This window comes from Salmo trutta, chromosome 20 (genome assembly GCF_901001165.1).
Source record: "Salmo trutta chromosome 20, fSalTru1.1, whole genome shotgun sequence".
Classification (NCBI taxonomy): Eukaryota; Metazoa; Chordata; class Actinopteri; order Salmoniformes; family Salmonidae; genus Salmo; species Salmo trutta.
In genome coordinates this window covers 2,179,884-2,251,972 of record NC_042976.1, presented here as the reverse complement: position 1 = coordinate 2,251,972, position 72,089 = coordinate 2,179,884, and the positions used below count along the sequence as shown (strand labels likewise).

The window sequence follows — 72,089 nt, the reverse complement described above, 5'->3', positions numbered from 1 at the left end:
CACGTACGAACCCCTGGTTAGAACCACGTATGAACCCCTTGTTAGAACCACATATGAACCCTTGTTAGAACCAAGTACGAACCCCTGGTTAGAACCACGTATGAACACCTGGTTAGAACCACGTACGAACCCCTGGTTAGAACCAAGTATGAACCATGGTTAGAACCACGTATGAACCCCTGGTTAGAACCACGTATGAAACCTGGTTAGAACCACGTATGAACCCTGGTTAGAACCCCTGGTTAGAACCACGTATGAACCCTGGTTAGAACCCCTGGTTAGAACCACGTATGAACCCTGGTTAGAACCACGTATGAACCCCTGGTTAGAACCACGTACGAACCCCTGGTTAGAACCCCTGGTTAGAACCACATATGAACCCCTGGTTAGAACCACGTTAAAACCACGTACGAACCCCTGGTTAGAACCACGTATGAACCCCTGGTTAGCACCACGTATGAACCCCTGGTAGAACCATGTATGAACCCTGGTTAGAACCACTTATGAACCCTGGTTAGAACCACGTATGAACCCTGGTTATTACCACGTATGAACCCCTGGGTAGAACCACATATGAACCCCTGGGTAGAACCACGTATGAACCCTTGGGTAGAACCACGTATGAACCCCTGGGTAGAACCACGTATGAACCCCTGGGTAGAACCACGTATGAACCCCTGGGTAGAAACACGTATGAACCCTGGTTAGAACCACGTATGAACCCTGGTTAGAATCACGTATGAACCCTGGTTAGAACCACGTATGAACCCTGGTTAGAACCACGTATGAACCCTGGTTAGAACCACATATGAACCCTGGTTAGAACCACATATGAACCCTTGTTAGAACCACATATGAACGCTTGTTAGAACCACGTACGAACCCCTGGTTAGAACCACATATGAACACCTGGTTAGAACCACGTACGAACCCCTGGTTAGAACCAAGTATGAACCATGGTTAGAACCACGTATGAACCCCTGGTTAGAACCACGTATGAAACCTGGTTAGAACCACGTATGAACCCCTGGTTAGAACCACGTTTGATCCCCGTATGAACTCCTGGTAAGAACCACTTTGAACCCTGGTTAGAACCCCTGGTTAGAACCACGTTTGAACCCCTGGTTAGAACCCCGTATGAACCCCTGGTTAGAATCCTGGTCAGAACCATGTATGAACCCTGGTTAGAACCACGTATGAACCCTGGTTAGAACCACGTTTGATCCCCGTATGAACCCCTGGTTAGAACCACGTTTGATCCCCGTATGAACCCCTGGTTAGAACCACGTATGAACCCTGGTTAGAACCACGTATGAACCCTGGTTAGAACCACGTATGAACCCTGGTTAGAACCTAGTATGAACCCTTGTTAGAACCACATATGAACCCTGGTTAGAACTTAGTATGAACCTCTGGTTAGAACCCCTGGTTAGAACCACATATGAACCCTGGTTAGAACCACATATGAACCCTTGTTAGAACCACATATGAACGCTTGTTAGAACCACGTACGAACCCCTGGTTAGAACCACGTATGAACACCTGGTTAGAACCACGTACGAACCCCTGGTTAGAACCAAGTATGAACCATGGTTAGAACCACGTATGAACCCCTGGTTAGAACCACGTATGAAACCTGGTTAGAACCACGTATGAACCCCTGGTTAGAACCCCTGGTTAGAACCACGTATGAACCCTGGTTAGAACCCCTGGTTAGAACCACGTATGAACCCTGGTTAGAACCACGTATGAACCCCTGGTTAGAACCACGTACGAACCCCTGGTTAGAACCACATATGAACCCCTGGTTAGAACCACGTTAAAACCACGTACGAACCCCTGGTTAGAACCCCTGGTTAGAACCACGTATGAACCCCTGGTTAGCACCACGTATGAACCCCTGGTAGAACCATGTATGAACCCTGGTTAGAACCACTTATGAACCCTGGTTAGAACCAAGTATGATCCCTGGTTAGAACCACGTATGAACCCTGGTTAGAACCACGTATGAACCCTGGTTAGAACCACGTACGAACCCTGGTTAGAACCACGTACGAACCCCTGGTTAGAACCACGTATGAACCCTGGTCAGAACCACGTATGAACCCCTGGTCAGAACCACGTATGAACCCCTGGTCAGAACCACGTTTTAACCCCTGGTTAGAACCCCTGGTTAGAACCACGTATGAACCCCTGGTTAGAACCACGTATGAACCCCGGTTAGAACCACGTATGAACCCTGGTTAGAACCACGTATGAACCCCTGGTTAGAACCACGTATGAACCCCTGGTTAGAACCACGTATGAACCCCTGGCTAGAACCCCTGGTTAGAACCACGTATGAACCCTGGTTAGAACCACGTATAAACCCCTGGTTAGAACCACGTATGAACCCTGGTTAGAACCACGTATGAACCCCTGGTTAGAACCAGGTATGAACCCTGGTTAGAACCACGTATGAACCCTGGTTAGAACCACGTATGAACCCCTGGTTAGAACCACGTATGAACCCCTGGTTAGAACAACGTCTGAACCCTGGTTAGAACCACGTATGAACACTGGTTAGAACCACGTTTGATCCCCGTATGAACTCCTGGTAAGAACCACTTTGAACCCTGGTTAGAACACCTGGTTAGAACCACGTTTGAACCCCTGGTTAGAACCAAGTATGAACACCTGGTTAGAACCCCGTATGAACCCCTGGTTAGAATCCTGGTCAGAACCATGTATGAACCCTGGTTAGAACCACGTATGAACCCTGGTTAGAACCACGTTTGATCCCCGTATGAACCCCTGGTTAGAACCACGTTTGATCCCCGTATGAACCCCTGGTTAGAACCACGTTTGAAACCCTGGTTAGAACCCCTGGTTAGAACCCCTGGTTAGAACCACGTTTGATCCCCGTATGAACCCTGGTTAGAACCACGTATGAACCCCTGGTAGAACCACATATGAACTCTGGTTAGAACCACGTATGAACCCTGGTTAGAACCACATATGAACCCTGGTTAGAACCACGTATGAACCCTGGTTAGAACCACGTATGAACCCTGGTTAGAACCACGTATGAACCCTGGTTAGAACCACGTATGAACCCTGGTTAGAACCACGTATGAACCCTGGTTAGAACCTAGTATGAACCCTTGTTAGAACCACATATGAACCCTGGTTAGAACTTAGTATGAACCCCTGGTTAGAACCCCTGGTTAGAACCACATATGAACCCCTGGTTAGAACCACGTACGAACCCCTGGTTAGAACCACGTATGAACCCCTTGTTAGAACCACATATGAACCCTTGTTAGAACCACGTACGAACCCCTGGTTAGAACCACGTATGAACACCTGGTTAGAACCACGTACGAACCCCTGGTTAGAACCAAGTATGAACCATGGTTAGAACCACGTATGAACCCCTGGTTAGAACCACGTATGAAACCTGGTTAGAACCACGTATGAACCCTGGTTAGAACCCCTGGTTAGAACCACGTATGAACCCTGGTTAGAACCACGTATGAACCCCTGGTTAGAACCACGTACGAACCCCTGGTTAGAACCCCTGGTTAGAACCACATATGAACCCCTGGTTAGAACCACGTTAAAACCACGTACGAACCCCTGGTTAGAACCCCTGGTTAGAACCACGTATGAACCCCTGGTTAGCACCACGTATGAACCCCTGGTAGAACCATGTATGAACCCTGGTTAGAACCACTTATGAACCCTGGTTAGAACCACGTATGAACCCTGGTTAGAACCACGTATGAACCCTGGTTAGAACCACGTATGAACCCTGGTTAGAACCACGTACGAACCCTGGTTAGAACCACGTACGAACCCCTGGTTAGAACCACGTATGAACCCTGGTCAGAACCACGTATGAACCCCTGGTCAGAACCACGTATTAATCCCTGGTCAGAACCACGTTTTAACCCCTGGTTAGAACCCCTGGTTAGAACCACGTATGAACCCCTGGTTAGAACCACGTATGAACCCCGGTTAGAACCACGTATGAACCCCGGTTAGAACCACGTATGAACCACGTATGAACCCCTGGTTAGAACCACGTATGAACCCCTGGCTAGAACCCCTGGTTAGAACCACGTATGAACCTGGTTAGAACCACGTATAAACCCCTGGTTAGAACCACGTATGAACCCTGGTTAGAACCACGTATGAACCCCTGGTTAGAACCAGGTATGAACCCTGGTTAGAACCACGTATGAACCCTGGTTAGAACCACGTATGAAGCCCTGGTTAGAACCACGTATGAACCCTGGTCAGAACCACGTATGAACCCTGGTTAGAACCACATATGAACCCTGGTTAGAACCACGTATGAACCTCTGGTTAGAACCACGTATGAAACCCTGGTTAGAACAACTTCTGAACCCTGGTTAGAACCACGTATGAACACTGGTTAGAACCACGTTTGATCCCCGTATGAACTCCTGGTAAGAACCACTTTGAACCCTGGTTAGAACCCCTGGTTAGAACCACGTTTGAACCCCTGGTTAGAACCAAGTATGAACACCTAGTTAGAACCCCGTATGAACCCCTGGTTAGAATCCTGGTCAGAACCATGTATGAACCCTGGTTAGAACCACGTATGAACCCTGGTTAGAACCACGTTTGATCCCCGTATGAACCCCTGGTTAGAACCACGTTTGATCCCCGTATGAACCCCTGGTTAGAACCCCTGGTTAGAACCCCTGGTTAGAACCACGTTTGATCCCCGTATGAACCCTGGTTAGAACCACGTATGAACCCCTGGTAGAACCACATATGAACTCTGGTTAGAACCACGTATGAACCCTGGTTAGAACCACATATGAACCCTGGTTAGAACCACGTATGAACCCTGGTTAGAACCACGTATGAACCCTGGTTAGAACCACGTATGAACCCTGGTTAGAACCACGTATGAACCCTGGTTAGAACCTAGTATGAACCCTTGTTAGAACCACATATGAACCCTGGTTAGAACTTAGTATGAACCCCTGGTTAGAACCCCTGGTTAGAACCACGTATTAACCCTGGTTAGAACCCCTGGTTAGAACAAAGTATTAACCCTGGTTAGAACCCCTGGTTAGAACCACGTATGAACCCCTGGTTAGAACCACGTATGAACCCCTGGTTAGAACCACGTATGAACCCCTGGTTAGAACCACATACGACCCCTGGTTAGAACCCCTGGTTAGAACCACGTATGAACCCCTGGTTAGAACCACTTATGAACTCCTGGTTAGAACCACGTATGAACCCTGGTTAGAACCACGTATGAACCCTGGTTAGAACCACGTATGAACCCTGGTTAGAACCACGTATGAACCCTGGTTACAACCACGTACGAACCCTGGTTAGAACCACGTACGAACCCCTGGTTAGAACCACGTACGAACCCTGGTTAGAACCACGTATGAAACCCTGGTTAGAACCACGTATGAACCCCTGGTTAGAACCACGTATGAACCCCTGGTTAGAACCACGTATGAACCCCTGGTTAGAACCACGTATGAACCCCTGGTTAGAACCACGTATGAACCCCTGGTTAGAACCCCTGGTTAGAACCACGTATGAACCCTGGTTAGAACCACGTATGAACCCCTGGTTAGAACCACGTATGAAACCCTGGTAGAACCACGTATGAACCCTGGTTAGAACCACGTATGAACCCTGGTTAGAACCACGTATGAACCCTGGTTAGAACCACGTATGAACCCTGGTTAGAACCACGTATGAACCCTGGTTAGAACCACGTATGAACCCTGGTTAGAACCACGTACGAACCCCTGGTTAGAACCACGTATGAACCCCTGGTCAGAACCACGTATGAATCCCTGGTCAGAAACACGTATGAATCCCTGGTCAGAACCACGTATTAACCCCTGGTTAGAACCCCTGGTTAGAACCCCTGGTTAGAACCACGTATGAACCCCTGGTTAGAACCACGTATGAACCCCGGTTAGAATCACGTATGAACCCCGGTTAGAACCACGTATGAACCCCTGGTTAGAACCACGTATGAACCCCTGGTTAGAACCACGTATGAACCCCTGGTTAGAACCCCTGGTTAGAACCACGTATGAACCCTGGTTAGAACCACGTATGAACCCCTGGTTAGAACCACGTATGAACCCTGGTTAGAACCACGTATGAACCCTGGTTAGAACCACGTATGAACCCTGGTTAGAACCACGTATGAACCCTGGTTAGAACCACGTATGAACCCCTGGTTAGAACCACGTACGAACCCCTGGTTAGAACCACGTATGAACCCCTAGTTAGAACCACGTATGAACCCCTGGTTAGAACCACGTATGGATCCCTGGTCAGAACCACGTATGAATCCCTGGTTAGAACCCCTGGTTAGAACCACGTATGAACCCCTGGTTAGAACCACGTACGAACCCCGGTTAGAATCACGTATGAACCCCGGTTAGAACCACGTATGAACCCCTGGTTAGAACCACGTATGAACCCCTGGTTAGAACCACGTATGAACCCCTGGTTAGAACCCCTGGTTAGAACCATGTATGAACCCTGGTTAGAACCACGTATGAACCCCTGGTTAGAACCACGTATGAACCCTGGTTAGAACCACGTATGAACCCTGGTTAGAACCACGTATGAACCCTGGTTAGAACCACGTATGAACCCTGGTTAGAACCACGTATGAACCCCTGGTTAGAACCACGTACGAACCCCTGGTTAGAACCACGTATGAACCCCTAGTTAGAACCACGTATGAACCCCTGGTTAGAACCACGTATGAACCCCTGGTCAGAACCACGTATGGATCCCTGGTCAGAACCACGTATGAATCCCTGGTCAGAACCACGTATGAATCCCTGATCAGAACCACGTATGAATCCCTGATCAGAACCACGTATGAATCCCTGGTTAGAACCCCTGGTTAGAACAACGTATGAACCCTGGTTAGAACCACGTATGAACCCTGGTTAGAACCACGTACGAACCCCTGGTTAGAACCACGTATGACCCCTGCTTAGAACCACGTATGAACCCTGGTTAGAACCACGTATGAACCCTGGTTAGAACCACGTACGAACCCCTGGTTAGAACCACGTATGAACCCTGGTCAGAACCATGTATGAACCCCTGGTTAGAAACACGTATGAACCCCTGGTAAGAACCACGTATGAATCCCTGGTCAGAACCACGTATGAATCCCTGGTCAGAACCACGTATGAATCCCTGGTTAGAACCCCTGGTTAGAACCACGTATGAACCCTGGTTAGAACCACGTATGAACCCTGGTTAGAACCACGTATGAACCCTGGTTAGAACCACGTATGAACCCCTGGTTAGAACCCCTGGTTAGAACCACGTATGAACCCCTGGTTAGAACCCCTGGTTAGAACCACGTATGAACCCCTGGTTTGAACCCCTGGTTAGAACCACGTATGAACCCCTGGTTAGAACCACATACGAACCCTGGTTAGAACCACGTATGAACCCTGGTTAGAACCCCTGGTTAGAACCACGTATGAACCCTGGTTAGAACCACGTATGAACCCCTGGTTAGAACCACGTATGAACCCCTGGTTAGAACCCCTGGTTAGAACCACGTATGAACCCTGGTTAGAACCACGTATGAACCCCTGGTTAGAACCCCTGGTTAGAACCACGTATGAACCCTGGTTAGAACCACGTATGAACCCCTGGTTAGAACCACGTATGAACCCCTGGTTAGAACCCCTGGTTAGAACCACGTATGAACCTTGGTTAGAACCCCTGGTTAGAACCACGTATGAACCCTGGTTAGAACAACGTATGAATCCCTGGTTAGAACCCCTGGTTAGAACCACTTATGAATCCCTGGTCAGAACCACATATGAATCCCTGGTTAGAACCCCTGGTTAGAACCACGTATGAACCCTGGTTAGAACCACGTACGAACCCCTGGTTAGAACCACGTATGAACCCTGGTTAGAACCACGTATGAACCCTGGTTAGAACCACGTATGAACCCTGGTTAGAACCACGTACGAACCCCTGGTTAGAACCACGTATGAACCCTGGTAAGAACCACGTATGAACCCCTGGTCAGAACCACGTATGAATCCCTGGTCAGAACCACGTATGAATCTTTGGTCAGAACCACGTATGAATCCCTGGTTAGAACCCCTGGTTAGAACCACGTATGAACTCTGGTTAGAACCACGTATGAACCCTGGTTATAACCACGTACGAACCCTGGTTAGAACCACGTACGAACCCTGGTTAGAACCACGTACGAACCCCTGGTTAGAACCACGTACGAACCCTGGTTAGAACCACGTACGAACCCTGGTTAGAACCACGTATGAACCCTGGTTAGAACCACGTATGAACCCTGGTTAGAATCACGTATGAACCCTGGTTAGAACCACGTATGAACCCCTGGTTAGAACCCCTGGTTAGAACCACGTATGAACCCCTGGTTAGAACCCCTGGTTAGAACCCCTGGTTAGAACCACGTATGAACCCTGGTTAGGACCACGTATGAACCCCTGGTTAGAACCACGTATGAACCCCTGGTTAGAACCCCTGGTTAGAACCACGTATTAACCCTGGTTAGAACCACGTATGAACCCTGGTTAGAACCACGTACGAACCCCTGGTTAGAACCACGTATGAACCCTGGTTAGAACCACGTATGAACCCTGGTTAGAACCACGAACGAACCCCTGGTTAGAACCACGTATGAACCCTGGTTAGAACCACGTATGAACCCTGGTTAGAACCACGTATGAACCCTGGTTAGAACCACGTATGAACCCCTGGTTAGAACCCCTGGTTAGAACCCCTGGTTAGAACCCCTGGTTAGAACCACGTATGAACCCTTGTTAGAACCACGTATGAACCCCTGGTTAGAACCACGTATGAACCCCTGGTTAGAACCCCTGGTTAGAACCACGTATGAACCCTGGTTAGAACCACGTATGAACCCTGGTTAGAACCACGTATGAACCCCTGGTTAGAACCCCTGGTTAGAACCACGTATGAACCCTGGTTAGAACCACGTATGAACCCCTGGTTAGAACCACGTATGAACCCCTGGTTAGAACCCCTGGTTAGAACCACGTATGAACCCTGGTTAGAACCACGTATGAATCCCTGGTTAGAACCCCTGGTTAGAACCACGTATGAATCCCTGGTCAGAACCACGTATGAATCCCTGGTTAGAACCCCTGGTTAGAACCACGTATGAACCCTCGTTAGAACCACGTATGAACCCCTGGTTAGAACCACGTATGAACCCCTGGTTAGAACCACGTATGAACCCCTGGTTAGAACCAGGTATGAACCCTGGTTAGAACCACGTATGAACCCTGGTTAGAACCACGTATGAACCCTGGTTAGAACCACGTATGAACTCCTGGTTAGAACCACGTATGAACCCTGGTTAGAACCACGTATGAACCCTGGTTAGAACCACGTATGAACCCTGGTTAGAACCACATATGAACCCCTGGTTAGAACCACGTATGAACCCTGGTTAGAACCCTGGTTAGAACCACGTATGAACCCTGGTTAGAACCACGTATGAACCCTGGTTAGAACCACGTATGAACCCTGGTTAGAACCCCTGGTTAGAGTCCCTGTTGCACTGTCTCCCGCTACATTGGTGGCAGCGTTGGGATCGCGTCCAGCTCACGACCAGTCATGTGTTCTAGTGGTGGGAAGCGTTCTGGTTTTCAACATTGTGCCGTGTGTAATTACACTGATATATCTAGTGAACGATGCTGTTACGGATACAGGTAGTGTGTATCCTGTATTTGTATTTCTTTTCTCTCCTTCTCCTCCTCCCAGGCGACAATCATCATTCCCCCAATCAGAAGACACCTGTTCCTTTTCCCTCAACCTATCACAGCCCCTTTCCCTTGGTTTAAAAACCCAGTCAGTTTTCTCCCCAGATCAATCTCTGTGTTCAATCTCTGTCTCTCTCTCTCTCTGTGTGTGTTCAATCTCTCTCTCTCTCTCTCTCTCTGTGTGTGTTCAATCTCTCTCTCTCTCTCTCTGTGTGTGTTCAATCTCTCTCTCTCTGTGTGTGTTCAATCTCTCTCTCTCTCTCTCTGTGTGTGGGAAAGAAAGCAGTCACTACAGGTGTGATCAAACTTTACATCGAAGTTGCCTGAAGCGGAATGGAAAGAGTTACGCCCGAGATCGGGTTACTCAAAACCAAAATCCTCTGCGACGGTCTTTACATACAGTGAAGTTAACTTACCCGTGTGGACCCAAAACAAGCACTTTAAAAACAGGTCGTTTGTAAATGTGTATGAAGTGTTACTACAGCCATAGAGTTCTGTTGTTACATCATACGGATGAAGTGAGAATGTTTCTGCCACCCCCCCTACACACACAGGAAAACGTAACAGTGTGCGGTTTCCTTTTTCCTACATTATACGGATAGACAGATAACGTAAGTGTGTTACGCAGCAAAACAGGTTTGAATGATGTGCGTATCTCCAGTCCAATACATTATAAAAGTTACACAGTTCACACTCAAACAGATTAACCTACTGGCTAGTTTCATGTATTTACCTAAGAGAGCATATAGCTAGTTATAGCTATGGGCTTTTATGTTTTTCTGTCGTGTATAATGTACCTATATCATATATGTATTGGATAACAGCACAATCATTTGGCCTTTTTTTTTTTTAAGGCTTAGGCTCATTAATTGTTAATGTAGGGCTCATAAAATATATTGTATATATGGCTCAAGTAGCATGAGGTTTGAATTTTCATGCTGATCAAAGCTATATCCAAATCCAGTCATTTATATGCTTTACCTTACGAAAACAATACTGCAGTCAGAGTGCAGTTTAACTGCAGTACAATGCAGTGCAACTGTAGTTAAAGTGCAGTCTCAGTACAGCAAATAATGGAAAACATTATTGGCATTGTTGAATTCCCGATTTTCATAATAGCAATCTAGGACTGAAAGGTTTGGTTAATTAAACTAGGTTAACTAAACTAGCGAGTCTGTTTTGTTACCAAGGTAACCTACTGTCGCTATCTAGTAAACTTTTCTAGTTAAAGTTACTTCAGTGGGATGTTGGAAGCCATTTCTACTTGTAAATGTATTGAATTATAGCCATGGTATAAAAAGGGATAAATCAACGAGGGGCTCTATGCGGTATCTGGACATAATGCCACTCCACAAGCGAGTAGTGCAACACACTGTAACGACCCGGTATTGTGTTCTGTGTTATGGTTCTCATGGCTACTAGCAGGGGTTAAATATGTCAGGACAGAGGGAAAGGTTGGGGGGGTATGATGGGTAATCCCGCGGGATTTGGAAATGCATAAATAGGGATTACTGTCTCATCTTTCTGTTCTGTTCGGGGCCTTGATCTGTTCCTATGGGGGTGACCCTTAACCCGACATGGTATAATTGTGTACGTTCGGTATTTAGCGGCGTGGGCTGTGGCCACAACAATAGCCCAGTTTAGGAATAAACCTGTGTCCTAACCTGCACACCTGGAGTCCGTCTCTTTTCCCTTTATGACCCAGCCGGGTCATTACAATACCTTCCATGTTGTTCATTATTTTCCACAGAATACATAGCCCCTCGTTGATTATCCCTTAAATAATCAAACCCGAAATACACTTCAAAAAAAAAAGCACAAAATGCTCAGCACTTCTACTTAGCAATATTAGGTAGCGGTAGATCTGTTCTATGTGCACTATTTCTATGCTTCCCGTTCTTTACGTTTAGTTTTTGCGTCTATTACTTCCGTGTTTTGATCGCCCGCTTCAAAAACAGCTAAAAATACTGTTTTTTGGGTTATGGAAAATATATTTCAAAAGAGATTTAGATGGTACAATGATTCTCTACACCAGCGTTTCCCAAACTCAGCTGATTCAAATGAATCAAAAGGCTTGATGATTAGTTGATTATTTGAAATCAGCTGTGTAGCGCTCGGGGTAAAAACCAAAAACGCGCACACCTTGGGGTCCCAAGTACGGGAAACCCTACTTGTTTATTTTGTGACAAACTGAAATTAGACCATTAGAATTTCAGCAAACGGGGAATGGCGATTCCTCCATAATGCGCATTTTAAAAGGCCTACTGGGAACGACATCAGTCTTTTCACCATCCTGTTTGTTTCTTTAGTTTGAATTATCAGAATTTGTTTAATTAAAAGAGTTCTCCTTGCATTTTCTAACCAAAAAAACGACAATTAAATTTTTATTTTTATTTCACCTTTATTTAACCAGGTAGGCAAGTTGAGAACAAGTTCTCATTTACAATTGCGACCTGGCAAATTGATTATTAAATTGATTTAATTAATTATTAAATTGATTATTTTTTCCCAAAAAACAAACTCATGACATCGGATTCGTCAAGACGAACATATCACTACTGTCCATTGTGGCTAAAGGATCTGGATGGAAATTGTATTGAGGCAATTATAAAATTGGACAATTTAGCCACTACAATGATATATTATCACAAGTCAGAGAGAGAAACTGTTATGATGTTTTATTTAAAAAGAAAAAAATCTTACAACCTCAAACCTTTCCAGTGTCTTCACACCTAAATGGCACCAAAATGGCACCCTATTAACAAGGACTCTGGTCAAAAGTAACACACTATAAAAGGAATAAGGTGCTATTCCGGAATAAGGTGCTATTCCGGAATAAGGTGCTATTCCGGAATAAGGTGCTATTCCGGAATACACGCACTGTATGCATTGCATCACTTCCATGGCAACTAAAGTAAAAATAAAAATATATATACATCTCTAAAGAGTGACTTAAATCAAAGTGATTCTATGGCTCAACGCAGTGAGACATTGTCTACACTTAATAGGGTCCGGGTCAAAAATAGTGCCCTACATGAAGAGAATAGGGTGCCATTTGAGGGGATGTACAATCCTTTACTGCTAGACCTCTGCTTTGCTTCAGCAGAGGAGAAGAGTAGATACCTGAGTAGCTTTAGGTACGATCACCCACGTACAGCATACCCAAACTGATCACCCACGTACGGCATACCCAAACTATTCACCCGCGTACGGCATACCCAAACTGATCACCCGCGTACGGCATACCCAAACTATTCACCCGCGTACGGCATACCCAAACTGATCACCCGCGTACGGCATACCCAAACTGATCACCCGCGTACGGCATACCCAAACTGATCACCCGCGTACGGCATACCCAAACTGATCACCCGCGTACGGCATACCCAAACTGATCACCCGCGTACGGCATACCCAAACTGATCACCCGCGTACGGCATACCCAAACTGATCACCCGCGTACGGCATACCCAAACTGATCACCCGCGTACGGCATACCCAAACTGATCACCCGCGTACGGCATACCCAAACTGATCACCCGCGTACGGCATACCCAAACTGATCACCCGCGTACGGCATACCCAAACTGATCACCCGCGTACGGCATACCCAAACTGATCACCCGCGTACGGCATACCCAAACTGATCACCCGCGTACGGCATACCCAAACTGATCACCCGCGTACGGCATACCCAACCTGATCACCCGCGTACGGCATACCCAAACTGATCACCCGCGTACAGCGTACCCAAACTGATCACCCGCGTACAGCACACCCAAACTGATCACCCACGTACAGCATACCCAAACTGATCACCCACGTACAGCATACCCAAACTGATCACCCACGTACAGCATACCCAAACTGATCACCCGCGTACAGCATACCCAAACTGATCACCCGCGTACAGCGTACCCAAACTGCATATGATGGTCTCCCCTCCTGAAATGAGACAACTAATAACATGAGATGCAGTGCAATAATACAATTATATAAAAGAAAACAAAGTCTTACTCACATAAAATATATATATATATAAAAAAAGGCGTATACAAAATATACAAGAGGGGTAACATTTGAATGCATGATTTTCTTTTAGAAAATATGAAGTGTGTACAATGCTATAACGTTTGCTATACAAGGGTTTGTCAGAATTCAGAAAGTGCTCAGTATTTTGGACGGGAACTAACAGCCTTTATCCTGTCATTAATAAAGTACAGTACTGATGGGTTTTGTGGGAGTGAAAAGGTCAATACTGTTTACCAACGTGTTACATTTACCAGTCATTTTTACAAAAAGAGAAAATGGATGAAAGGCTGTAAGGCAATATCAAAATCGGTTCTGGGTAACAACGGAGTACCTTACTGTGATTGTTTTCAATTAAAAAGAGCAGAGCAATTTCTTAAGCAAGAATTTTTGCGAGGACTGTCTTGGAGTGGTCTGAGTGGGGAGGGAACCTAGCTGTTATTGGTAGAGAGGGTCTGAGTGGGGAGGGAACCTAGCTGTTATTGGTAGAGAGGGTCTGAGTGGGGAGGGGAACCTAGCTGTTATTGGTAGAGAGGGTCTGAGTGGGGAGGGGAACCTAGCTGTTATTGGTAGAGAGGGTCTGAGTGGGGAGGGAACCTAGCTGTTATTGGTAGAGAGGGTCTGAGTGGGGAGGGAACCCAGCTGTTATTGGTAGAGAGGGTCTGAGTGGGGAGGGAACCTAGCTGTTATTGGTAGAGAGGGTCTGAGTGGGGAGGGAACCTAGCTGTTATTGGTAGAGAGGGTCTGAGTGGGGAGGGAACCTAGCTGTTATTGGTAGAGAGGGTCTGAGTGGGGAGGGAACCCAGCTGTTATTGGTAGAGAGGTTCTGAGTGGGGAGGGGAACCTAGCTGTTATTGGTAGAGAGGGTCTGAGTGGGGAGGGGAACCCAGCTGTTATTGGTAGAGGGTCTGAGTGGGGAGGGAACCCAGCTGTTATTGGTAGAGAGGTTCTGAGTGGGGAAGGGAACCCAGCTGTTATTGGTAGAGAGGGTCTGAGTGGGGAGGGAACCTAGCTGTTATTGGTAGAGAGGTTCTGAGTGGGGGAGGGAACCTAGCTGTTATTGGTAGAGAGGGTCTGAGTGGGGGAGGGAACCTAGCTGTTATTGGTAGAGAGGGTCTGAGTGGGGAGGGAACCTAGCTGTTATTGGTAGAGAGGGTCTGAGTGGGGAGGGAACCTAGCTGTTATTGGTAGAGAGGGTCTGAGTGGGGAGGGAACCTAGCTGTTATTGGTAGAGAGGGTCTGAGTGGGGAGGGGAACTCAGCTGTTATTGGTAGAGAGGGTCTGAGTGGGGAGGGAACCTAGCTGTTATTGGTAGAGAGGGTCTGAGTGGGGGAGGGGAACTCAGCTGTTATTGGTAGAGAGGTTCTGAGTGGGGGAGGGGAACATGGAAAACTATTGGCAGAGAGGTTTGGAACTCCCATTTCGGTCTATTAATTAAATTACAAGGCTAAAATTTTATCCCACCAAAACAAAAACAGGTATTTTCAATCAGCTCTTACACTAAAAGGGCATTATCAGTATTGTCACAATATTAATCAAACCTCAGTGTGGAAATATATACAAAAACAAAGGAAAATCTAGTTTTTGACTGCACTGGGCCTTTAAAAAGTAATTAATATACAGTTCAGATCAGTACTACAGAGTACTATACAGTTCAGATCAGTACTACAGAGTACTATACAGATCAGATCAGTACTACAGAGTACTATACTGATCAGATCAGTACTACAGAGTACTATACAGTTCAGAGTACAAATTATGTACTACGGATTAAGAGCCCTCTTCAATCTGGAAAGCTGAAGAGATTCCGCGGTAGTCTCCCGGTTGAGTCTACGACATGTGCAGCGTTTACCGGGAATTTAGTCTCCCGGTTGAGTCTACGACATGTGCAGCGTTTAACGGGAATGAAGTCTCCCGGTTGAGTCTACGACATGTGCAGCGTTTACCGGGAACGAAGTCTTCCGGTAAAGCGGGAACGGTGTCTTTATATTTCAATCCCGCTGTAAAGCTGAACTTCGACGATGCTGATTGAATAGAGCCTTTAATAAAAAGGTATTTGACCAGTTCTCTAACAGAAAGAGACAGGCAGTGAATTGGAACTCGATGGTTATTAAAATACCCCTGGTGTGTTACTTTAGACTGTGGACAAGCGTTTTGAGTGAACCCGAGGATGAGACCTTATTGAAGTCGTATAACATACCATCTGTACAGTAACAACTGAATAACACCTTGACATAAAAGTCAGGAAATAACAGTGGCGTGCTAGCTACAGGTAACTGCCAAAACAAAGGAAAAAACACTTAGAGTAACTGAGGGATACAAAATATATTGAAAGCAGATGCTTCAACACAGGTGTTGTAACCCAAATTAATTAAGCAATTAACATCCCATCATGCTTAGGGTGACGCAAAAAAAAAAAAATGCTGAGCAGGACATTATTTTGGTTACCATGACAATGCCCCCCCATCCACAGGGCTTGAGAGGTCACCGAATGGTTTGATGAGCATTTTTTTTTTTAAACGATAAAACCCAAAGACCACGACCATCTCAGTCACCAGATCTCAACCCAAATTGAACACTTACAGGAGATTCTGGAGCGGTGCCTGAGAAAACGGTTTTCCGCCGCCACCACCACCATCATCACCATCATCAAAACACCAAAATAATGGAATTTCTCGTGGAAGAAGAATGGTGTCTCATCCCTCCAATAGAGTTCAAGACACTTGTAGAATCTACGCCGAGGTGCATTGAAGCTGTTCTGGCTCGTGGTGACCCAACGCCCCCTATTAACACACTATGTTAATGTTTCCTTGTACTTTGGCAGTTACCTGGATCTTCAATAAAATGGTATGGATCTATAGCTAGTAAAATATATACTGTCAAAAGCTATATATGGGGGACGGATGCCAATCAAGCAAACTGAAGCTACGGGGGGGGGGGGTCTGAAGAAAACATCTATCCAACCAAATGAGTCTTCTGATGGACCACATGGGGGGGAATCATAGTAGCCTTGTTCTGGTGGCTGTAATCATATAACAGTAGGAGTGCTGATCTAGGAATCAGGTCCCTCTTGTCCATGTAGTCAATGGGGCGGCAGGTAGCCTAGTGGTTAGAGCGTTGGGCCAGTTACCGAAAGGTTTCTGGATCGAATCCCCGAGCTGACGAGGTAAAAAAAATAGAAAAATCTGTGGTTCTGCCTCTGAACAAGGCAGTTAACCCACTGTTCCCTGGTAGGCCGTCGTTGTAAATAAGAATTTGTTCTTAACTGACTTGCCTGGTTAAATTTTTTTTTAAATCCCCTATGATTCTTAAAGGCAAAACTGATCCCCGATCAGCACTTCTACTCTGTAATACATTCTGTGCCGTCTTGCCAACTCCTACAGTCATCGTCACGCCTTCATAAGAGTTTTCAAAACAGCACAAACAGATAGAGCCCGAGTGCCAGTCTGTTTGTGCCAACTTTTTGCCACGCAAGTTGGCACAACAGCACAAACAGAACCAGGGACCAGGTGACGATAACAGCTATTCAGACAGTTATTCTCTCCTCTCTACCACTGAGAGGAACACAAAGCCAAAACAAAAATCACTCAGTAATTGTACAAATATAAAATACAATATCATCATCAACAAAAAAAGTTAAATCCAGGTAGACTAATTATTCCGAAGTCCTCCAGTCTGTTCCTGATAGACCTCGATGACGTCCTCATCTTCCATCCCCAGCTACAGTAGAGAGAGAGAGAGAGAGAGAGAGAGAGAGAGAGAGAGAGAGAGAGAGAGAGAGAGAGAGAGAGAGAGAGAGAGAGAGAGAGAGAGAGAGAGAGAAAGAGAGAAAGAGAGAAAGAGAGAGAGACGGAGAGAGACGGAGAGGGACAGAGACAGAGAGGGAGAGAGAGAGAGAGAGAGAGAGATGTTTAGATGGAGAAACACAACGGCTGTGTTTACAAAAGCAGCCCAGTTCTGATCTTTTGCTCAATTATCATCAGCGAAAGATCTGATGTGATTGCTCAAAATACCAATTAGTGGAGGGAAATAATCAGAATTGGGCTCATATGGTGGAAACTCCCCCGCCACGGCTGTATTTCTGCCTGCTGGTACGGCAATAGCTCAGATACACCAAGAAAACATGAAATGACCCTCGGGAATCGATAGAACAACACGACATTCATAATGGGTGAATCGTTCCTTTAAACCAGAGGAGGCTTGACACCCAAACCACCAGGTCCTGCAAGGATATGGATCAGACAGAACACAACAGAACCCAACCAGGAAGCGGCTAAATGACGTGGCTACGGGTCAGACAGAATGACGTGGCTACGGGTCAGACAGAACACAACAGAACCCAGCCAGGAAGCTGCTAAATGACGTGGCTACGGGTCAGACAGAATGACGTGGCTACGGGTCAGACAGAACACAACAGAACCCAACCAGGAAGCGGCTAAATGACGTGGCTACGGGTCAGACAGAACACAACAGAACCCAACCAGGAAGCGGCTAAATGACGTGGCTACGGGTCAGACAGAATGACGTGGCTACGGGTCAGACAGAACACAACAGAACCCAACCAGGAAGCGGCTAAATGACGTGGCTACGGGTCAGACAGAACACAACAGAACCCAACCAGGAAGCGGCTAAATGACGTGGCTACGGGTCAGACAGAATGACGTGGCTACGGGTCAGACAGAACACAACAGAACCCAGCCAGGAAGCGGCTAAATGACGTGGCTACGGGTCAGACAGAATGACGTGGCTACGGGTCAGACAGAACACAACAGAACCCAACCAGGAAGCGGCTAAATGACGTGGCTACGGGTCAGACAGAACACAACAGAACCCAACCAGGAAGCGGCTAAATGACGTGGCTACGGGTCAGACAGAATGACGTGGCTACGGGTCAGACAGAACACAACAGAACCCAACCAGGAAGCGGCTAAATGACGTGGCTACGGGTCAGACAGAACACAACAGAACCCAACCAGGAAGCGGCTAAATGACGTGGCTACGGGTCAGACAGAATGACGTGGCTACGGGTCAGACAGAACACAACAGAACCCAGCCAGGAAGCGGCTAAATGACGTGGCTACGGGTCAGACAGAATGACGTGGCTACGGGTCAGACAGAACACAACAGAACCCAACCAGGAAGCGGCTAAATGACGTGGCTACGGGTCAGACAGAACACAACAGAACCCAACCAGGAAGCGGCTAAATGACGTGGCTACGGGTCAGACAGAATGACGTGGCTACGGGTCAGACAGAACACAACAGAACCCAACCAGGAAGCGGCTAAATGACGTGGCTACGGGTCAGACAGAACACAACAGAACCCAACCAGGAAGCGGCTAAATGACGTGGCTACGGGTCAGACAGAATGACGTGGCTACGGGTCAGACAGAACACAACAGAACCCAACCAGGAAGCGGCTAAATGACGTGGCTACGGGTCAGACAGAACGACGTGGCTACGGGTCAGACAGAACACAACAGAACCCAACCAGGAAGCGGCTAAATGACGTGGCTACGGGTCAGACAGAATGACGTGGCTACGGGTCAGACAGAACACAACAGAACCCAACCAGGAAGCGGCTAAATGACGTGGCTACGGGTCAGACAGAACACAACAGAACCCAACCAGGAAGCGGCTAAATGACGTGGCTACGGGTCAGACAGAACACAACAGAACCCAACCAGGAAGAGGCTAAATGACGTGGCTACGGGTCAGACAGAACGACGTGGCTACGGGTCAGACAGAACACAACAGAACCCAACCAGGAAGAGGCTAAATGACGTGGCTATGGGTCAGACAGAACACAACAGAAAGCATAGCTACCTCTTTTGGAGTGTGGTTGTCTGAGATTCGTTGTCCCTCAAATAGAAACCGTAAAGTACTCATATGAACACCCTACAGAGAGAGGAGGAACACACAGCGTTAGGAACACACAGCGTTGGGTAAGGGACACACAGCGTTGGGTAAGGGACACACAGCGTTGGGTAAGGGACACACAGCGTTGGGTAAGGAACACACAGCGTTAGGAACACACAGCGTTGGGTAAGGGACACACAGCGTTGGGTAAGGGACACACAGCGTTGGGTAAGGAACACACAGCGTTAGGAACACACAGCGTTGGGTAAGGGACACACAGCGTTGGGTAAGGGACACACAGCGTTGGGAACACACAGCGTTGGGTTAGGAACACACAGCGTTGGGTAAGGAACACAGCGTTGGGTAAGGAACACAGCGTGGGGTAAGGAACACAGCGTGGGGTAAGGAACACAGCGTGGGGTAAGGGACACACAGCGTTGGGTAAGGGACACACAGCGTTGGGTAAGGAACACACAGCGTTGGGTAAGGAACACACAGCGTTGGGTAAGGAACACACAGCGTTGGGTAAGGAACACACAGCGTTGGGTAAGGAACACACAGCGTTGGGTAAGGAACACACAGCGTTGGGTAAGGGACACACAGCGTTGGGTAAGGAACACACAGCGTTGGGTTAGGGACACACAGCGTTGGGTAAGGGACACACAGCGTTGGGTAAGGGACACACAGCGTTGGGTAAGGGACACACAGCGTTGGGTAAGGGACACACAGCGTTGGGTAAGGAACACACAGCGTTGGGTAAGGGACACAGCGTTGGGTAAGGGACACACAGCGTTGGGTAAGGGACACACAGCGTTAGGAACACACAGCGTTGGGTAAGGAACACACAGCGTTGGGTAAGGGACACACAGCGTTGGGTAAGGGACACACAGCGTTGGGTAAGGGACACACAGCGTTGGGTAAGGGACACACAGCGTTGGGTTAGGGACACACAGCGTTGGGTTAGGGACACACAGCGTTGGGTTAGGGACACACAGCGTTGGGTTAGGAACACACAGCGTTGGGTTAGGAACACACAGCGTTGGGTTAGGAACACACAGCGTTGGGTTAGGAACACACAGCGTTGGGTTAGGAACACACAGGGTTGGGTTAGGAACACACAGCGTTGGGTAAGGAACACACAGCGTTGGGTTAGGAACACACAGCGTTGGGTAAGGGACACACAGCGTTGGGTAAGGGACACACAGCGTTGGGTAAGGGACACACAGCGTTGGGTAAGGGACACACAGCGTTGGGTAAGGAACACACAGCGTTGGGTTAGGAACACACAGCGTTGGGTAAGGGACACACAGCGTTGGGTAAGGGACACACAGCGTTGGGTAAGGGACACACAGCGTTGGGTAAGGGACACACAGCGTTAGGAACACACAGCGTTGGGTAAGGGACACACAGCGTTAGGAACACACAGCGTTGGGTTAGGAACACACAGCGTTGGGTAAGGAACACACAGCGTTGGGTTAGGAACACACAGCGTTGGGTAAGGAACACACAGCGTTGGGTAAGGGACACACAGCGTTGGGTAAGGGACACACAGCGTTGGGTAAGGAACACACAGCGTTGGGTAAGGGACACACAGCGTTAGGAACACACAGCGTTGGGTAAGGGACACACAGCGTTGGGTAAGGAACACACAGCGTTGGGTAAGGAACACACAGCGTTGGGTAAGGAACACACAGCGTTGGGTAAGGAACACACAGCGTTGGGTAAGGAACACACAGCGTTGGGTAAGGAACACACAGCGTTGGGTAAGGAACACACAGCGTCGGGTCCCAAATGGCTCCCTATAGTGTGCACTACTTTAGACTAGATGCCAAATGGCTCCCTATTCCCTAATAGTATCCCTATGGGTCCTGGTCAAAAGTAGTGCACTACATAGGGATTAGGGTGCCATTTGGGACTCACCCCTTTAATGACATTGCGAATGAGATGTGCTTATTACCTGTCTCTGGCTATAAGACTCCTTCAGCTTCTTCAGATGGGTGGTCATTTTCACTTTGAAGTGAATTTCACTGTTGTCCTGAGGTGGGAAAAGAATGAATAGATTCCAAATTAAACGTTTCAAAATTGTGGGTCAACTGATATAAAAATTAAAATCGTATAAATAATTCACTATGATAAACCCAACCCTAGCTATGTAAACTTATATACAGCTACTTATCACCAGCATCTTCAGTATAATTGTCCTACTCCTAACTTCTTCTTACCTGACCGATCACTTTCAGTTTGATGTACTCTCCATCCTTTTGGTCTCCTCCATCTTGACCTGAAGGTTTTGTGTCCTTCAAGAGAAAAGGACATGAAGCTGGGCTTGTATTTTAAAAACTACAGTTACTGTTTTAGCGAGGTCTGCAGACGTTATCGCCCAATGGCTTTTGTTTCCATTTACTATAACGGACCAGGCCATAAATCCCCAAATAAGTTGGGAGCTCTTTCCTATATAGGAAACATCGTCACAGTATGTTGTTGACAGTTTGATAACATTATCTATCTCTGGGCAAAGGAGCTTTATGGGGAAGGGAATTTCAGATAACATCTGTCATGCATAGCTAGCTAATTAGTCTTTTAGATCTCGTCGCCTTCACTCCTTCTGTGCACCTTCCTATTTATACACACAACAAGCCCCTCCCCTGCCACCTCAAGCCCCTCCCCTGCTCCTCCCCCCTCAAGCCCCTCCCCTGCCACCTCAAGCCCCTCCCCCCTCAAGCCCCTCCCCTGCTCCTCCCCCCTCAAGCCCCTCCCCCTGCCACATCAAGCCCCTCCCCTGCCACATCAAGCCCCTTCCCCTGCCACATCAAGCCCCTCCCCCTGCCACTTACAACAACAAAGATGAGAGATCACACCTTCCTCTGACAACCGGTTTCAGGTCGCTATTTGAATTTAAGGTTTGGTCCAACAGAATAGGTCACACTGACACATTATTTTACTGTAATAGAGTGCACAGATGCAATACTTTATACCATGGCATTGTTGAATACTCATATCTGACTGGCTTGAAGGGCTTTCTAGAGCGTACAGGCAGAGGGGGTGTGGTATATGGCCAATATACCACGGCTAAGGGCTGTCCTTAAGCACAACGTGTCTGTATACAGCCCTTAGCTGTGGTACATTGGCTATATACCACAAACACCCAATGTGCTTTTTTGCTATTATAAAACTGGTTACAAACATAATTGGAACATTTAAAAAAAAAAAAAGTTTGTCATACCCATGGTATACGATCTCATTTACCACGGCTGTCAGCCAATCATCATTCAGGGCTAGAACCACCCAGTTTATAAAGGGAATTATAAAGTAGGTGAATGTCTGACAGCCGTGACATATTTATATTTATTATTCCATTAACGACACATCTTTCAGTTACACATCTTAAAAACATTACAATACATTCAGAAACACATTTCACAATATATTAAGTGTGTTCCCTCAGGCCTCTACTCTACTACCACATATCTATAACACAACATCAATGTGTACAGGTGTGTATAGTCAGTATGTTATCGTGTGTATGTGTGTCTGTGTCTATGTTTGTGTTGCTTCACAGTCCCCGCTGTTCCATGAGGTGTGTTTTTATCTGTTTTTTTTTCAATCTAATTTTACTGTTGGCATGAATTACTTGATGTGGAATAGAGTTCAATGTAGTCATGGCTCTATGTAGTACTGTGTGCCTCCCATAGTCTGTTCTGGACTTGGGGACTGTGAAGAGACCTCTGGTGGCATGTCTTGTGGGGTATAGATGGGTGTCTGAGCTGTGTGCCAGTAGTTTAAACAGACCTCTGGTGGCATGTCTTGTGGGGTATGGATGGGTGTCTGAGCTGTGTGCCAGTAGTTTAAACAGACCTCTGGTGGCATGTCTTGTGGGGTATGGATGGGTGTCTGAGCTGTGTGCCAGTAGTTTAAACAGACCTCTAGTGGCATGTCTTGTGGGGTATGCATGGGTGTCTGAGCTGTGTGCCAGTAGTTTAAACAGACCTCTGGTGGCATGTCTTGTGGGGTATGGATGGGTGTCTGAGCTGTGTGCTAGTAGTTTAGACAGACAGCTCTGTGCATTCAACATGTCAATACCTCTCATAAATACAAGTAGTGATGAAGTCAATCTCTCCTCCACTTTGAGCCAGGAGAGATTGACATGCATATTATTAATGTTAGCTCTCTGTGTACATCCAAGGGCCAGCCGTGCTGCTCTGTTCTGAACCAATTGCAATTTTCCTAAGTCCCTCTTTGTGGCACCTGACCACATGACTGAACAGTAGTCCAGGTGCAACAAAACTAGGGCCATATCAGACCATATACCATAGATATGACAACAACAAAAAAGTTTTATGTTTTAATTAAGTTTGTAACCAGTTTATAATAGCAATAAGGCACCTCGGGGCGGTTGTGGTATATGGCCAATATACCACATTGTGCTTAAGGACAGCCCTTAGCCGTGGTATATTGGCCATATACCACACCCCCTCTGTCGGTACACTCTAGAAAGCCCTTCAAGCCAATCAGATATGAGTATTCAACAACGCCATGGTATAAAGTACTTTATAAACTGGGTTGTTCGAGCCCTGAATGCTGATTGGCTGACAGCCATGGTATCCGGTAGGCCTTCATTGTAAATAAGAATTTGATCTTAACTGACTTGCCTAGTTAAATATCTGATCTGATATGGGTCTGATATCATGGCAAGTTGCAGGCCTAAGAACAGTCCTTAGACGTGGTATATTGGCCATATACCACACCACCCAGTGCCTTATTGCTTAAGTATCTGCGTGCTGTTGGCTAGGGGGGCACCTGTATAGCCTACATGATGAGATTTATGGACAATAGAGAGATATTATTTGACATTTTTCAAAATATCAGCCAAGCATCGATGATCATGTCACCAGAATAAGATCCTCAATATTTATTGGAAAGAAGCAAACTCAATCATCTTTCACCACCCCTTGAAGTTCATCATTACTTATTTAATCTGTAGCCTAATAAACTACACGCTTTTCCGATCCACACAACATGTCTTGTGACTCCAAGTTTACTTAGATATGATGGTCGTGTCAGTATTTGCTCTTAAAAGCGTTTCCACCGACATTTCTCATATAATTAATTTTAGCGATCAAAAAAATAAAATATATTTAACATATTTTGGGTTTTTTTTGTCGACATTTGGAAAGTTTACCGGAGGGGTAAAAATTATTTCCATCAGGCCTGTCATAACTTTTACTCTCGCATAAAAAGGTAAGATGGAAACCTGGCGATGCATCGATAAGCATACTAACGTTAGTTAGCGACGTTAAGCTAACAATGGACCTGCTTTCCCTCTCAAAACATATAGCTAGTTGGCTATTTATGTCCTCTGGTTTAAACTAACATGCCTAGCTAGTTATCGTTTTTGTAATTTAGCTATGAGCCCACTGCTCTAACTACCTAGTTAAGTTAGCTAGCTAATATCGAACTAGCTAGATAACCTAGCAGCAATGTATTTGTACGTAGCTAACGTTAGCTGCTAACACGGTGGTTATTAAACATCGCTAGCGAACTGGTATACGTTTTGTGACTCACTCGTGGTTTAAATGTACTGTTTTTGGTGGTAACTGGTATAGGTTATAGTTATCACTTACTGTATCTGACATCTTGTTCTCTGTATATTAACTAGGGCAGTGTTAAAAACCCGTGTTGTTGACAACAATCGCTTCGCTTTTCTTCAACGAACCCTCGACTACCAAAACGGTAGCTACGCGACGTCATTAGGAAGAGGAGGCTCTTACCGGAAGAGGATGTCCCCGGAAGAAGCTCTCCCCGGAAGAGGGGCTATACGGACACGCCTGGTGTCCTAATTGAAGATGTTTTGTCACGCTGCGAGTGTCGAGTGGAGATGAACGGATTCAGTTCAGTTCAGTCCTGATGCGGAGAGGCTGTATAGACACGCGTCTTTGTAGTGGTGCGCAGGTCAGCTGTTTGTTCACCCGCAACAGACCACAATAGCTAATAAACCATCAGCAACCGACTATAGCCTATGTGATAAAGTGAGAATCTGATGCCTACACCCCACTCTAAACCAATAATATAAAAAGTGACCTGTAGTCTACAGTCAGAGACGGCTAAACGAGTTTTAACAGGGGGTGCAGACATTTTTCTTCCTGATTTAGATGTGTTTCTGCTATTTCTTAGTCAACTTGTCTGTAATTAGGCAGATGCAGCTTCTCTTCTGGCATTATACACTGACTGTACAAAACATTAGGACTTTTTTATTTATTTAACTAGGCAAGTCAGTTAAGAACATAATTAAGAACATATTATTATTTATATTGACGGCCGGGGAACAGTGGGTTAACGGCCTTGTTCAGAAGGACAGATTTTTACCTTGTCAGCTCAGGGATTCGATCCAGCAACCTTTCGGTTACTGGCCCAACTCTCTAGCCACCTTCCTAATATTGAGTTGCACCTCCTTCTACCCTCAGAACCACCTCAATTGGTCGGGGCATGGACTCTGCAAGGTGTCAAAAGCCTACAGGGATGCTGGCCCATGTTGAGTCCAATGGTTCCTCTGGAGGCGAAAGAAACGCACACCTGTTTAGCCGAGGTGTTTTCAGAACACTTGGAAAAGAAAAGAGAGAGCCACAAACTCTAGGAGCTCAGATGCAATAATTTAATAACCTAATAACTCTTTAATACTGTGCGTTTCCCAGCCTCTGTTCTGGACCTGGGGATTATGAAGAGACCTCTGGTTGCATGTCTTGTTTTGTATCGATGAGTGTCTGAACTGTGTTGCCAACTGCTTTAACAGACAGTTCGGTACCTTCAACACAATAGTGATGCAGTCGATCTCTCCTCAACTTTGATCCAGGAGAGATTGACATGCATGTTCCTGAAATTCACCCTCCGTGTACATCTAAGTGCGATACGTGCAGCTTTGTTCTGGACCAACTGCAATTCACCTTTGTCCTTCGTTGCCACACATGACAACACAGTTGGGCAGCAGTAGTCCAGGTGCGACAAAACTAGGGCCTGTAGGACCTGTCTGGTCGACTGAGATGTCAAGAAGGCAAATCAACGCTCTATCATGGACAAACCTCTTCCCATTTTAGCAACCATTGAGTCTATATGTTTTGACCATGACAGCTTGCTATCTAGGGTTACACCCAGCAGTTTAGTCTTCTCCACTTGCTCAATAGCCACATTATTCAATAATAGTTTAGTGTCGAGCGAGTGATTTGTTCCAAAAAATGATGATTTAAGTTTTTGACATATTTAGCATCAGTCTGTTGCTGGTTACCCATTCTATAACTGTCTGTAGCTCTATGTTAAACCTATTGGTAGTTACCCATTCTATAACTGACTGCAGCTCTATGTTAAACCTATTGGTAGTTACCCATTCTATAACTGACTGCAGCTCTATGTTAAACCTATTGGTAGTTACCCATTCTATAACTGACTGCAGCTCTATGTTAAACCTATTGGTAGTTACCCATTCTATAACTGACTGCAGCTCTATGTTAAACCTATTGGTAGTTACCCATTCTATAACTGACTGCAGCTCTATGTTAAACCTATTGGTAGTTACCCATTCTATAACTGACTGCAGCTCTATGTTAAACCTATTGGTAGTTACCCATTCTATAACTGACTGGAGCTCTATGTTAAACCTATTGGTAGTTACCCATTCTATAACTGACTGCAGCTCTATGTTAAACCTATTGGTAGTTACCTATTCTAGAACTGACTGTAGCTCTATGCTAAGGGTGTCAGTTAGCTATTTTACTGTGGTAGTCGACGTGTTTACTGTTGAGTCATCAACGTACATAGACACGCAGGCTTTATTCAAGCTCAGTGGACGGTCATTTGTAAAAACAGGAAACAGTAATGGCCCTAGCCGGCTGCCATGCGGTAAACCACACTCAACTGAATTTGCATTAAAGAGCCTTCCATTAACGAGAACCCTCTGTGTTCTAATAGATACAGTTTAGCCTTAGCCAAATACATTTAAACTCGTTTTTTCACAATTCCTGACATTTAATCCTAGTCAAAAAAATCCCTGTCTCAGGTCAGCTAGGATCAACACTTTATTTTAAGAATGTGAAATGTCAGAATAATAGTAGAGAGAATTATTTATTTCAGCTTTTATTTCTTTCATCACATTCCCAGTGGGTCAGAAGTTTACATACACTCAATTAGTATTTGGTAGCATTGCCTTTAAAATGTTTAACTTGGGTCAAATGTTTCAGGTAGCCTTCCACAAGCTTCCCACAATAAGTTGGGTGAATTTTGGCCCATTCCTCCTGACAGAGCTGGTGTAACTGAGTCAGGTTTGCAGGCCTCCTTGCTCACACACTTTTTCAGTTCTGCCTACAAATGTTCTATTGGATTGAGGTCAGGGCTTTGTGATGGCCACTCCAATACCTTGACTTTGTTGTCCTTAAGACATTTTGCCACAACTTTGTAAGTATGCTTTGGGTCATTGTCCATTTGGAAGACCCATTTGAGACCAAGCTTTAACTTCCTGACTGATGTCTTGAGATGTTGCTTCAATATATCCACGTAATTTTTCTACCTCATGATGCCATCTATTTTGTGAAGTGCACCAGTCCCTCCTACAGCAAAGCACCCCCACAACATGATGCTGCCCCCCCCGTGCTTCATGGTTGGGATGGTGTTCTTCGTCTTGCAAGCCTCCCCCTTTTTCCTCTAAACATAACGATGGTCATTATGGCCAAACGGTTCTATTTTTGTTTCACCAGACCAGAGGACATTTCTCCAAAAAGCACAATCTTTGTCCCCATGTGCAGTTGTAAACTGTAGTCTGGCTTTTTTATGGCGGTTTTGGAGCAGTGGCTTCTTCCTTGCTGAGCGGCCTTTCAGGTTATGTCGATATAGGACTCGTTTTACTGTGGATATAGATACTTTTGTACCTGCTTCCTCCAGAATCTTTACAAGGTCCTTTGCTGTTGTTCTGGTGTTCTACAATTTTTCTTCTGAGGTCTTGGCTGATTTCTTTTGATTTTCCCATGATGTCAAGCAAAGAGGCACTGAGTTTGAAGGTAGGCCTTGAAATACATCCACAGGCACACCTCCAATTGACTCAAATGATGTCAATTAGCCTATCAGAAGCTTCTAAAGCCATGACATCATTTTCTGGAATTTTCCAAGCTGTTTAAAGGCATAGTCAACTTAGTGTATGTAAACTTCAGACCCACTGGAATTGTGATACAGTGAGTTATAAGTGAAATAATCTGTCTGTAAACAATTGTTGGAAAAATTACTTGTGTCATGCACAAAGTAGATGTCCTAACCGACTTGCCAAAACTATAGTTTGTTAGCAAGACATTTGTGGAGTGGTTGAAAAACAAGTTTTAATGACTCCAACCTAAGTGTATTTAAACTTCCAACTTCAACTGTAGGTAACTCTCAATAAACCCTCTGTGTTCTATTAGATAGGGAACCCTCTGTGTTCTGTTAGATAGGGAACCCTCTGTGTTCTATTAGATAGGGAACCCTCTGTGTTCTATTAGATAGGGAACCCTCTGTGTTCTATTAGATAGGGAACCCTCTGTGTTCTATTAGATAGGGAACCCTCTGTGTTCTATTAGATAGGTAACTCTCAAGAACAAACAATGAGGCATGAGGATGGGTGTTGAGGGACCACTTGTCACATTATCCAAGGTGGGTTTGTGTTGTGATAAACAATGCATTTTCTGTCCAGATAAAGATGGTGATACAGCATTGGAAAAAGACCTACAGCACTGACCAAATGTCTCTTTGTTTTCCAGTCCAACAGGAGTGTCTCCCTCAGGCCATCCGGTGCACGGACATCCTGTTCCAGTGGGATCCGAGCGCGAGCGTCCAGTTGTGGAGACTACAGGAGATCGAGCCTGTGGACGGACAGGTCAGTTGTGGCAGCCCTGATCTGTTTCACCCTGTCTTTGTGATTGTCTCCACCCACCTCCAGGTGTCACCTGTTTTCCTCATTAGTCCCCAGGGTATTTATTCCTGTGTTCCCTGTTTGTCTGTTGCCACTTCGTCTTGTCAAGTCAACCAGCGTGTTTTTCCGTGCTGCTGCTGTTTCTTATCTCTCTTTCGCTAGTCTTCCTGGGTTTTTGACCCTTGCCTGCCTTGACTCTGAACCCGTCTGCCCTGACCTCGAGCCCGCCTGCCCTGACCTCGAGCCTGCCTGCCCTGACCTTGAGCCTGCCTGCCCTGACCTCAAGCCTGCCCTGACCTCGAGCCTGCCTGCCCTGACCTCGAGCCCGCCTGCCCTGACCTCGAGCCCGCCTGCCCTGACCTCGAGCCTGCCTGACCTCGAGCCTGCCTGCCACTCTGTACCTCCTGGACTCTGACCTTGTTGATTATATTTTGCCTGTCCACGACCTGTCTCTTGCCTGCCCCTTGGATTATAATAAATATCAGAGACTCGAACCATCTGCCTCTCGTGTCTGGGTAACCGATGTGAAATGGCTAGTTAGTTAGCGGTGGTGCGCGCTAATAGCGTTTCAATCAGTGACGTCACTCGCTCTGAGACTTGAAGTAGGGTTTCACCCTGTGCCCTTATATCAGTAACTCATCAAATGTGATTTAAATATATATCTGCGCAGTATGTTTGTGTATGGTTCTCATGACTTAAGGTTGGGTGTTAAGCAGTGGAGGCTCCTCAGAGGAGGAAGGGGAGGACCATCCTCCTCAATGAATTTCATACAAATTAAAATTGTAAAACATTTAAAAAGTTATTTTTTAGACAAAACTGTATTAAATATAATCACATCACCAAATAACTGATTAAAACACACTGTTTTGCAATGAATGTCTACAGTAGTCTCAACAGCACTCTGTAGGGTAGCACCATGGTGTAGCCTGAGGACAGCTAGCTTCCGTCCTCCTCTGGGTACATTGACTTCAATACAAAACCTAGGAGGCCATGGTTCTCCAAGGTTCTCACCCCCTTCCATAGACTTCCACAGTAATTATAACAACTTCCGGAGGACGTCCTCCAACCTATCAGAGCTCTTGCAGCATGAACTGACATGTTGTCCACCCAATCAAAGGATCAGAAAATTTATCTAGTACTGAAAGCATAAACTACAGCTAGCTACCACTGCAGTGTATAACATGTGATGAGCAGTTGACTCAAAGAGAGAGACAATACTTGAACAGTTTTGAACAAATTATTCCTTCCAAAATGAAAGAGAAGCGAGATAAAGATTTTTATTTCTTCAGTTTCACTTAATTAGCTAGCAAATGAAACTAGCTAGTTTAGCCTACTCAAACACCCTGCTCAAACAGAGGGATGCTATGTTAGCTAGCTGGTTATAACAGAGGGATGCTATGTTAGCTAGCTGGCTATAACAGAGGGATGCTATGTTAGCTAGCTGGCTATAACAGAGGGATGCTATGTTAGCTAGCTGGTTATAACAGAGGGATGCTATGCTAGCTGGCTATAACAGAGGGATGCTATGTTAGCTAGCTGGCTATAACAGAGGGATGCTATGTTAGCTAGCTGGCTATAACAGAGGGATGCTATGTTAGCTAGCTGGCTATAACAGAGGGATGCTATGTTAGCTAGCTGGCTATAACAGAGGGATGCTACGTTAGCTAGCTGGCTATGACAGAGGGATGCTATGTTAGCTAGCTGGCTATAACAGAGGGATGCTATGTTAGCTAGCTGGTTATAACAGAGGGATGCTATGTTAGCTAGCTGGTTATAACAGAGGGATGCTATGTTAGCTAGCTGGCTATAACAGAGGGATGCTACGTTAGCTAGCTGGCTATGACAGAGGGATGCTATGTTAGCTAGCTGGCTATAACAGAGGGATGCTATGTTAGCTAGCTGGCTATAACAGAGGGATGCTATGTTAGCTAGCTGGCTATAACAGAGGGATGCTATGTTAGCTAGCTGGCTATAACAGAGGGATGCTACGTTAGCTAGCTGGCTATGACAGAGGGATGCTATGTTAGCTAGCTGGCTATAACAGAGGGATGCTATGTTAGCTAGCTGGTTATAACAGAGGGATGCTATGTTAGCTAGCTGGTTATAACAGAGGGATGCTATGTTAGCTAGCTGGTTATAACAGAGGGATGCTATGTTAGCTAGCTGGTTATAACAGAGGGATGCTATGTTAGCTAGCTGGTTATAACAGAGGGATGCTATGTTAGCTAGCTGGTTATAGCAGATGGATGCTATGTTAGCTAGCTGGTTATAACAGAGGGATGCTATGTTAGCTAGCTGGCTATGACTATCCAACACAACACTGGAACTCTTCCAAGTCAAGGTAAGCTTTTGGTTTTACTAATTTATTGCCACCGGGGCCCGACGGTATAACTGCTTACTGACTGTACACTGTAACTTTACTGCATGATTGTAGCGGGTTTACTAGCGCGTTAGTTATATTAGCTATGCTGACTATGACGTTACTTCAGCTAATATGGTGTAGTCTTCGTCCGGGTACACGTCCTCCACTGACTGCACCTCGTTGGGCACGTCTGGCTTCCTCCACTCGCAGTCCACATTTGTAAGGGCCAATATTGTGAACCGCCAAAGTAGGCTGCATGGCTCCACTAATGAGCTCCATGGAGGCATTCACATGTGGGAGAGGGAATCCCCTGGTCACCGATAGAGACCTGCCAACAGGAAGTGGTTACCTAAAGAGACCTGCCAACAGGAAGTGGTTACCTATAGAGACCTGCCAACAGGAAGTGGTCACCTATAGAGACCTGCCAACAGGAAGTGGTCACCTATAGAGACCTGCCAACAGGACGTGGTCACCGATAGAGGCCTGCCAACAGGAAGTGGTCACCTATAGAGACCTGCCAACAGGAAGTGGTCACCTATAGAGACCTGCCAACAGGACGTGGTCACCGATATAGGCCTGCCAACAGGAAGTGGTCACCTATAGAGACCTGCCAACAGGAAGTGGTCACCGATAGAGGCCTGCCAATAGGAAGTGGTCACCTATAGAGACCTGCCAACAGGAAGTGGTCACCTATAGAGACCTGTCCCTCACTATAGCTGGACTTCTCCACATGGCCAGACTTCTAGTGGTCTCCTCCACATGGCCAGACTTCTAGTTCTCTTCTCCACATGGCCAGACTGATAGTGGTCTTCTCCACATGGCCAGACTGATAGTGGTCTCCTCCACATGGCCAGACTTCTAGTTCTCTTCTCCACATGGCCAGACTGATAGTGGTCTTCTCCACATGGCCAGACTGATAGTGGTCTTCTCCACATGGCCAGACTGATAGTGGTCTTCTCCACATGGCCAGACTTCTAGTTCTCTTCTCCACATGGCCAGACTTCTGGTGGTCTTCTCCACATGGCCAGACTTCTGGTGGTCTTCTCCACATGGCCAGACTTCTAGCGGTCTTCTCCACATGGCCAGACTTCTGGTGGTCTTCTCCACATGGCCAGACTTCTAGTGATCTTCTCCACATGGCCAGACTTCTAGCGGTCTTCTCCACATGGCCAGACTTCTAGCGGTCTTCTCCACATGGCCAGACTTCTAGCAGTCTTCTCCACATGGCCAGACTTCCAAACAGGAATTTGGTGACACCTTAATTAGGGAGGACAGGCTCGTGCTAATGGCTAGAGCAGAATCAGTGGAATATATATCCCCACTCAGCAGCCTTCTCTAAGACTAAGTAATACAAAATCATTTTTGTATCTACTGCTCTGCTAACTAGCTAGCTAAAGTGTAGTTAGTGGCTAGCTAAATCAGAGAAAGGAGATGAGAGGACTTCAACGCTTTATTCAATTCATTTTAATACAGCACATGGATTCATCATGAATTGCTGTAGTCTTGTCTTCTCTTTTGCTAATTACCTATTCAATTTCCTCGGAGGTGAATATAGTTTATCCTACTCGAAATATAATCCAAGTGTATTGTTGGAACAAATTGGAGCTAGTGATAAATACTACTACTTCTCTTCTCACTTTATTTGACAAGTTTTAATAACTAGAGCCATGCTACGGCGGTTGTTACCGGCATAACTAGCGGGGAAGGGCAACCGACCGGACAACCGACTGAACCGGACATCCATTTGGGCACCAGGTGCGTCCGTATAACCAGCCTCTTACGGAGCTCCAGTTTCCACTCGATACCACAGCCACAAAGTCTACATGGGTTAAACCGCGCAGGAATTTCATGTTTCTTTTTGGCCTTCATTTAAGTTTAAACTTAGGCATAAAAATAAAAGGTTAGCAGTGTGGTTAATAAGGTTATCTTTAAAAATGCATTTGAAGAAGAGAAAATTGTAGAAATTGGCAAGGTGTATGACTTTGGCAACTAGTGAGGACTCCCGATCACGTTCACGTAAAGCATGCTGGGTAAATGATTTGTAGCTGGTGGGTTCTGTCCATATACCTCGAAGTGGTGGATTTTCAGTCTTGTGGAATATACCCCAAATAGTGTTGCATTTTGACCTTTTAATTGTTATTTTATGGGAATAAATTCAAATCTTCTGATTGAATCTTAATTGTTGTGACAAAGTCCCAATAGAATGGATGGATTTTTTTTGTTGGCAAATGAATATAATAGTCCGTAAACCACTTAAAACAATTGAATTAAGGAATTAATTTAATTTAAACAAATAAAATAAACCTTTATTGAAGTAAATGATAATCTCAGAAGACTATGCAACAGGGTTAGAAACACTATTAGAAAGACATTTCCTATGCACTAATATATACACCATATCTTGTTACATCCAGGGTTTTAGTAGTTTGTCATTTAAAAAAACTAAATCTGTAATTATACAATATTCGTTGGATTCCATGATTTTAAAACGATAGCAAACAAGTTCCTCATGATGATATAAAAAAAACATAACAAGGAGAAAAAAAACACTGCATAAATTGCACTTTCAGTCAATTGTACAATAAACGTGATCAGTAAACGTGATCAATAAACGTGATCAATAAACGTGACTGCCCTGAGGTAAAAGCAACCGCTCTTACAGTAAGTATATGGTAAAGATGGGATACACCCCTGTGAGGAACGAGATTCACCCCTGTGAGGAACGAGATTCACCCCTGTGAGGGCTGGAGTACACCCCTGTGAGGAACGAGATTCACCCCTGTGAGGAACGAGATTCACCCCTGTGAGGAACGAGATTCACCCCTGTGAGGAACGAGATTCACCCCTGTGAGGAACGAGATTCACCCCTGTGAGGAACGAGATTCACCCCTGTGAGGAACGAGATACACCCCTGTGAGGAACGAGATACTGTGATTTGTGAGGGCTGAAGTACACCCCAAAAATACAACCCTGTGAGGAACGAGCTATACCCCTGTGAGGGCTGAAGTACACCCCTGTGAGGAACAAGCTACACCCCTGTGAAGGCTGGAGTACACCCCTGTGAGGAACGAGCTACACCCCTGGAGTACGGTACACCCCTGTAGGGTCTGGTGTCAATCTACAGAGTTGACAGTGTCCTCCTCCTCCTTGACCTCATCTGGACTGTTCAGAGCTGAGGAATAGAACACAACAAACAGGAAGAGAAAAACAAGTCAGTAAATATTATTTTTAATAGAAGTCTGTGATCTGTAGTGTTCCAGTCACCATGGCTACCTACTCCTGAGACTCTCAGCCTGTGATCTGTAGTGTTCCAGTCACCATGGCTACCTACTCCTGAGACTCTCAGCCTGTGATCTGTAGTGTTCCAGTTACCATGGCTACCTACTCCTGAGACTCTCAGCCTGTGATCTGTAGTGTTCCAGTCACCATGGCTACCTACTCCTGACTCTCAGCCTGTGATCTGTAGTGTTCCAGTCACCATGGCTACCTACTCCTGACTCTCAGCCTGTGATCTGTAGTGTACCCAGTCACCATGGCTACCTACTCCTGAGACTCTCAGCCTGTGATCTGTAGTGTTCCAGTCACCATGGCTACCTACTCCTGACTCTCAGCCTGTGATCTGTAGTGTACCCAGTCACCATGGCTACCTACTCCTGAGACTCTCAGCCTGTGATCTGTAGTGTTCCAGTCACCATGGCTACCTACTCCTGACTCTCAGCCTGTGATCTGTAGTGTTCCAGTCACCATGGCTACCTACTCCTGAGACTCTCAGCCTGTGATCTGTAGTGTTCCAGTCACCATGGCTACCTACTCCTGAGACTCTCAGCCTGTGATCTGTAGTGTTCCAGTCACCATGGCTACCTACTAACTTTGCCCTGAGACTTCTCTGCATCCCAAATGGAATCCTATTCCCTATATAGTGCAATACTTTCAATCAGGGCTCTCATCAATAGTAGTGCACTATATAGGGAATAGGGTGCTATTTGGGATGCAGCAGAAACACCACAGGAAGTCTACAGCAGTAATATCTCAGGTTAACTCCTGACTGTCTCACCAATATTTGCAGGAACCATTATCTGGAAAGGGATTGTCTGTCCGTCCTCCAACAGTATCTGGTGTGTCCCGCCGCTCTCGTCCCCTAGAGATGACACGCTGACCACCTGGCCGTCCCCTAACGATGACACCATGACCACCTGACCCATGCCCAGAACCACTGAAGGGTCAGCTAGACTCATAGCATCCCCTAGAGACGGGCTGGACTGGAGGAACTGTGTGGGGCTGACCAAGAGGGGTTGCGGTGGTGATGGACTGGGCAAATCCAGGAAGTCTGTAGTGACTGTAGATGACTGAGACAGACCTCCGTCAAAAGAACACAGACTTGGTTGAAGCTGGATGCCCTGGAAAAGGAAAAAAAAACACAAGACATATAATTCTGTCTTGATTCGTTTCGATTGGATAGGAATTCATCGGTGTTTAAGACATATACGCAGAAGGTCAGACAGCTGGTCCTCACCTGAAGCTGGGCAAAGATCTTGGGTTGCAGGGAGGTAAGAGAGCTGAAGAGCTGAACGGCCTCAGGAGACAATGTATCGCTCCCCTCCAACACTCCTACTCTCTGGAAGGCACCTGGACACAACCAAAATAAAGTTGGGGAAACAGACAGATTGTAGGCAAAACTATTGGAGGAGAGCTTTCATGATGACTAGAGGTGACCTGTAATTGTATTACCTTCAGCAGGGGCTGGCGTGAGGGTCAGAGTCACAGTCTCAGTCATTGGGTCCATTTCAGTCCACTGGAGGTGAAACAGCAAACATCAGGCATGACAAGGAGATTAACAAGTTAAGAAGCAGGGTGACCCCCCCCCCCCCCCACTTCCTGCTGGAAGGGCTTCCTAGTTACCTGTGTTACATCAGTGGTGACCCCAGCTTGCTGGAAGGTCTTCCTAGTTACCTGTGTTACATCAGTGGTGACCTCAGCTTGCTGGAAGGTCTTCCTCGTTACCTGTGTTACATCAGTGGTGACCTCAGCTTGCTGGAAGGTCTTCCTAGTTACCTGTGTTACATCAGTGGTGACCTCAGCTTGCTGGAAGGTCTTCCTAGTTACCTGTGTTACATCAGTGGTGACCCCAGCCTGCTGGAAGGTCTTCTGGGCCTCGTGGATGTGGTTCTTTATGTCGTTGACAGTTGGGAAGTAGCAAAGGTTATGTCTCTCTGGGACCTCCTCTGATTTAAACATCTCCCGCTCCACAAACCGCCTGGCAGGATAGGAAACAAGACAGCAAGACAGGTTAACACCTACTCTGAGCTGTTTGATATATACGGCCCCTGAGGGCCTCCTACTCTGAGCTGTTTGATACATACGGCCCCTGAGGGCCTCTTTACCTGAGCTGTTTGCGGACCTGGTACACCTGATGATACCCCTGCTCCACTAACTCCCTGATCTTCTCTGCCACCCTGGGGTTGAGACGAGATGGCATGGTTCCACTATCATCCTCCTCCTCCTCCTCCTGCTTCACCTCCTCCTCCTGCTTCACCTCCTCCTCCTCCAGGGGGAGGAAAAGGAGGTCTGGAGGAGGAGGCAGGAGGAGAGCCTCCATGTCATGATAGAGGTGAGCTTTCTGGGTAGGGAGCTGCATGTAGTACCTGTTAACGGGAGAGAATAAACATTTTTACATTTTAGTCATTTAGCAGACGCTCTTATCCAGAGCGACTTACAGTAGTGAATGCATACATTTCAGACATTTGTTTTTTGTACTGGCCCCCCCTGTGGGAATCGAACCCACAACCCTGGCGTTGCAAACACCATTCTCTACCAACTGAGCCAAAGGAACAGGTGTCAATCAAAACAATACGTCAATCAATCAGAAAGTTTACTTATTTTTAAAAAAAAACATTCAGTGTGTTATAAGCCCATACGGGCTGGGCATCTGCAAGGAACTTTAATAATATATAAATATATCAAATCCAAGTATAAATAGCAGAAACAAATCAATACCTCAGAACTCCGCCTACGTCCCACAGGGTCTTCCGGAGGTTAAAGAAGGCTTTCTCTTGTTCCTGACGAACAACCCTCTTGTCTACGTTAGGGTCCGTAGGCACTCGGTGTTGGGGAAACTTACAAACCTTCTTGATATAGATCCTGAAGAATGAGAGCAATGTCAGAATATACTAACTTTAAAAAAAAGAAATACAAAAAAAAAACCACAGCTCTTATATCTTCAGAGATGGTAGCATATTGTTTTGTTAGCATAGATGGGTTTGTATGGATGTGTGTCTACCTGGCAGGGCATGTAGCTAGATAGATGGGTTTGTATGGATGTGTGTCTACCTGGCAGGGCATGTAGCTAGATAGATGGGTTTGTATGGATGTGTGTCTACCTGGCAGGGCATGTAGCTAGATAGATGGGTTTGTATGGATGTGTGTCTACCTGGCAGGGCATGTAGCTAGATAGATGGGTTTGTATGGATGTGTGTCTACCTGGCAGGGCAAGTAGCTTTGTAATCGATGTTTTGATTGATGTTCTGCTCTGCAGTCTTCTTGGGCTGGAGACCTTTCCTTCTTGGACCATACTGACATTCCATCACTATAGCTCTACTGCCTGGATACAGATGGAGAAAGCAGATGATTCCATCACTATAGCTCTACTGCCTGGATACAGATGGAGAAAGCAGATGATTCCATCACTATAGCTCTACTGCCTGGATACAGATGGAGAAAGCAGATGATTTCCATCACTATAGCTGTTACTGCCTGGATACAGATGGAGAAAGCAGATGATTTCCATCACTATAGCTCTACTGCCTGGATACAGATGGAGAAAGCAGATGATTTCCATCACTATAGCTCTACTGCCTGGATACAGATGGAGAAAGCAGATGATTTCCATCACTATAGCTGTTACTGCCTGGATACAGATGGAGAAAGTAGATCAAGTCGGCGTCCCAATTGGCACCCTATTCCCTCCAATTGGCACCCTATTCCCTCCAATTGGCACCCTAGCCCCTCCAATTGGCACCCTAGCCCCTCCAATTGGCACCCTATTCCCTCCAATTGGCACCCTATTCCCTCCAATTGGCACCCTATTCCCTCCAAATGGCATCCTATTCCCTATTTAGTGCACATATTTTGACCGGGGTCCGCAGTGCTAGTACGCAGCTATTATAACTCTGAATATGGCCTGAGAAACTATTATAACCTGAGAAACCATTATAACTCTGATTATAACCTGAGAAACCATTATAACTCTGATTATGACCTGAGAAACCATTATAACTCTGATTATAACCTGAGAAACCATTATAACTCTGAATATGACCTGAGAAACTATTATAACTCTGATTATAACCTGAGAAACCATTATAACTCTGAATATGACCTGAGAAACCATTATAACTCTGATTATAACCTGAGAAACCATTATAACTCTGAATATGACCTGAGAAACTATTATAACCTGAGAAACCATTATAACTCTGATTATGACCTGAGAAACCATTATAACTCTGATTATAACCTGAGAAACCATTATAACTCTGAATATGACCTGAGAAACCATTATAACTCTGATTATAACCTGAGAAACCATTATAACTCTGAATATGACCTTAGAAACCATTATAACTCTGAATATGGTCTGAGAAACCATTATAACCTGAGAAGACAGTATAACTCTGAATATAACCTGAGACATTATAACTCTGATTATAACCTGAGAAACCATTATAATAACTCTGAATATGGTCTGAGAAACCTTTCATTCATATGATCCAGTTATTACATTGGTAACACTTTCCTGAAAGCCTGCAGGTATAATGCTTTATTACTTGTTATAAGCATGTATGAGTAGGGCTGTTGCGGTGACCGTATTAAACATCTACGTGACCGTTGAGTCACGGTAATCTCCTCTGTACATGCCTTAGTAGTAGTCAGCACAAGTCACCAACTGCCATCATAAATAGACTGACACATTACCTTTAGCTACAGAATATCTCGCCACTGTGAGTGTCCATCTCCTCTCTCTCTCCTTCATTACCTTTAGCTACAGAATATCTCACCACTGTGAGTGTCCATCTCCTCTCTCTCTCCTTCATTACCTTTAGCTACAGAATATCTCACCACTGTGAGTGTCCATCTCCTCTCTCTCTCATTCCTTTAGCTACAGAATATCTCACCACTGTGAGTGTCCATCTCCTCTCTCTCTCATTCCTTTAGCTACAGAATATCTCACCACTGTGAGTGTCCATCTCCTCTCTCTCCTTCATTACCTTTAGCTACAGAATATCTCACCACTGTGAGTGTCCATCTCCTCTCTCTCCTTCATTACCTTTAGCTACAGAATATCTCACCACTGTGAGTGTCCATCTCCTCTCTCTCTCATTCCTTTAGCTACAGAATATCTCACCACTGTGAGTGTCCATCTCCTCTCTCTCTCTCCTTCATTACCTTTAGTTACAGAATATTTCACCACTGTGAGTGTCCATCTCCTCTCTCTCCTTCATTACCTTTAGTTACAGAATATTTCACCACTGTGAGTGTCCATCTCCTCTCTCTCTCTCTCTCATTCCAGGTGGTATCTGATGCTACTGAACCAGATGTCTGTGTATCAGGGGAGAAGCTCCAGGTGGTATCTGATGCTACTGAACCAGATGTCTGTGTATCAGGGGAGAAGCTCCAGGTGGTATCTGATGCTACTGAACCAGATGTCTGTATATCAGGGGGAGAAGCTCCAGGTGGTATCTGATGCTACTGAACCAGATGTCTGTATATCAGGGGGAGAAGCTCCAGGTGGTATCTGATGCTACTGAACCAGATGTCTGTGTATCAGGGGAGAAGCTCCAGGTGGTATCTGATGCTACTGAACCAGATGTCTGTGTATCAGGGGAGAAGCTCCAGGTGGTATCTGATGCTACTGAACCAGATGTCTGTATCAGGGGAGAAGCTCCAGGTGGTATCTGATGCTACTGAACCAGATGTCTGTGTATCAGGGGAGAAGCTCCAGGTGGTATCTGATGCTACTGAACCAGATGTCTGTGTATCAGGGGAGAAGCTCCAGGTGGTATCTGATGCTACTGAACCAGATGTCTGTGTATCAGGGGAGAAGCTCCAGGTGGTATCTGATGCTACTGAACCAGATGTCTGTGTATCAGGGGAGAAGCTCCAGGTGGTATCTGATGCTACTGAACCAGATGTCTGTGTATCAGGGGAGAAGCTCCAGGTGGTATCTGATGCTACTGAACCAGATGTCTGTGTATCAGGGGAGAAGCTCCAGGTGGTATCTGATGCTACTGAACCAGATGTCTGTGTATCAGGGGAGAAGCTCCAGGTGGTATCTGATGCTACTGAACCAGATGTCTGTGTATCAGGGGAGAAGCTCCAGGTGGTATCTGATGCTACTGAACCAGATGTCTGTGTATCAGGGGAGAAGCTCCAGGTGGTATCTGATGCTACTGAACCAGATGTCTGTGTATCAGGGGAGAAGCTCCAGGTGGTATCTGATGCTACTGAACCAGATGTCTGTGTATCAGGGGAGAAGCTCCAGGTGGTATCTGATGCTACTGAACCAGATGTCTGTGTATCAGGGGAGAAGCTCCAGGTGGTATCTGATGCTACTGAACCAGATGTCTGTGTATCAGGGGAGAAGCTCCAGGTGGTATCTGATGCTACTGAACCAGATGTCTGTGTATCAGGGGAGAAGCTCCAGGTGGTATCTGATGCTACTGAACCAGATGTCTGTATCAGGGGAGAAGCTCCAGGTGGTATCTGATGCTACTGAACCAGATGTCTGTGTATCAGGGGAGAAGCTCCAGGTGGTATCTGATGCTACTGAACCAGATGTCTGTGTATCAATGGAGAAGCTCCAGGTGGTATCTGATGCTACTGAACCAGATGTCTGTGTATCAATGGAGAAGCTCCAGGTGGTATCTGATGCTACTGAACCAGATGTCTGTGTATCAGGGGAGAAGCTCCAGGTGGTATCTGATGCTACTGAACCAGATGTCTGTGTATCAGGGGAGACGCTCCAGGTGGTATCTGATGCTACTGAACCAGATGTCTGTGTATCAATGGAGAAGCTCCAGGTGGTATCTGATGCTACTGAACCAGATGTCTGTGTATCAGGGGAGAAGCTCCAGGTGGTATCTGATGCTACTGAACCAGATGTCTGTATATCAGGGGGAGAAGCTCCAGGTGGTATCTGATGCTACTGAACCAGATGTCTGTGTATCAGGGGGAGAAGCTCCAGGTGGTATCTGATGCTACTGAACCAGATGTCTGTGTATCAGGGGAGAAGCTCCAGGTGGTATCTGATGCTACTGAACCAGATGTCTGTGTATCAGGGGAGAAGCTCCAGGTGGTATCTGATGCTACTGAACCAGATGTCTGTATCAGGGGAGAAGCTCCAGGTGGTATCTGATGCTACTGAACCAGATGTCTGTGTATCAGGGGAGAAGCTCCAGGTGGTATCTGATGCTACTGAACCAGATGTCTGTGTATCAGGGGAGAAGCTCCAGGTGGTATCTGATGCTACTGAACCAGATGTCTGTGTATCAGGGGAGAAGCTCCAGGTGGTATCTGATGCTACTGAACCAGATGTCTGTGTATCAGGGGAGAAGCTCCAGGTGGTATCTGATGCTACTGAACCAGATGTCTGTGTATCAGGGGAGAAGCTCCAGGTGGTATCTGATGCTACTGAACCAGATGTCTGTGTATCAGGGGAGAAGCTCCAGGTGGTATCTGATGCTACTGAACCAGATGTCTGTGTATCAGGGGAGAAGCTCCAGGTGGTATCTGATGCTACTGAACCAGATGTCTGTGTATCAGGGGAGAAGCTCCAGGTGGTATCTGATGCTACTGAACCAGATGTCTGTGTATCAGGGGAGAAGCTCCAGGTGGTATCTGATGCTACTGAACCAGATGTCTGTGTATCAGGGGAGAAGCTCCAGGTGGTATCTGATGCTACTGAACCAGATGTCTGTGTATCAGGGGAGAAGCTCCAGGTGGTATCTGATGCTACTGAACCAGATGTCTGTGTATCAGGGGAGAAGCTCCAGGCGGTATCTGATGCTACTGAACCAGATGTCTGTGTATCAGGGGAGAAGCTCCAGGTGGTATCTGATGCTACTGAACCAGATGTCTGTGTATCAGGGGAGAAGCTCCAGGTGGTATCTGATGCTACTGAACCAGATGTCTGTGTATCAGGGGAGAAGCTCCAGGTGGTATCTGATGCTACTGAACCAGATGTCTGTGTATCAGGGGAGAAGCTCCAGGTGGTATCTGATGCTACTGAACCAGATGTCTGTATCAGGGGAGAAGCTCCAGGTGGTATCTGATGCTACTGAACCAGATGTCTGTGTATCAATGGAGAAGCTCCAGGTGGTATCTGATGCTACTGAACCAGATGTCTGTGTATCAGGGGAGAAGCTCCAGGTGGTATCTGATGCTACTGAACCAGATGTCTGTATATCAGGGGGAGAAGCTCCAGGTGGTATCTGATGCTACTGAACCAGATGTCTGTATATCAGGGGGAGAAGCTCCAGGTGGTATCTGATGCTACTGAACCAGATGTCTGTGTATCAGGGGAGAAGCTCCAGGTGGTATCTGATGCTACTGAACCAGATGTCTGTGTATCAGGGGAGAAGCTCCAGGTGGTATCTGATGCTACTGAACCAGATGTCTGTGTATCAGGGGAGAAGCTCCAGGTGGTATCTGATGCTACTGAACCAGATGTCTGTGTATCAGGGGAGAAGCTCCAGGTGGTATCTGATGCTACTGAACCAGATGTCTGTGTATCAGGGGAGAAGCTCCAGGTGGTATCTGATGCTACTGAACCAGATGTCTGTGTATCAGGGGGAGAACCTCCAGGTGGTATCTGATGCTACTGAACCAGATGTCTGTGTATCAGGTGAGAAGCTCCAGATGGTATCTGATGCTACTGAACCAGATGTCTGTGTATCAATGGAGAAGCTCCAGGTGGTATCTGATGCTACTGAACCAGATGTCTGTGTATCAGGGGAGAAGCTCCAGGTGGTATCTGATGCTACTGAACCAGATGTCTGTGTATCAGGGGGAGAACCTCCAGGTGGTATCTGATGCTACTGAACCAGATGTCTGTGTATCAATGGAGAAGCTCCAGGTGGTATCTGATGCTACTGAACCAGATGTCTGTGTATCAATGGAGAAGCTCCAGGTGGTATCTGATGCTACTGAACCAGATGTCTGTGTATCAATGGAGAAGCTCCAGGTGGTATCTGATTTTAAGTTCCTTGGCATCATACTTGATTCCAACCTCTCTTTTAAAAAGCAGAGGAAAAAGTTAATTCAAATAACCAAATTCAACTTGGCTAATTTCCCGATTTATACGAAATTGTTTGACTACAGAGGTATCAAAACTGTACTTCAAATCTATGATAGTCTCCCCACTTAACATACTGCTTGACTAGTTGGGCCCAAGCTTGCTGTACAACATTAAAACCTATTCAGTCTGTCTACAAACAGGCTCTCAAAGTGCTCGATAGGAAGCCCAATAGCCACCATCACTGTTACATCCTCAGAAAGCATGAGCTCCTGAGTTGGGAAAATCTGGTGCAATACACCGACGCATGTCTTGTATTCAAGATCCTAAATGGCCTGGCTCCCCCTCCACTCAGTATTTTTGTTAAACAGAAAACCCAAACATATGGCAGCAGATCCACAAGGTCTGCCATGAGAGGTGACTGTATAGTTCCCTTAAGGAAAAGCACCTTTAGTAAATCCGCTTTCTCTGTGAGAGCTTCCCATGTCTGGAATACACTGCCATCAGACACACATAACTGCACCACATATCACACTTTCTCAAAATGCATGAAGACATGGCTAAAGGTCAATCAGATTTGTGAACATAATCCCTAGCTGTGTATTGCCGCTTTCCATGTTGTCTGTAGCTTGTGAGGTGTGGAAACACTTAGTTGTTTTTATGGATTTTGTCTTGTTGCTTTTTGTTCTATGTCGCTCTGTCTGTATGCTACGTGCTGCTTGTCCTATGTCGCTCTGTCTGTCTGCTGTGTCTTGCTTGTCCTATGTTGCTCTGTCTGTCTGCTACGTGCTGCTTGTCCTATGTTGCTCTGTCTGTCTGCTACGTCTTGCTTGTCCTATGTTGCTCTGTCTGTCTGCTACATCTTGCTTGTCCTATGTTGCTCTGTCTGTATGCTACATCTTGCTTGTCCTATGTTGCTCTGTCTGTCTGCTACGTGCTGCTTGTTCTATGTTGCTCTGTCTGTATGCTACATCTTGCTTGTCCTATGTTTCTCTGTCTGTATGCTACATCTTGCTTGTTCTATGTTGCTCTGTCTGTCTGCTACATCTTGCTTGTCCTATGTTGCTCTGTCTGTATGCTACATCTTGCTTGTCCTATGTTGCTCTGTCTGTCTGCTACGTGCTGCTTGTCCTATGTTGCTCTGTCTGTCTGCTACATCTTGCTTGTCCTATGTTGCTCTGTCTGTATGCTACATCTTGCTTGTTCTATGTTGCTCTGTCTGTCTGCTACGTGCTGCTTGTCCTATGTTGCTCTGTCTGTCTGCTACATCTTGCTTGTCCTATGTTGCTCCGTCTGTATGCTACGTCTTGCTTGTTCTATGTTGCTCTGTCTGTATGGTTTGTCTTGCTTGTCCTATGTTGCTCTGTCTTTATGCTATGTCTTGCTTGTCCTATGTTACTCTGCGTGTGCTCACTGCTCAGTGATTGTCTGTATTGTAATTGTTTTCAATAACCTGCCCAGGGACTGCTGGCTAAAACCATCACTTTTACTGAAACGTTGATTAATGTGCACTGTCCCTATAAAAATAAATAAAATAAACTATTTTATTCATATAAGTTAAATTATATTGTTCTTAATATAAAATAATGGCATGGGACTTATAGTCCTATCTTATCTGCTAAATGAACAAGCCTACAGCCTATTGCATGGAGCATAGCCAGATAAACATACAAATTCTGTTCTTCTGGAGAAAATATATATATCTTCATATCATGTTTCTTTATACCTGCCTAAAATAAATCATGGTTTTATTGTGATGGTGTATATTAAATACATTTATTAGACTTTATTAAAATGTAGATATTCCAAAATGCCCGTATCAGGCCTGGACATGTTTATGTCCAGGGACGCCATCGTAGGCTACTAAACCAGTACTGCGACTTTATACCTGCGTTGACAAAAGGGACGCCATCGTAGGGTACATATTGTGACTTCCACATCAGACGGCTGGCAGGCTTGGCAGGGGAAGGGGACTGGCGCGTCCCAAACACACTGTTGGTCTGCTGCTTGTGCAGCAGGAGGATGGTCTCCAACTCGGCGTCTGTGTTACAGTAGCCACGGTATGAGTCACCTATCTTCTGCTCCAGGAGACACAGAGAGAGAGAGAGAGAGAGAGAGGGGGGGGGGGGACAGAGCGAGAGAGAGGGAGAGGAGGAAGAGAGAGACAGAGAGAGGACGAGAGAGAGGAGGAAGAGAGCGAGAGAGGAGGAAGAGAGAGAGAGTAGGAAGAGAGAGAGAGAGAGAGCGAGAGAGAGAGGAGGAAGAGAGAGCGAGAGAGGAGGAAGAGAGAGAGAGTAGGAAGAGAGAGAGAGAGAGAGCGAGAGAGAGAGGAGGAAGAGCGAGAGAGAGAGAGAGAGGGATAGAGAGGAAGAGCGAGAGAGAGAGGAGGAAGAGCGAGAGAGGAGGAAGAGAGAGAGAGAGTAGGAAGAGAGAGAGAGAGAGAGCGAGAGAGAGAGGAGGAAGAGCGAGATGGAGAGAGAGAGGAGGAAGAGAGAGAGAGAGAGAGGACGAGAGAGAGGAGGAAGAGAGCGAGAGAGGAGGAAGAGAGAGAGAGTAGGAAGAGAGAGAGAGAGAGAGCGAGAGAGAGAGGAGGAAGAGAGAGCGAGAGAGGAGGAAGAGAGAGAGAGTAGGAAGAGAGAGAGAGAGAGAGCGAGAGAGAGAGGAGGAAGAGCGAGAGAGAGAGAGAGAGGGATAGAGAGGAAGAGCGAGAGAGAGAGGAGGAAGAGAGAGAGAGAGTAGGAAGAGAGAGAGAGAGAGAGCGAGAGAGAGAGGAGGAAGAGCGAGATGGAGAGAGAGAGGAGGAAGAGAGAGAGAACAGGAGGAGAAGGAAGAAGGAGAAGAAGAAATCAAAGAGAGTCAACATGGAGGACTGTTGAGGCCCTTCCTTCCCAGAAATGTGCAAAGCTATAAGCCTGAGGACGCTAACTATCACAATCCTTTCCTGTTAGCATCCTCAGGCTACAGAGCTGTGTGTTCGGGTGTAAACGTGTGTTAGGGTGCTGCACTCCACACTGCCCTTTCACACCTGGACAAAAGGAACACCTATCTGAGAATGCTATTCATTGACTGCAGCTCAGCGTTCAACACCATAGTGCCCTCAAAGCTCATCACTAAGCTAAGGACCCTGGGACTAAACACCTCCCTCTGCAACTGGATCCTGGACTTCCTGACGGGCCGCCCCCAGGGGGTAAGGGTAGGCAACAACACATCTGCCACACTGATCCTCAACACAGGGGCCCCTCAGGGGTGCGTGCTCAGTCCCCTCCTGTACTCCCTGTTCACTCATGACTGCGTGGACAAACACGACTCTAACACCATTAAGTTTGCTGATGATACAACAGTGGTAGACCTGATCACCGACAACGATGAGACAGCCTATAGGGAGGAGGTCAGAGACCTGGCCAGGTGGTGCCAGGACAACAACCTCTCCATCAACGTGATCAAGACTTGTGATTGTGGACTACAGGAAAAGGAGTACCGAGCACACCCCCATTCTCATCGACGAGGCTGTAGTGGAGCAGGTTGAGAGCTTCAAGTTCCTTGGTGTCCACGTCACCAACAAACTAACATGGTCCAAACTCACCAAGACAGTTGTGAAGAGGGCATGACAAAACCTATTCCCCCTCAGGAGACTGAAAAGATTTGGCATGGGTCCTCAGATCCTCAAACGGTTATACAGCTGCACCATCGAGAGGATCCTGACTGGTTGCATCACTGCCTGGTATGGCAACTGCTCAGCCTCTGACCGCAAGACACTACAGAGGGTAGTGCGAACAGCCCAGTACATCACTGGGGCCAAGCTTCCTGCCATCCAGGACCTCTATACCAGGCGGTGTCAGAGGAAGGCCCTAAAAATTGCCAAAGATTCCAGTCACCTCAGTCATAGACTGTTCTCTCTACTACCGCACAACAAGCGGTACCGGAGCACCAAGTCTAGGTCCAAGAGGCTTCTCAACAGCTTCTACCCCCAAACCATAAGACTCCTGAACAATTAATCAAATGGCCACCCGGACTATTTACATTGCCTGCCCTTCCCCTCACCTTTTTTTACGCTGCTGCTACTCTCTGTTTATTATCTATGCATAGTCACTTCACCCCTACCTACATGTACATATTACCTCGACTAACCTGTGTCTATAGTCTCGTGATTGTTATTTTATTGTTGCTCTTCTATTTTTTTACTTTAGTTTATTTTAGTAAATATTTTCTTAAATCAGATTTTTCATAAAACTGCATTGTTGGTTAAAGTGCTTGTAAGTTAGTATTTCACGGTAAAGTCTACTGTTGTATTCGTCGCATGTGACAAATAAAATTTGATTTCGATGTGTTAGAATGTTTCAGGTTGGGAGCAGTGTAATGCAGTTTAGTGTACGAAGTCTCAGGGCCCAGTTAGTAGACATACCTCAGCATTATGAAGCCTCAGGGCCCAGATGGTAGACGTACCTCAGCGTTATGAAGCCTCAGGGCCCAGTTGGTAGACGTACCTCAGCATTATGAAGCCTCAGGGCCCAGATGGTAGACGTACCTCAGCATTATGAAGCCTCAGGGCCCAGATGGTAGACGTACCTCAGCATTATGAAGCCTCAGGGCCCAGATGGTAGACGTACCTCAGCATTATGAAGCCTCAGGGCCCAGTTGGTAGACGTACCTCAGCATTACCAGCAGCATACCACCCTGCATCCAACTGCTGGCTTGCTTCTGATGCTAAGCAGGGTTGGTCCTGGTCAGTCCCTGGATGGGAGACCAGATGCTGCTGGAAGTGGTATTGGAGGGCCAGTAGGAGGCACTCTTTCCTCTGGTCTAAAAAATATCCCAATGCCCCAGGGCAGTGATTGGGGACACTGCCCTGTGTAGGGTGCCGTCTTTCGGATGGGACGTTAAACGGGTGTCCTGACTCTCTGAGGTCATTAAAGATCCCATGGTACTTATCGTAACAGTAGGGGTGTTAACCCCGGTGTCCTGGCTAAATTCCCAATCTGGCACTCATACCATCACGGCTGTCTAATCATCCCCAGCTTACAATTGGCTCATTCATCCCCCTCCTCTCCCCTGTAACTATTCCCCAGGTCGTTGCTGTAAATGAGAATGTGTTCTCAGTCAACTTACCTGGTAAAATAACGGTAAAATAAAAAAATAAATAAAAATTATGAAGCCTCAGGGCCCAGTTGGTAGACGTACCTCAGCATTATGAAGCCTCAGGGCCCAGTTGGTAGACGTACCTCAGCATTATGAAGCCTCAGGGCCCAGTTGGGGGCGTTGGATGGGAGAGGTTTCAGAAGAGAGGTGAAACAGTCCTGAGAGCTAAACAGCAACACAACAATACAGTAACAGTTACAACTATTGTCAAATGAACCTAATATTCCTGAAAGAGTTACTGAGTGTAACGGTAAGAAGAAGATGTGAGCCCACCTCTGTGCTGAGGTGTTAGCTGCAGCCGACGGTACTGTAGTCGAACCGCCGCTGTCGTCCGTAACGGCCGACGTTACTGTAGTCGAACCGCCGCTGTCGTCCGTAACGGCCGACGGTACTGTAGTCGAACCGCCGCTGTCGTCCGTAACGGCCGACGGTACTGTAGTCGAACCGCCGCTGTCGTCCGTAACGGCCGACGGTACTGTAGTCGAACCGCCGCTGTCGTCCGTAACAGCCGACGTTACTGTAGTCGAACCGCCGCTGTCGTCCGTAACGGCCGACGTTACTGTAGTCGAACCGCCGCTGTCGTCCGTAACGGCCGACGTCGAACCGCCGCTGTCGTCTGTAACGGCCGACGGTACCGTAGTCGAACCGCCGCTGTCGTCCGTAACGGCCGACGTTACTGTAGTCGAACCGCCGCTGTCGTCCGTAAGGGCCGACGTCGAACCGCCGCTGTCGTCCGTAACGGCCGACGTTACTGTAGTCGAACCGCCGCTGTCGTCCGTAAGGGCCGACGTCGAACCGCCGCTGTCGTCCGTAACGGCTGTTAACGTGATAGTGTGAAGCTCTTCCTCATCCGCAGTCTTCTCTCCGCAGGATCCTAAACAAACAGATCAGACAATAGTCAACTTCGTACACCAAACTATAGAGAGAGCACAGGAGGCTGGTGGCACCTTCATTTGGGGAGGACTGGCTCGTGGTTATGACTGGAGCGGAATGGTATCATCAACTACATCAATCGCCTGTGGCTCAGTTGGTAGAGCATGGTGTTTGCAACGCCAGGGTTGTGGGTTCGATTCCCACGGGGGACCAGTACGAAAAAAAATAAAAAATAATAATAATGTATGTAATGTATGCATTCACTACTGTAAGTCGCTCTGGATAAGAGCGTCTGCTAAATGACTAAAATGTAAATGTAAAAATGCATCGGTCTCCAGGTGTTCGATGCCGTTCTGTTCTGCTCTGTTCCAGACATTATTATGAGCCGTCCTCCCCTCACCAGCCTCCTCTGATAGAGATAGCGTTCTAGTCAATTCTGTAACACCAAACACTGTACAAGGAATTTGATCAATTTCTGTTAAAATTTCCTTGACACTGTCTAACAAGAAATAGAACGTAATAAAACAACTAATATATTTCCAGAGGGGACGTCAGAAACGCAGACTTCCGTTTCCCTGACGACTCATCCTGAATTAAATTCCGCTGCTCTGTCGATCGAGCTCCACATAACATCAGTCTGACCTGAAGTAATTTGTAGGCCAGCTCTGGTGAACAGTAGTGCACTATAATAAGGAATAGGGCGATGGTATCTGTAGAAACAGGCGAGTTTCAGGTTAATAATACCTGTGAGGTCTATGATGTCCAGTAGGTGTCCACGAGGAAGTAATACCTGAGCCTCTCCTAGCTGATTAGACGGGATAACATACATCTCTCCGTTGTCTGACTGACCGGTCAGTATCACCTAGAGGAGGAAAGACGTTTAGGCTACGCGAAGACCCTAAACCCAACAGTTCATAGGTTGTGTTTAAGAAGCATGGGGGAAAAAAATGAATTGACTAGTCTAGTCTGGTGCCGCCAGATGTGTTTGGCTATAACAAGTTGGCTATTCAGCACAAACACATCTGGGATCACCAGGATACCATTCGGCAGCTGCCTGGACCTGTTTCTATGCTCTTGTGAAACCCTCTCGACTCACCACGCGTTCACACTGTATGGGCTGTCCATTCTGATCAAGTATGATAAACTCCTCTGTCTGTGATAATGTCTGTGTCTGGTCCTGTGTCTGTATCGCTGTCCGATTCTCTGTCTGTGACAGGATCAGCATTTCTGTCTCTGTCAGTTCCTCAGGTTTGATATCAGTGTGGACTGGTTCCCAGCTGTCTGGAGGAGCTATGCTGTTGATAACAAGCAGCTCTGAGGACTGTGGCTTCGTCTCATTCTCTTCAGGTTCACTGGGCTCCTGGAAAACAATACAATACTTCACATGCATGTGACTATGCTAATTTACATTGATTTGGTCTCCTGATATATGCACTGTATTATTCTTTCTCATCACAAATCATTTCGAAAGGTATAGGTTTAAGTCCCACCGACTCCTAGGGTCAAGTCCCACCGACTCCTAGGGTCAAGTCACACCGACTCCTAGGGTCAAGTCCCACCGACTCCTAGGGTCAAGTACCACCGACTCCTAGGGTCAAGTACCACCGACTCCTAGGGTCAAGTCCCACCAACTCCTGGGGTCAAGTCCCACCAACTCCTGGGGTCAAGTCCCACCAACTCCTGGGGTCAAGTCCCACCAACTCCTGGGGTCAAGTACCACCGACTCCTAGGGTCAAGTCCCACCAACTCCTGGGGTCAAGTCCCACCAACTCATAGGGTCAAGTCCCACCAACTCATAGGGTCAAGTCCCACCAACTCATAGGGTCAAGTCCCACCAACTCATAGGGTCAAGTCCCACCAACTCCTGGGGTCAAGTCCCACCAACTCATAGGGTCAAGTCCCACCAACTCATAGGGTCAAGTCCGACCAACTCCTTGGGTCAAGTCCCACCAACTCATAGGGTCAAGTCCCACCAACTCATAGGGTCAAGTCCCACCAACTCCTGGGGTCAAGTCCCACCAACTCCTGGGGTCAAGTCCCACCAACTCATAGGGTCAAGTCCCACCGACTCATAGGGTCAAGTCCCACCGACTCATAGGGTCAAGTCCCACCGACTCCTAGGGTCAAGTCCCACCGACTCCTAGGGTCAAGTCCCACCGACTCCTAGGGTCAAGTACCACCGACTCCTAGGGTCAAGTCCCACCAACTCCTGGGGTCAAGTCCCACCAACTCCTGGGGTCAAGTCCCACCAACTCCTGGGGTCAAGTCCCACCAACTCCTGGGGTCAAGTCCCACCAACTCATAGGGTCAAGTCCCACCAACTCATAGGGTCAAGTCCCACCAACTCATAGGGTCAAGTCCCACCAACTCCTGGGGTCAAGTCCCACCAACTCATAGGGTCAAGTCCCACCAACTCATATGGTCAAGTCCGACCAACTCCTTGGGTCAAGTCCCACCAACTCATAGGGTCAAGTCCCACCAACTCATAGGGTCAAGTCCCACCAACTCATAGGGTCAAGTCCCACCAACTCATAGGGTCAAGTCCCACCAACTCATAGGGTCAAGTCCCACCAACTCCTGGGGTCAAGTCTCACCAACTCCTGGGGTCAAGTCCCACCAACTCATAGGGTCAAGTCCCACCAACTCATAGGGTCAAGTCCCACCAACTCATAGGGTCAAGTCCCAGCAACTCATAGGGTCAAGTCCCACCAACTCCTGGGGTCAAGTCCCACCAATTCCTAGGGTCAAGTCCCACCGACTCATAGGTTTAAGTCCCACCGACTCATAGGGTCAAGTCCCACCGACTCATAGGGTCAAGTCCCACCGACTCATAGGGTCAAGTCCCACCGACTCATAGGGTCAAGTCCCACCGACTCATAGGGTCAAGTCCCACCGACTCATAGGGTCAAGTCCCACCGACTCATAGGTTCAAGTCCCACCGACTCATAGGGTCAAGTCCCACCGACTCCTAGGGTCAAGTCCCACCAACTCCTGGGGTCAAGTCCCACCAACTCCTGGGGTCAAGTCCCACCTGTTGTGTTTCAGTGATATGAGACCCGTGGAGGTCTGTGTGTTTGGGCTCATCCTCTTCAGTGGTCAGTGGAGGCTTGGAGTCCAGAGCATCCTCTTCCATAGCTCTCTCCTGCTCCTCCATCTCCCAAGCAGACAGTCAGTCAACTAACTACATACACAAACCAATATAACCCTATTAGAGTGACCAGGTACAGGTATTTCATTGGGTGCAAGTGTGTCATTATCATCAATCAGTATTGTAATAATTGCAAATCCATTCATTGGCATTTACAGAATGGTCAATTGGATCTAGATTGCTAGCTAGTTAACCATAACAAAGACAGCTGATGCACAGCAAGACGGTTTATTCAATGCTCGACTCCTGGGTGGGTCTATTTCTATAAGAGTCGTTTGTGATTGTTTTTGATTGATTGCAGGAGCAGAGTTTCCTAGCTAGCCAAACATATCATCATCATCATCCCTGGTCATAAAAAAAAACATTATTTTAAAGCGCCATGTTGGGTTAAAATGTGTAGCAAGCTAGCTAACGTTAGCTTGTTTGGCTAGGACTAGCTAGTAAAAAAAAACAAAAAACAATATCTAGTTTAAGTCAAACAATTCTCCTGATTTTAGGATTAGTCTAAGCTCTTCACATAGCCCTCTCTAGTCTGAGTGTGTAGCTAACAGCGTTGTGGGTTTGAGAGGAACAAGGATCGGGAATTCAAAACGAGTCTACTCAACCTCGTCTTCGCCCAGAAGTTTCTGTTCGCCTCGTTCTCGACCAAACAAACGCGATTTTTTTTCCTTCTTCTTCTCTCTATTCATCCGGTATGAAAAATGTTTGATCCTCGGAGGACACCGTAGAAGGCATATTTAAACTTCTGGTATTATATATTTTCACCACAGAGAGGCGCAATTTCCACATTTTTCAGGAAGCGACGCCAGGTTGCTGATTTCTTTTTATTTTTATTATTATTATTTATTTTTTATTAACAGTAACATGCAAAACATAAACATAACAGCCAGAGGGATTCCAAAGAAATGAGAAAAATTAAATAAAACTATTCCACATTATATCAAATATCAAATACAGACATATAGCGAATACATTTTTTTTTAACATTTTGTTTTGTATATGTTTTAAAGACTCTAAATAGCTTCCGACATCAGATTTTTAAAAAATGAAGAAAAGGGGCGGTTGCTGATTTCTACCTGAGATACATACAGAGAATAAACTGGTGGTGGTGGTGGTGGCTAGATGGGATACTGGTTTTGACTGGACTTGATTTCCACATAAATCATTTACTAGTTAACGGTACCATTGGGTGAAAAGCTTGCTACAATTCACCAATAAATATACTTTCTACATTACATGATGTAAATACAAAACATGAATTGTGTTATCACCTAGTGATTTTTATGCTCCCGTGGAATTTAGAAGAAAGCGGCCAATGGTCCACGCATGGAGGTTGGTCCACGCATGGAGGTTGGTCCACGTATGGAGGTTGGTCCACGCATGGAGGTTGGTCCACGCATGGAGGTTGGTCCACGCATGGAGGTTGGTCCACGTATGGAGATTGGTCCACGTATGGAGGTTGGTCCACGTATGGAGGTTGGTCCACGCATGGAGGTTGGTCCACGCATGGAGGTTGGTCCACGCATGGAGGTTGGTCCACGTATGGAGGTTGGTCCACGCATGGAGGTTGGTCCACGTATGGAGGTTGGTCCACATATGGAGGTTGGTCCACGTATGGAGGTTGGTCCACGCATGGAGGTTGGTCCACGCATGGAGGTTGGTCCACGTATGGAGGTTGGTCCACGCATGGAGGTTGGTCCACGTATGGAGGTTGGTCCACATATGGAGGTTGGTCCACGTATGGAGGTTGGTCCACGCATGGAGGTTGGTCCACGCATGGAGGTTGGTCCACGCATGGAGGTTGGTCCACGCATGGAGGTTGGTCCACGTATGGAGGTTGGTCCACGTATGGAGGTTGGTCCAGGTATGGAGGTTGGTCCACGCATGGAGGTTGGTCCACGCATGGAGGTTGGTCCACGCATGGAGGTTGGTCCACGCATGGAGGTTGGTCCACGCATGGAGGTTGGTCCACGTATGGAGGTTGGTCCACATATGGAGGTTGGTCCAGGTATGGAGGTTGGTCCAGGTATGGAGGTTGGTCCACATATGGAGGTTGGTCCAGGTATGGAGGTTGGTCCAGGTATGGAGGTTGGTCCACGTATGGAGGTTGGTCCACGTATGGAGGTTGGTCCACGTATGGAGGTTGGTCCACGTATGGAGGTTGGTCCACGTATGGAGGTTGGTCCACGTATGGAGGTTGGTCCACGTATGGAGGTTGGTCCACGTATGGAGGTTGGTCCAGGTATGGAGGTTGGTCCAGGTATGGAGGTTGGTCCACGTATGGAGGTTGGTCCACGTATGGAGGTTGGTCCAGGTATGGAGGTTGGTCCAGGTATGGAGGTTGGTCCACGTATGGAGGTTGGTCCAGGTATGGAGGTTGGTCCAGGTATGGAGGTTGGTCCACGTATGGAGGTTGGTCCACGTATGGAGGTTGGTCCACGCATGGAGGTTGGTCCACGTATGGAGGTTGGTCCAGGTATGGAGGTTGGTCCACGTATGGAGGTTGGTCCAGGTATGGAGGTTGGTCCAGGTATGGAGGTTGGTCCACGTATGGAGGTTGGTCCACGTATGGAGGTTGGTCCAGGTATGGAGGTTGGTCCACGTATGGAGGTTGGTCCACGTATGGAGGTTGGTCCAGGTATGGAGGTTGGTCCAGGTATGGAGGTTGGTCCACGTATGGAGGTTGGTCCACGCATGGAGGTTGGTCCACGCATGGAGGTTGGTCCACGTATGGAGGTTGGTCCACGTATGGAGGTTGGTCCACGTATGGAGGTTGGTCCACGTATGGAGGTTGGTCCACGTATGGAGGTTGGTCCAGGTATGGAGGTTGGTCCACGTATGGAGGTTGGTCCACGTATGGAGGTTGGTCCACGCATGGAGGTTGGTCCACGTATGGAGGTTGGTCCACGTATGGAGGTTGGTCCACGTATGGAGGTTGGTCCAGGTATGGAGGTTGGTCCACGTATGGAGGTTGGTCCACGTATGGAGGTTCTGAGTTAGTGCTGTTTTTCTGTTCTACTTGACCGTTATTTCACCCACCTGGTGTCCCAGCTCTACCAGTCCGTGATGGGAAGAACGGAAATATTTCTCTCTTCTTTCTTTTCATATAATAACTGGCCACCAGACTACAGAAACTACAGCAATGGAAAATGTAACAACCGTCGTCAAGAATGGACCAAGGCGCAGCAGGTATGTGAATACTCATGGTTATTTATTACCAAAAAAAGGAGTACAGTATCCACTGGACAAAAAAACAATAACGACGACAGCAACAGTCTCGCAGTGCAAGGACAACTACCCACAACCCCAAAGAAAAACACACACTCCTATATAGGACTCCCAATCAAAGGCAACTCAACACACCTGCCTTCAATTGGGAGTCTAATCACCAACACAAACCCCTTACATACAAAAACGTGCCACATCCTGACCAAAACTGATACAATACCTCCCTCTGCTGGTCAGGACGTGACAAAATAGCAATAACTATAACGTTAACAATGGGAATGTGGCATGAGAGATGACAAAAAAAGAACAAAGTCAAGCGGCTGTTAAGATTTCATTTTTTAAAAATGTTTTTCCTTTAAAAACACAAAAAACCCCAAATAAGTGGATAAACGCCAATGCCACCCCCCTCTTTCATGTTGTCTAAACGGTCTGTGACTCTGTCGTAAAATGTACACGCTTTTAGTATTTGTTGTCCTAGGCTACCCGGCTAAAATACATGCTTATTAGTTTCCTTTCATGGGCAACGATATGCGAGGCCACCTAGTTAACATTAGCGTATTACATCTAGCTAGATGTTGAACTTCCATCCTCTCAGGCCAGAGACACAATGTATGAATTAATGGTTGGGTCAGAATCGCAGTTGTAATCATTGGCCAGTACGGAGAATTAAGTAAAACCACAAGTCCAGTTCCCCTATGTCCATCCATGGATCATTTAGGAAAGGGCCTAGCCACTGGAGGACAACAACACGCAACAATTCAAGTTTATTTCTGTCAATAATGATGTTTTGGCTTGTGATGTGATTGGTGTGAAGTCAAATCCAAAACTGGCTTCCCATGACATGCTACACTTCCCGAGACAAAGGGGTGGATGCTTTCTCCGGTGAACAAATACATTTGACATTTTAGTCATTTAGCAGACGCTCTTATCCAGAGCAACTTACAGTAGTGAATGCATACATTTCATTTCATGCATTTTTTTGTACTGGCCCCCCCCGTTGGAATCGAACCCACAACCCTGGCATTGCAAACACCATGCTCTACCAGCTGAGCCACAGGGAAGGCTCGCCAATGGAGTCATAGACAATTTTGGCAACATGAAAGAGAGGAGGACGGCTTTGGTGTTCAACTAGTCTACAAGTAGGATGAGTCCCCAAAAATTGTTTTACTTGCCCCGTGCACACAATAACGTGCACACAATAACGTGCACACAATCACGTGCACACACAAACACACACACACACACACACACACACACACACACACACACACACACACACACACACACACACACACACACATACACACACACACACACACAGAAATCAGTAACCTGATATTTAACAACATTGATTGTACTAAATTGTTTTTGGTATCTTTAAGTTTGTTTTCAGTGTATTAAAATAAGCATATATAGCCTTGTTGATTTGATGATGTTTAAAATGTTTTAAGTTGAAATGGTGCTGGAATAGTGGAGACAGCGCTCCTGTTGCCTAGACAGTGCTCCTGTTGCCTAGGCAGTGCTCCTGTGGTCTAGGCAGTGCTCCTGTGGTCTAGGCAGTGCTCCTGTGGTCTAGACAGCGCTCCTGTGGTCTAGACAGTGCTCCTGTTGCCTAGACAGTGCTCCTGTGGTCTAGGCAGTGCTCCTGTGGTCTAGACAGTGCTCCTGTGGTCTAGACAGTGCTCCTGTTGCCTAGGCAGTGCTCCTGTGGTCTAGACAGTGCTCCTGTGGTCTAGACAGTGCTCCTGTGGTCTAGACAGCGCTCCTGTGGTCTAGACAGTGCTCCTGTGGTCTAGACAGTGCTCCTGTGGTCTAGGCAGTGCTCCTGTCATCTAGGCAGTGCTCCTGTTGCCTAGGCAGTGCTCCTGTGGTCTAGACAGTGCTCCTGTGGTCTAGACAGTGCTCCGGTGGTCTAGACAGCGCTCCTGCTCCTGTGGTCTAGACAGTGTCCTGTGGTCTAGACAGTGCTCCTGTGGTCTAGACAGTGTCCTGTGGTCTAGACAGCGCTCCTGCTCCTGTGGTCTAGACAGTGCTCCTGTTGCCTAGGCAGTGCTCCTGTTGCCTAGACAGTGCTCCTGTCGTCTAGGCAGTGCTCCTGTAGTCTAGGCAGTGCTCCTGTTGCCTAGGCAGTGCTCCTGTTGCCTAGACAGTGCTCCTGTTGCCTAGGCAGTGCTCCTGTGGTCTAGACAGTGCTCCTGTTGCCTAGGCAGTGCTCCTGTGGTCTAGACAGTGCTCCTGTGGTCTAGGCAGTGCTCCTGTTGTCTAGACAGTGCTCCTGTGGTCTAGACAGTGCTCCTGTTGCCTAGGCAGTGCTCCTGTCGTCTAGACAGCGCTCCTGTGGTCTAGACAGTGCTCCTGTGGTCTAGACAGTGCTCCTGTGGTCTAGGCAGTGCTCCTGTCGTCTAGACAGTGCTCCTGTGGTCTAGACAGTGCTCCTGTTGCCTAGGCAGTGCTCCTGTGGTCTAGACAGCGCTCCTGTGGTCTAGACAGTGCTCCTGTTGCCTAGGCAGTGCTCCTGTGGTCTAGACAGTGCTCCTGTGGTCTAGACAGTGTCTAGACAGTGTCTAGACCTCCTGTCGTCTAGACAGTGTTCCTGTGGTCTAGACAGTGCTCCTGTTGCCTAGGCAGTGCTCCTGTGGTCTAGACAGTGTCTAGACAGTGTCTAGACCTCCTGTCGTCTAGACAGTGCTCCTGTGGTCTAGACAGTGCTCCTGTTGCCTAGGCAGTGCTCCTGTGGTCTAGACAGTGCTCCTGTTGCCTAGGCAGTGCTCCTGTGGTCTAGACAGTGCTCCTGTTGCCTAGCTCCTGTCGTCTAGACAGTGCTCCTGTGGTCTAGACAGTGCTCCTGTTGCCTAGGCAGTGCTCCTGTCGTCTTTGTGCCTAAGTATAACATCTCCTAAGTTTTCGTTTATCACAGACCTTATTTTCTGCATTTATCCAAAACCCCCCCCCCCAAAAAAAAATCCCCATTCATTTGCCCATAGGCTTTGTCCAACGAACCGAGGTGGAGTTAATGCCTACAAAAAGACACCATTACTAATGTTTTCTATATGGCTGAACCAATAGAGTCAGAGCCTGATGTACATGAATACATTCATTTGGAGACTGAGCAAACTAAATTCCCATGTTACGGCCGTCAGATAGAGGAGACGTGGATGATTGTCGAAGAGGACGTGTTTTGTTGTTGTTGTCGTCTCCAGTCCACATGGAGGTTTCTCTCTCTAATGACCCTTCTATCTTCAGTCGCATGTTATTCTGTGTGCAGTGAAAACACTGGCCCAGCACTTATCTCCTGTAAGGAAAACATGACCAGCTCAGTGGAGGAGAGAGTTCTGTAGGACATACTAGGGTCCCTCCCAAATGGCACCCTATTCCCTATATAGTGCACTACTAGCCCTATGGGTCCCTCGTGGAACAGTAGTGCACTGTAAAGGGGAAAAAGGGAGGGAGGGGGGTCATTTGGGACGGACACACTGTGTTGAACCAGCTGATCCATTGTGTGGTCTAAACCAACTGCATTTTATCTGAGCTGAGCCGCTAACAATGAGGCACGCTAGGGTGCACGGAAGAGAGGGATCTGAAGGCTGGGATCCCATGGTGCTGGGAGAATACAAAGAGGGGTAGGTGTCTGCCTGTCCCTGATTGACCCAGTAGGAAAGCCACAGAGATTAGGCAAACAGACACAAGGTCTCTGTTACATTTGGTGCTGATAGACACTTCAATCCAAACTAACAAAATATTTCCCACCATCTTTTTTTAGAGAAGGGTAACCTTAAACGAGTCTCGTTACCTAACGTTTTCACAGGGACGTTCCGGTGACGAGCCAAGGACTGTTTTCGAGGAGAGACCGTTTCCTTATTATCGAACAGAATCGACCCAGAACGTGGTTGATCAAGACTCCTGAGTGGCTTGGCTTTTTTTTGGGGCACATTAGACACATCCACCTACTGGGCTGAATACATCCACCTACTGGGCTGAATACATCCACCTACTGGGCTGAATACATCCACCTACTGGGCTGAATACATCCACCTACTGGACTGAATACATCCACCTACTGGGCTGAATACATCCACCTACTGGGCTGAATACATCCACCTACTGGGCTGAACACATCCACCTACTGGGCTGAATACATCCACCTACTGGGCTGAATACATCCACCTACTGGGCTGAATACATCCACCTACTGGGCTGAATACATCCACCTACTGGGCTGAATACATCCACCTACTGGGCTGAATACATCCACCTACTGGGCTGAATACATCCACCTACTGGGCTGAATACATCCACCTACTGGGCTGAATACATCCACCACCTACTGGGCTGAATACATCCACCTACTGGGCTGAATACATCCACCACCTACTGGGCTGAACACATCCACCTACTGGGCTGAATACATCCACCTACTGGGCTGAATACATCCACCTACTGGGCTGAATACATCCACCTACTGGGCTGAATACATCCACCTACTGGACTGAATACATCCACCTACTGGGCTGAATACATCCACCACCTACTGGGCTGAATACATCCACCTACTGGACTGAATACATTCACCTACTGGACTGAATACATCCACCTACTGGGCTGAATACATCCACCTACTGGACTGAACACATCCACCTACTGGGCTGAATACATCCACCTACTGGGCTGAATACATCCACCTACTGGACTGAATACATTCACCTACTGGGCTGAATACATCCACCTACTGGGCTGAATACATCCACCTACTGGGCTGAACACATCCACCACCTACTGGGCTGAATACATCCACCTACTGGGCTGAATACATCCACCTACTGGGCTGAATACATCCACCTACTGGGCTGAATACATCCACCTACTGGGCTGAATACATCCACCTACTGGGCTGAATACATCCACCTACTGGACTGAATACATCCACCTACTGGGCTGAACACATCCACCTACTGGACTGAATACATCCACCTACTGGGCTGAATACATCCACCTACTGGGCTGAATACATCCACCTACTGGGCTGAATACATCCACCTACTGGGCTGAATACATCCACCTACTGGACTGAATACATCCACCTACTGGGCTGAATACATCCACCTACTGGGCTGAATACATCCACCTACTGGGCTGAATACATCCACCTACTGGACTGAATACATCCACCTACTAGGCTGAATACATCCACCTACTGGGCTGAACACAACCACCTACTGGGCTGAATAAATCCACCTACTGGGCTGAATAAATCCACCTACTGGCCTGAATACATCCACCTACTGGACTGAATACATCCACCTACTGGGCTGAATACATCCACCACCTACTGGGCTGAATACATCCACCTACTGGGCTGAATACATCCACCTACTGGGCTGAATACATCCACCACCTACTGGGCTGAACACATCCACCTACTGGGCTGAATACATCCACCTACTGGGCTGAATACATCCACCACCTACTGGGCTGAATACATCCACCTACTGGACTGAATACATCCACCTACTGGGCTGAATACATCCACCTACTGGGCTGAATACATCCACCACCTACTGGGCTGAATACATGCACCTACTGGACTGAATACATCCACCTACTGGGCTGAATACATGCACCTACTGGACTGAATACATCCACCTACTGGGCTGAATACATCCACCACCTACTGGGCTGAATACATCCACCTACTGGACTGAATACATCCACCTACTGGGCTGAATACATCCACCACCTACTGGGCTGAACACATCCACCTACTGGACTGAATACATCCACCACCTACTGGGCTGAATACATCCACCTACTGGGCTGAATACATCCACCACCTACTGGGCTGAATACATCCACCTACTGGGCTGAATACATCCACCACCTACTGGGCTGAATACATCCACCTACTGGGCTGAACACATCCACCTACTGGGCTGAATACATCCACCTACTGGGCTGAACACATCCACCTACTGGGCTGAATACATCCACCTACTGGGCTGAACACATCCACCACCTACTGGGCTGAACACATCCACCTACTGGACTGAATACATCCACCTACTGGGCTGAACACATCCACCTACTGGACTGAACACATCCACCTACTGGGCTGAATACATCCACCTACTGGGCTGAATACAAACACCTACTGGACTGAATACATCCACCACCTACTGGGCTGAATACATCCACCTACTGGATTGAATACATCCACCTACTGGGCTGAATACATCCACCTACTGGGCTGAATACATCCACCACCTACTGGGCTGAACACATCCACCTACTGGACTGAATACATCCACATACTGGGCTGAATACATCCACCTACTGGGCTGAACACATCCACCACCTACTGGGCTGAACACATCCACCTACTGGACTGAATACATCCACCTACTGGGCTGAACACATCCACCTACTGGACTGAATACATCCACCTACTGGGCTGAACACATCCACCTACTGGACTGAATACATCCACCTACTGGACTGAATACATCCACCTACTGGGCTGAATACATCCACCTACTGGGCTGAATACATCCACCTACTGGACTGAATACATCCACCTACTGGGCTGAATACATCCATCTACTGGACTGAACACATCCACCTACTGGGCTGAATACATCCACCTACTGGGCTGAATACATCCACCTACTGGGCTGAATACATCCACCACCTACTGGGCTGAACACATCCACCTACTGGACTGAATACATCCACCTACTGGGCTGAATACATCCACCACACATTGGGCTGAACACATCCACCTACTGGGCTGAATACATCCACCTACTGGGCTGAATACATCCACCTACTGGGCTGAATACATCCACCTACTGGGCTGAATACATCCACCTACTGGGCTGAATACATCCACCTACTGGGCTGAATACATCCACCACCTACTGGGCTGAACACATCCACCTACTGGGCTGAATACATCCACCACCTACTGGGCTGAACACATCCACCTACTGGACTGAATACATCCACCACCTACTGGGCTGAACACATCCACCTACTGGGCTGAATACATCCACCTACTGGGCTGAATACATCCACCTACTGGGCTGAATACATCCACCTACTGGGCTGAATACATCCACCACCTACTGGGCTGAACACATCCACCACCTACTGGGCTGAACACATCCACCTACTGGGCTGAATACATCCACCACCTACTGGACTGAATACATCCACCACCTACTGGGCTGAACACATCCACCTACTGGGCTGAATACATCCACCTACTGGGCTGAATACATCCACCTACTGGGCTGAATACATCCACCTACTGGACTGAATACATCCACCTACTGGGCTGAATACATCCACCACCTACTGGGCTGAACACATCCACCTACTGGACTGAATACATCCACCTACTGGGCTGAACACATCCACCTACTGGGCTGAATACATCCACCACCTACTGGGCTGAATACATCCACCTACTGGGCTGAATACATCCACCTACTGGACTGAATACATCCACCTACTGGACTGAATACATCCACCTACTGGGCTGAACACATCCACCTACTGGACTTAATACATCCACCACCTACTGGGCTGAACACATCCACCTATTGGGCTGAACACATCCACCTACTGGGCTGAATACATCCACCTACTGGACTGAATACATCCACCTACTGGGCTGAATACATCCACCTACTGGGATGAATACATCCACCTACTGGACTGAATACATCCACCTACTGGGCTGAACACATCCACCTACTGGACTGAATACATCCACCTACTGGGCTGAACACATCCACCTACTGGGCTGAATACATCCACCACCTACTGGGCTGAATACATCCACCTACTGGGCTGAATACATTCACCACCTACTGGGCTGAATACATCCACCTACTGGGCTGAACACATCCACCTACTGGGCTGAACACATCCACCACCTACTGGACTGAATACATCCACCTACTGGGCTGAATACATCCACCTACTGGGCTGAACACATCCACCTACTGGGCTGAATACATCCACCACCTACTGGGCTGAATACATCCACCTACTGGGCTGAATACATCCACCTACTGGACTGAATACATCCACCTACTGGGCTGAATACATCCACCTACTGGGCTGAATACATCCACGTACTGGGCTGAATACATCCACCTACTGGGCTGAATACATACACCTACTGGGCTGAATACATCCACCTACTGGGCTGAATACATCCACCTACTGGGCTGAACACATATACCTACTGGGCTGAATACATCCACCTACTGGGCTGAACACATCCACCACCTACTGGGATAAATACATCCACCTACTGGACTGAATACATTCACCTACTGGGCTGAATACATCCACCTACTGGGCTGAATACATCCACCTCCTGGGCTGAATACATCCACCTTTCTGGGCTGAATACATCCACCACCTACTGGGCTGAATACATCCACCTACTGGGCTGAATACATCCACCATCTACTGGGCTGAACACATCCACCTACTGGGCTGAATACATCCACCACCTACTGGGCTGAACACATCCACTTACTGGACTGAATACATCCACCTACTGGGCTGAATACATCCACCTACTGGGCTGAATACATCCACCTACTGGGCTGAATACATCCACCTACTGGAATGAACACATCCACCTACTGGGCTGAATACATCCACCTACTGGGCTGAATACATTGACCTACTGGGCTGAACACATCCACCTACTGGGCTGAATACATCGACCTACTGGACTGAATACATCCACCTACTGGGCTGAATACATCCACCTACTGGGCTGAATACATCCACCTACTGGGCTGAATACATCCACCACCTACTGGGCTGAATACATCCACCTACTGGGCTGAATACATCCACCACCTACTGGGCTGAACACATCCACCTACTGGGCTGAACACATCAACCTACTGGGCTGAATACATCCACCTACTGGACTGAATACATCCACCTACTGGGCTGAATACATCCACCTACTGGGCTGAATACATCCACCTACTGGGCTGAACACATCCACCTACTGGACTGAATACATCCACCTACTGGGCTGAACACATCCACTTACTGGGCTGAATACATTCACCACCTACTGGGCTGAATACATCCACCTACTGGGCTGAATACATTCACCACCTACTGGGCTGAATACATCCACCTACTGGGCTGAACACATCCACCTACTGGGCTGAACACATCCACCACCTACTGGACTGAATACATCCACCTACTGGGCTGAATACATCCACCTACTGGGCTGAACACATCCACCTACTGGGCTGAATACATCCACCTACTGGGCTGAACACATCCACCACCTACTGGGCTGAATACATCCACCTACTGGACTGAATACATACACCTACTGGGCTGAATACATCCACCTACTGGGCTGAATACATCCACCTACTGGGCTGAATACATCCACCTACTGGGCTGAATACATCCACCTACTGGGCTGAATACATCCACCACCTACTGGGCTGAACACATCCACCACCTACTGGGCTGAATACATCCACTACCTACTGGGCTGAACACATCCACCTACTGGGCTGAATACATCCACCACCTACTGGGCTGAACACATCCACCTACTGGGCTGAATACATCCACCTACTGGGCTGAATACATCCACCTACTGGGCTGAATACATCCACCTACTGGAATGAACACATCCACCTACTGGGCTGAATACATCGACCTACTGGACTGAATACATCCACCACCTACTGGGCTGAATACATCCACCTACTGGGCTGAATACATCCACCTACTGGGCTGAATACATCCACCTGCTGGACTGAACACATCCACCTACTGGGCTGAATACATCCACGTACTGGGCTGAATACATCCACCTACTGGGCTGAATACATCCACCTACTGGGCTGAATACATCCACCTACTGGGCTGAATACATCCACCTACTGGGCTGAACACATCCACCTACTGGGCTGAATACATCCACCTACTGGGCTGAACACATCCACCACCTACTGGGCTGAATACATCCACCTACTGGACTGAATACATTCACCTACTGGGCTGAATACATCCACCTACTGGGCTGAATACATCCACCTACTGGGCTGAACACATCCACCTACTTGGCTGAATACATCGACCTACTGGACTGAATACATCCACCTACTGGGCTGAATACATCCACCTACTGGGCTGAATACATCCACCACCTACTGGGCTGAATACATCCACCTACTGGGCTGAATACATCCACCACCTACTGGGCTGAACACATCCACCTACTGGGCTGAACACATCCACCTACTGGGCTGAATACATCCACCTACTGGACTAAATACATCCACCTACTGGGCTGAATACATCCACCTACTGGGCTGAACACATCCACCTACTGGGCTGAATACATCCACCACCTACTGGGCTGAATACATCCACCTACTGGGCTAAATACATCCACCTACTGGGCTGAATACATCCACCTACTGGACTGAACACATCCACCTACTGGGCTGAATACATCCACGTACTGGGCTGAATACATCCACCTACTGGGCTGAATACATCCACCTACTGGGCTGAATACATCCACCTACTGGGCTGAATACATCCACCTACTGGGCTGAACACATCCACCTACTGGGCTGAATACATCCACCTACTGGGCTGAACACATCCACCTACTGGGCTGAATACATCCACCTACTGGGCTGAACACATCCACCACCTACTGGGCTGAATACATCCACCTACTGGACTGAATAAATTCACCTACTGGGCTGAATACATCCACCTACTGGGCTGAATACATCCACCTACTGGGCTGAATACATCCACCTACTGGGCTGAATACATCCACCTACTGGGCTGAATACATCCACCTACTGGGCTGAATACATCCACCACCTACTGGGCTGAACACATCCACCACCTACTGGACTGAATACATCCACTACCTACTGGGCTGAACACATCCACCTACTGGGCTGAATACATCCACCACCTACTGGGCTGAACACATCCACTTACTGGACTGAATACATCCACTTACTGGACTGAATACATCCACCTACTGGACTGAATACATCCATCTACTGGGCTGAATACATCCACCTACTGGGCTGAATACATCCACCTACTGGGCTGAATACATCCACCTACTGGAATGAACACATCCACCTACTGGGCTGAATACATCCACCTACTGGGCTGAATACATCCACCTACTGGGCTGAATACATCGACCTACTGGACTGAATACATCCACCACCTACTGGGCTGAATGCATCCACCTACTGGGCTGAATACATCCACGTACTGGGCTGAATACATCCACCTACTGGGCTGAATACATTGACCTACTGGGCTGAACACATCCACCTACTGGGCTGAATACATCGACCTACTGGACTGAATACATCCACCTACTGGGCTGAATACATCCACCTACTGGGCTGAATACATCCACCTACTGGGCTGAACACATCCACCTACTGGGCTGAATACATCCACCACCTACTGGGCTGAATACATCCACCTACTGGGCTAAATACATCCACCTACTGGGCTGAATACATCCACCTACTGGACTGAACACATCCACCTACTGGGCTGAATACATCCACGTACTGGGCTGAATACATCCACCTACTGGGCTGAATACATCCACCTACTGGGCTGAATACATCCACCTACTGGGCTGAATACATCCACCTACTGGGCTGAACACATCCACCTACTGGGCTGAATACATCCACCTACTGGGCTGAACACATCCACCTACTGGGCTGAATACATCCACCTACTGGGCTGAACACATCCACCACCTACTGGGCTGAATACATCCACCTACTGGACTGAATACATTCACCTACTGGGCTGAATACATCCACCTACTGGGCTGAATACATCCACCTACTGGGCTGAATACATCCACCTACTGGGCTGAATACATCCACCTACTGGGCTGAATACATCCACCTACTGGGCTGAATACATCCACCACCTACTGGGCTGAACACATCCACCACCTACTGGGCTGAATACATCCACTACCTACTGGGCTGAACACATCCACCTACTGGGCTGAATACATCCACCACCTACTGGGCTGACCACATCCACTTACTGGACTGAATACATCCACCTACTGGGCTGAATACATCCACCTACTGGGCTGAATACATCCACCTACTGGGCTGAATACATCCACCTACTGGAATGAACACATCCACCTACTGGGCTGAATACATCGACCTACTGGACTGAATACATCCACCACCTACTGGGCTGAATACATCCACCTACTGGGCTGAATACATCCACCTACTGGGCTGAATACATTGACCTACTGGGCTGAACACATCCACCTACTGGGCTGAATACATCGACCTACTGGACTGAATACATCCACCTACTGGGCTGAATACATCCACCTACTGGGCTGAATACATCCACCTACTGGGCTGAATACATCCACCACCTACTGGGCTGAATACATCCACCTACTGGGCTGAATACATCCACCACCTACTGGGCTGAATACATCCACCTACTGGGCTGAATACATCCACCACCTACTGGGCTGAATACATCCACCACCTACTGGGCTGAATACATCCCCCTACTGGGCTGAATACATCCACCTACTGGGCTGAATACATCCACCTACTGGGCTGAATACATCCACCTACTGGGCTGAATACATTGACCTACTGGGCTGAACACATCCACCTACTGGGCTGAATACATCGACCTACTGGACTGAATACATCCACCTACTGGGCTGAATACATCCACCTACTGGGCTGAATACATCCACCTACTGGGCTGAATACATCCACCACCTACTGGGCTGAATACATCCACCTACTGGGCTGAATACATCCACCACCTACTGGGCTGAATACATCCACCTACTGGGCTGAATACATCCACCACCTACTGGGCTGAATACATCCACCACCTACTGGGCTGAATACATCCCCCTACTGGGCTGAATACATCCACCTACTGGGCTGAATACATCCACATACTGGGCTGAACACATCCACCTACTGGGCTGAATACATCCACCTACTGGGCTGAATACATCCACCTACTGGACTGAATACATCCACCTACTGGGCTGAATACATCCACCTACTGGACTGAATACATCCACCACCTACTGGGCTGAACACATCGACCTACTGGACTGAATACATCCACCAACTGGGCTGAATACATCCACCTACTGGGCTGAATACATCGACCTACTGGGCTGAACACATCCACCTACTGGGCTGAATACATCGACCTACTGGACTGAATACATCCACCTACTGGGCTGAATACATCCACCTACTGGGCTGAATACATCCACCACCTACTGGGCTGAATACATCCACCTACTGGGCTGAATACATCCACCTACTGGGCTGAATACATCCACCACCTACTGGGCTGAATACATCCACCTACTGGGCTGAACACATCCACCTACTGGGCTGAATACATCCACCTACTGGGCTGAATACATCGACCTACTGGGCTGAACACATCCACCTACTGGGCTGAATACATCGACCTACTGGACTGAATACATCCACCTACTGGGCTGAATACATCCACCTACTGGGCTGAATACATCCACCTACTGGGCTGAATACATCCACCACCTACTGGGCTGAATACATCCACCTACTGGGCTGAATACATCCACCACCTACTGGGCTGAATACATCCACCTACTGGGCTGAATACATCCACCTACTGGGCTGAATACATCCACCACCTACTGGGCTGAATACATCCACCTACTGGGCTGAATACATCGACCTACTGGGCTGAATACATCGACCTACTGGGCTGAACACATCCACATACTGGGCTGAATACATCCACCTACTGGATTGAATACATCCACCTACTGGGCTGAATACATCCACCACCTACTGGGCTGAATACATCCACCACCTACTGGGCTGAATACATCCACCTACTGGGCTGAATACATCCACCTACTGGGCTGAACACATCCACCTACTGGGCTGAATACATCCACCTACTGGGCTGAACACATCCACCTACTAGCTGAATACATCCACCTACTGGGCTGAATACATCCACCTACTGGGCTGAATACATCCACCTACTTGGCTGAATACATCCACCTACTGGGCTGAATACATCCACCTACTGGGCTGAATACATCCACTTACTGGGCTGAATACATCCACTTACTGGGCTGAATACATCCACCTACTGGGCTGAATACATCCACCTACTGGGCTGAATACATCCACCTACTGGGCTGAATACATCCACCTACTGGGCTGAATACATCCACCACCTACTGGGCTGAATACATCCACCACCTACTGGGCTGAATACATCCCCCTACTGGGCTGAATACATCCACCTACTGGGCTGAATACATCCACATACTGGGCTGAACACATCCACCTACTGGGCTGAATACATCCACCTACTGGGCTGAATACATCCACCTACTGGACTGAATACATCCACCTACTGGGCTGAATACATCCACCTACTGGACTGAATACATCCACCACCTACTGGGCTGAACACATCGACCTACTGGACTGAATACATCCACCAACTGGGCTGAATACATCCACCTACTGGGCTGAATACATCGACCTACTGGGCTGAACACATCCACCTACTGGGCTGAATACATCGACCTACTGGACTGAATACATCCACCTACTGGGCTGAATACATCCACCTACTGGGCTGAATACATCCACCACCTACTGGGCTGAATACATCCACCTACTGGGCTGAATACATCCACCTACTGGGCTGAATACATCGACCTACTGGGCTGAACACATCCACCTACTGGGCTGAATACATCGACCTACTGGACTGAATACATCCACCTACTGGGCTGAATACATCCACCTACTGGGCTGAATACATCCACCTACTGGGCTGAATACATCCACCACCTACTGGGCTGAATAGATCTACCTACTGGGCTGAATACATCCACCACCTACTGGGCTGAATACATCCACCTACTGGGCTGAATACATCCACCACCTACTGGGCTGAATACATCCACCTACTGGGCTGAATACATCCACCTACTGGGCTGAATACATCCACCACCTACTGGGCTGAATACATCCACCTACTGGGCTGAATACATCGACCTACTGGGCTGAATACATCGACCTACTGGGCTGAACACATCCACATACTGGGCTGAATACATCCACCTACTGGATTGAATACATCCACCTACTGGGCTGAATACATCCACCACCTACTGGGCTGAATACATCCACCACCTACTGGGCTGAATACATCCACCACCTACTGGGCTGAATACATCCACCTACTGGGCTGAATACATCCACCTACTGGGCTGAACACATCCACCTACTGGGCTGAATACATCCACCTACTGGGCTG

At 47.3% G+C, this 72,089-nt stretch overlaps 3 protein-coding genes and 2 long non-coding RNA genes across 6 annotated transcripts; 2 read left to right on the top strand and 3 right to left on the bottom strand.

Moving 5' to 3' along the window:
* Positions 1 to 12,514: 12,514 nt before the first annotated feature.
* LOC115155412 (uncharacterized) lies at positions 12,515 to 12,732 on the top strand. The gene is made up of 2 exons (XR_003868065.1): positions 12,515 to 12,622; positions 12,659 to 12,732. It is a non-coding gene; the product is annotated as an uncharacterized LOC115155412 (long non-coding RNA).
* Positions 12,733 to 17,130: 4,398 nt separating this feature from the next.
* LOC115155410 (small ubiquitin-related modifier 1) lies at positions 17,131 to 25,472 on the bottom strand. The gene is made up of 5 exons (XM_029702008.1): positions 25,327 to 25,472; positions 21,928 to 22,002; positions 21,663 to 21,740; positions 19,673 to 19,744; positions 17,131 to 17,567 (listed from the first exon to the last, which is right to left on the bottom strand). The coding sequence occupies exons 1-5, from the start codon at positions 25,336 to 25,338 to the stop codon at positions 17,499 to 17,501; spliced, it is 306 nt and encodes a 101-aa protein (XP_029557868.1). The 5' UTR covers positions 25,339 to 25,472; the 3' UTR covers positions 17,131 to 17,498.
* A 3,776-nt stretch (positions 25,473 to 29,248) lies between these two features.
* On the top strand, positions 29,249 to 29,816 carry LOC115155411 (uncharacterized). The gene is made up of 3 exons (XR_003868064.1): positions 29,249 to 29,365; positions 29,473 to 29,588; positions 29,787 to 29,816. It is a non-coding gene; the product is annotated as an uncharacterized LOC115155411 (long non-coding RNA).
* A 4,428-nt stretch (positions 29,817 to 34,244) lies between these two features.
* Positions 34,245 to 54,098, bottom strand: carf (calcium responsive transcription factor). Of its 2 annotated transcripts, XM_029702007.1 has the most exons (16): positions 54,038 to 54,098; positions 53,316 to 53,465; positions 51,381 to 51,644; positions 51,029 to 51,146; positions 49,685 to 50,285; positions 49,495 to 49,576; positions 46,164 to 46,353; positions 38,464 to 38,584; positions 37,981 to 38,124; positions 37,368 to 37,628; positions 37,090 to 37,240; positions 36,715 to 36,778; positions 36,500 to 36,612; positions 36,041 to 36,383; positions 35,052 to 35,158; positions 34,245 to 34,963 (listed from the first exon to the last, which is right to left on the bottom strand). In XM_029702007.1, the coding sequence occupies exons 2-15, from the start codon at positions 53,436 to 53,438 to the stop codon at positions 35,100 to 35,102; spliced, it is 2,634 nt and encodes an 877-aa protein (XP_029557867.1). In that variant the 5' UTR covers positions 53,439 to 53,465; positions 54,038 to 54,098; the 3' UTR covers positions 34,245 to 34,963; positions 35,052 to 35,099. The 2 variants fall into 2 exon arrangements, with proteins under 2 accessions (XP_029557867.1, XP_029557866.1); XM_029702006.1 differs by having other exon boundaries at positions 34,245 to 35,158.
* A 601-nt stretch (positions 54,099 to 54,699) lies between these two features.
* LOC115156265 (leucine-rich repeat extensin-like protein 3) lies at positions 54,700 to 57,740 on the bottom strand. The gene is made up of 2 exons (XM_029703724.1): positions 57,704 to 57,740; positions 54,700 to 56,447 (listed from the first exon to the last, which is right to left on the bottom strand). The coding sequence occupies exons 1-2, from the start codon at positions 57,738 to 57,740 to the stop codon at positions 54,700 to 54,702; spliced, it is 1,785 nt and encodes a 594-aa protein (XP_029559584.1).
* Between the last annotated feature and the right edge of the window lie 14,349 nt (positions 57,741 to 72,089).

Coding starts and splice junctions, on each gene's coding strand:
- LOC115155410 (XM_029702008.1), bottom strand. Junction 21,741..21,927: donor AACTGAAAGTGATCGGTCAG/GTAAGAAGAAGT, acceptor TTCCCACCTCAG/GACAACAGTGAAATTCACTT. Junction 17,568..19,672: donor ACAACCACACTCCAAAAGAG/GTAGCTATGCTT, acceptor TCTCTACTGTAG/CTGGGGATGGAAGATGAGGA.
- carf (XM_029702006.1), bottom strand. CDS start 53,438: ATGGAGGAGCAGGAGAGAGCTATGGAAGAGGATGCTCTGGACTCCAAG. Junction 51,645..53,315: donor ATATCACTGAAACACAACAG/GTGGGACTTGAC, acceptor ATTGTTTTCCAG/GAGCCCAGTGAACCTGAAGA. Junction 36,384..36,499: donor AGATCTTTGCCCAGCTTCAG/GTGAGGACCAGC, acceptor TTCCTTTTCCAG/GGCATCCAGCTTCAACCAAG.
- LOC115156265 (XM_029703724.1), bottom strand. CDS start 57,740: ATGACTCCATTGGCGAGCCTTCCCTGTGGCTCAGCTG. Junction 56,448..57,703: donor CCTTCCCTGTGGCTCAGCTG/GTAGAGCATGGT, acceptor ACGGTCAAGTAG/AACAGAAAAACAGCACTAAC.